The sequence below is a fragment of the Mus caroli genome, unplaced genomic scaffold (genome assembly GCF_978045245.1).
Source record: "Mus caroli unplaced genomic scaffold, Mus_caroli_1 scaffold_15, whole genome shotgun sequence".
NCBI classification, from domain to species: Eukaryota; Metazoa; Chordata; class Mammalia; order Rodentia; family Muridae; genus Mus; species Mus caroli.
The window spans coordinates 54521637-54593725 of NW_028227270.1; the positions used below are offsets into that span (position 1 = coordinate 54521637).

A 72089-nucleotide genomic window follows, 5' to 3' on the forward strand; every position below is an offset into this window, starting at 1 on the left:
GCCTTTGCAACAACCACTACTCTCAAAAGACATAAAAGAACACATACTGGAGAGAAACCTTATGAATGTAATCAATGTGGTAAAGCCTTTACAAGACCCTCTCATCTCCAATGTCATAAAAGAACACATACTGCAGAGAAACCTTATGAATGTAATCAATGTGGTAAAGCCTTTTCCTGTCACAGTGGTCTCAGATATCATAAAAGAACCCATACTGGAGAGAAACCTTATGAATGTAATCAATGTAGTAATGGACGGAAATCTTGTGTGTAGGCTCTCCCAGCCTGAAGCAGGCTGATCCAGACTTTGACCTTGCTGCCACTGAGAATAAGACTTCCTGGGGTGGAGCCTTCCTCTCTAGATCACTCTATTGTTCAGCCACTGCCACTGTTCTTCATCAAGACTTTGCTACCTGCTGAGAGGCTCCTGAGATATTCCAGAGACTACACACTGTCCTGCAGGTCATCACCTGCAGCTAGTTCCAGGCACCAAGAATGGCTTGGTGGGAATGGGCCTTGTCCCCTTTATAAGCACATTTGCTATTAAACATTTGAGCTTGGATCAGGAACCTTGACTTAGCTCCATTATTTCTCATGACTGTCTAGTTCTCTCTCTTTCAGCTACAGTCTGCCTCCCAGGTGTACCCCATTTCTTGTGAGCCTCAGGTCGGCTCCCAACACTTGTGAATGTAGTTAAGTTGGAAAATCCTTTAAATGCCACAGGAGTCTCTGAATACATAAAGGAACACATACTAGAGAGAAACCTTATCGATATAGCCAATGTGGTAAAGCCTTGCATGTCCTAATCATATTTAAATGTATGAAAGTATTTATAGTAGATATATACTGTGTTAATTTGAATATGCTTGGCCCTAAGCAGTGGCACTATTAGTAGGTGTGTCTTGTAGGAATAGATGTTACTTTTTTGAAGGAAGTGAATTACTGGGGTGGTGGTGTTTGGAGCTTTCGGCAGTACAAAACAGCCCCACCTACTGTTTGGCTGGAAGATAGTCTCTTCCTGCCTGCCTTCTCATGAAGATGCAGAATTCTCAGCTTCTTCTTTAGCATCATGGCTGCCTTCATGCTGCCATGCTTCCTGCTATAATGGTAATAAACTAAATATTTGAAACTGTAAGCCAGGCCCAATTAAATATTTACCTTTAAAACAGTTGCCTTGGTCACAGTTTGTCTTCTGAGCACTGTAAATTCTTTCTAAGACAGAAGTTAGTACCCCAGACTTAAGTATTGCTATGATAGGCCTGGCCATGTTTTTGTTTGGAGCAATGTGGAATTGTAGACTTCAGATTTATACATGTATTAAGTGGATCTTAATGGGACATCCTAGGAGGAATGTGGAACACATAGGTGCTGGAGAGCAATTTGAACTCTGTATATGTTTTTTATGATGTTTTGCTTAAGAATGTTGTTGCTTTTTGACCTTGTCTGAAGAGTGCTGCATTGACAAAAGAAGTATCAGGAAAGCCAGCATAGCCTTTGTCCTGTGTTTACTCTCATGATGATTGTTTTGATCAAGCATAATCTTAGAATGGAAAAATATAAAATGTAAGGTTCAATACGAAAAGGCTGGCTGGGTGTGGTAGCACACGCCTTTAATCCCAACACTCAGGAGGCAGAGGCAGGCAGATTTCTTAGTTCAAGGCCAACCTGGTCTACAAAGGGAGTTCCAGGATAGCCAGGGCTATACAGACAAACCCTGTCTCAAAAAAAAGAAAGGAAGGAAGGAAGGAAGGAGGGAGGGAGGGAGGGAGGGAGGGAGGGAGGGAGGGAGGGAGGAAGAAAAGAAAAGGAAAGAAAGAAAGAGAAAGGAAGGAAGGAAGGAAGGAAGGAAGGAAGGAAGGAAGGAAGGAAGGAAGGAAGGAAGAGAAGACTCACCAGGATGTTGAATGAACCTAAATCTTGTGATCAAAGATATTATATGGCATTAAGGGAAAGGTGATGTTAAGACAAGATTCCATCCAGATAAACTTATGGATTTGCAGTTTTAGGAAGGAGAACTGTATCACATTAGGAATTATTGTTACCTGGTTATTCTTTTCATGTGGACATAAGGAGATATAAATATTTTTCAAATTAACAAGGGATGGACTGTGATTACTGTTTTGAGTGTTCAATTTAACATCTAAATGGAAATTCTTAGGTTCAGGCATGGTGGTACATGCTGTTAATCTCAGCATTCAATAAACAGGGATAAACAGATCTCTGAATTCAAGGTAAATCTACTGAGCAAGTTCCAGGACAGCCAACCTTAGGCAGTGAAGTTGTTGAAAATTTGAAAACTGGTGATAATGTGATAGAAAGGCTATGGTCCAGCTCCAGCAACCAGCTTTGTCCCTGTGGCTCTGGCTTTAGAGGCAAGCATAGAAGGGACTACTGAGACAATTGATGTTGGTTAGCTCTAGATAAAAAATTAGGGGTGATGAAGAAGAAACCAGCTTCATTGAAGTGGAACATTCTGTTAAGTGTTTTCTGGAAGGACAAAGATGCTGTGTTCCAAACATGCCCAAAGTTGTACCTCGTGGTTCTTCTGGACTTTGTCATGTGATAGAACTACACAGGTGGTGTTAGTTTCGAAGGCATGAAGGTGTCATGTAGAGCAGCTAAGACATGGCACAATGAGTAGAGTATTTGAGAGGAAAGCAGTGAACAACTGTTGCAGCAGGAAAACCCAGCATATTGAAGGTGTCAGTCCTATGGGATGAGCAGAAAGAACAGCAACAGCAGTAGAGTGAAGTCAACCAGAACCTAGGGTGCTATAGAGAAAAGAGCTGGAGAAGTGACCCAATTTCTTTGAGGAGTGCAAAAGATCATGTGTGGATCCCAGCCAGTGGAACATGAAGATGTAATATTGTAGTTACCTCGGAGACCCCAAGATTTCGATATGCTAGAGCTATGGGATACCTGCTCAGGAAAACTGCTTTCCTGAAATAAGTCCAGCCAAAGAGAAAGAATTGTGCTGGAGTGAACTAAGCAGAAAGGTGTTGAAGAACTGAACAACAGTTGAAATCAGACATGGATATACAGAGAGTGGCCTTCCTTTGGTCCACTATTTCCTCACAATGCTATTTAGGAATGGCAGTGGTGGTACATGCCTTTAATCCCAGCACTTTGGAGGCAGAGACAGGTGGATTTCTGAGTTCGAGGCCAGCCTGGTTTACAGAGTTAGTTCCAGGACAGCCAAGGCTACACAGAGAAACCCTGTCTCGAAAAACAAAACAAAACAAAACAAACAAACAAACAAACAAGAATGGCAAAGTATATCCTGTGAATTTGGAGGTATATAATGATATAATGTGCTATTTGTTTTTGAAAATATAGGGGATTACACTTAGGTGTTTGGATGAATCTCAGATGATGAACTTTGGACTTCATTTATTTGGGAGACTGCTATAGATGATGAGTCCTTTTGAGCTTGACTCTCATGTATTTTGATGTATTTTGTATTATACTATAAGTGTGGTCCCCATACACCCATGTGTTTGAACAATCAAATGAGGGCCAGCAAGTGGAATGTGGTATCTTGAATACGGTTGACAAAGAGAATAGCATTGTCAGAATGTGATAAAGCCTTTATGGTATGGGGTGACTGAGGTCCAACACAAGTCAAACACAGGACAATGAAAATGATAATAATTCATTATAATCAAGTCACTACTCATCAATCAGGGCCAAAAATATACTTAGAAGCTTAGCTACAATACCCCAGCCCCACATTGACTCAGAAAGTTATATACCATCCAAACCTTCAGGTTATATAAAAGTATATAAGCTTCAGGTTTGAAACCACAACATCCTGTGCCAAGTTACAGCTATATTCCCCTCCCCCCATCATGATTTTTCTCTGTTGTTACTTTATGTCAAATGATACAAGATGTAGGTTTTATGGTCTAGCTTATCATAGTCATTTGTTCTTTTGTGATTAGGAGCAGGCACTATATTTTGAGGAATAAAACACAAGTAACAGAAATTATACTTAGGAACAGTCATCATTTAGGTGGGAACAAAACATGAATAATGAAACCTGGCCAGATATTGTTAAGTACACAGGTCCCCTAGGACTTGGGACTTGAACTTAGTTTCAACCTCAGGTTAAATGGAGAGTGATAAGAAAAAGGCAGTCCTTAGGACAAGTTTCTTTTGCTTGTTCCTGACATTTAGATATCATAGTTCTCTTCAAATACATAACAGGATACATGTTGGAGAAAAATCTTACAAATATAATCAATGTGATTAAAAATTGTTCACAACACAGTTATCTACGAACATAAAAGATCACATCGTGGAGAGAAACCCTAGGGATAAGCAATGTGTTAAAGACTTTGCACATAGCAGTAAGCTGAGAAACCATGAGGAAAAGTCATCATGCAGAGAAAACCCATAAACACAGTCAATATGTTAAGGTTTTGCACTTTTTGGTATCTTTGACCAAGAGCAAACTCTTTAGTTTTTAATCAATATATGAAAGTTATTACATATCACAGTAGTCTGTTATGACCTTTATTAATACCAAAAGTAACTACAAAGAGTGACTACAAAGTTTGTGACTACAAAGAACTTGGTAAGATTTTAGCCTACACACTTATATTGAGTTCCTCGAGATTATTATGGGAAAAAAAGTGACAAGCGTCAACAATCAATTCAAACATTATGATATCTCTTTATTTTGTTTGCACTTGCAAGCTTAGTTGCACATTCGAAGGCTACTGCTTTTTCTTTTCTATTTTAGTTAATCATGTACCCCACTAGTTTGCTGAAAGTGTTTATCAGGTCTAGGAATTGCCTTTGGGAAGTTTTGGTTCACTTATGCATACTATCACTTCATCTGTAAATAAAGATAATTTTACTTCCTTCTTTATAATTTATATTACCTTCATCTCCTTCAGTTTCATTGCTCTAGCTAAACTTTTAGATAGTATTTTGAATAGATATGGAGAGAATGGACCACCTTATCTTGTTTGGGGATTAGTGGAATTAATTTGAATGTCTCTCCATTTAATTTAATGTTTACTCTAAGCTTGCTGTAAGGTAACATTATTATATTTAGGTATATCCCTTGTATCCTTAATCACTCCAAGAATTTTACCATAAAGTGATGCTGGACATTGTCAGAGAATTATTCACCATGTAGTGAGATGATCACTGCTTTTTTTTTTTAAACTTTAAGCACATTATGTTGAACCATCCTTGCATCTATTTAAAGAAGCATACCTCATTGATCATGGTGGATGATCTTTTGATATTTTTCTATTTTCTTTCTTTTTATATATTTTGCTTTTTAAAGTGTTTTTGTGTCAGGAAAGTTGGTCTGCAATTCTCTTTTGTTGCTGAGTCTTTATTGACTGGATATTTGAGTAAACATGGGTTCACAAAAATAAATCGGCCAACGTTTCTTCTCTTTCAATATTGTTGAATTCTTTGAGGAGTATCCTTGTTACCTTCTCCTTGAAAGTCTGGTAGGATTCTATCCCAAAACTCATGGCTCTGGTCTTTTTGGTGGAAGATTTGTAATGACTTCTCTTTTTCTAGGTGTTTCGGTCTGTTTAAGTTGCTTATCTTAGTTTGATTTAATTGATAAGTGGAACCTATTGAGTAAATTATCCATTTCTTTTAGAATTTCCAATGCAGTGCAGTACATGCTTTTAAAAACTGTCTTTACCCTTCTCTGGAATTCTTCATTGTCTTTTATTTTGTCCCATTTTAGATTTCATTAATTTGGATATTCTCTATCTTTTCATAAGTTTTTGTCTATCTTGTCTAATAAAAGGCTCAAAGGCCATCTCCATGTTTCATTAATTCTTTGTAGTCTTCTCTTTCTATTTTATTGATTTCAGCCCCCTATTTGATAATTTCCTGATGTGTACTCCCTTTTTTCATTGCTCCCTCCCTTCTTTCTGTTCTAGACTTTAAAGTGTACTGTTATAGTGCCAGTATGAGAGCTCTCCAATTTTTTCATGCAGGCATTTTGTCCTATGAATGTTTATCTTAGCACCACTTTCATTTTCTTTGTGTTCCATAAGATTGTGCATGTTGCTCAATTGTTGTCCTTTTCATTGAATTCTACAGAGTCTCAAATTTCTTCCTTTATTTCTGTCTTAACAATTAGTGAGGTGTGCAGCCTCCCTGAATTGTAAGCTTTGTGTTCTCTTTGGGTTTTTTATATTCAGTTGTAATCCATGGTGGTCTGATAAGATACAGTTGTTATTTCAGTTTTCTTATATGTGTAGAGAATTGCAGTGTCTGAATATGTGGTCAGTTTATAAGTAAGTTTCATGAGGTGCTGAGCAGAAGGTATATTCTCTTATACTTTAGTTGAACGTTCTCTAAATATCAGCTGGATTCATGTTCATGTTGTCAGTTAGCTGGAGTATTTCTCTGTTTAATTTTTGTCTAAAGAATTTGTCAATTGGTGGGAGTGGGGTATTAAAATTTCCGAGTATAAATGTAGGACAGTCATTATGTGATTTTAGCTATAAAACTGTTTCTTTTACAAATATTGGTGACCATATGTTTAAGGCATAGATGTTTAAAATTTAAATGTCATCTTTGGTGGGTTTTTTTACCCCCCTTTGAGGAATATATAGTGTCTTTCTCCAATTCTCTTGGTTACTTTTTGGTTAAAATCTATTTTGCTGTATTTTTAGATGGCTGTACCAGCTTGCTTCTTTGGTCCATTTTCTTGGAATGTCTTTTTACCACCCTTTACCTCGAAGTAATGCCTATTCTTGATGTTGAGCTATATTATTTGTATACAATAGAAGGATAGATTATGTGTTAGCCTCCATTCTGTTCGCCTGTGTCGTTTTATTGGCGAACTGAGGTCATTGATATCAGTATCAATGAGCAGTGATGAGTAACTCCTTGTATGTTTTTATTGTTCTTGCTGCTGGTGATCATGTTGAGGTGTGTGTGTGTGTGTTTGTGTGTGTGCATGTGTGTGTGCTTTCCCTTTTTTGCAGGTAATACAACGTTATTTACTATTTATTATTACTTATTATTTACTATCTCCGTTTTCATGTGTATCATTAACCTCCTTGGGTTCTTCCTTTTTTATTTTTCTTTTTTATAAAAATTTTTTATTAAGTATTTTCTTCCTTTACATTTCAAATGCTATCCCCTTTCCTAGTTTCCTCTGCAAAAGTACCCTATACCCTCCCTCAGCCCTGCTCCCTAAACCACCCACTCCTGCTTCCTGGCCTTGTTATTCCTTGTACTGGGGCATATAATCTTTGCATGACAAAGGGCCTCTCCTCCCTTTGATATCCAACTAGGCCATCTTCTGTTACATATGCAGCTAGAGACACAAGCTCTGGGGGTACTGGTTAGTTGATATTGTTGTTCCTCCTATAGGGTTGCAGACCCCTTTAGCTCCTTGGGTAGTTTCTCTAGCTCCTTCATTGGGGACCATGTGTTCGTTCCATCCATTGGATGACTGTGAGCATCCACTTCTGAACTTGCCAGGCAGTCACATAGCCTCAAAGGAGACAGCTATATGTGGGTTCTGTCAGCAAAATCTTGCTGGCATATGCAGTAGTGTATGGGTTTGGTGGTTGTTTATGGGATGGATTCCCAGGTGGGGCAGTCTCTGTATGGTCCATCCTTCAGTCTCAGCTCCAAACTTTGTCTCTGTAACTCCTTCCATAGGTATGTCCCCCCCCCCCCTCCTTTTTTATTGACAGGGTTTCTCTGTATAGCCCTGGTTGTCCTGGAAATCACCCCAGGTGGGGCAGTCTCTGTATGGTCCATCCTTCAGTCTCAGCTCCAAACTTTGTCTCTGTAACTCCTTCCATGGGTATGTTGTCCCCCAACCCCTTTTTTTGGACAGGGTTTCTCTGTATAGCCATGGTTGTCCTAGAAATCACAATGTAGACCAGGCTGGCCTCGAAAATCAAAAATCCACCTGCCTCTGCCTCCCAAGTGCTGGGATTAAAGGCGCACGCTGCCACTGCCTGACTTGTTCCCCCTTCTAAGAAGGAACAAAGTATCCACACTTTAGTCTCCCTCTTCTTGAGTTTCATGTGTTTTACAAATTGTATCTTGGGTATTCTAAGTTTCTGGGCTAATGTCCACTTATCAGTGAGTCCAAGTCATGTGTGCTCTTCTGTGATTGGGTTACCTCACTCAGGATGATATCCTCCATATACATCCATTTGCCTAAGAATTTCCTAAATTAATTGTTTTTAATAGCTGAGTAGTTCTCCATTGTGTAAATGTACCACATTGTCTGAATCCATTCCTCTGTTGAGGAACATCTGGGCTCTTTCTACTTCTGGCTATTATAAGTAAGGCTGGTATGAGCATAGTGGAGCACGTGTCCTTATTATAAGTTGAAACAGGGGCTGGTGAGATGGCTCAGTAGGTAAGAGCACCCGACTACTCTTCTGAAGGTCCTGAGTTCAAATCCCAGCAACCACATGGTGGCTCACAACCATCCGTAACGAGATCTGACTCCCTCATCTGGTGTGTCTGAAGACAGCTATAGTGTTCTTACATATAATAAATTAAAAAAAAAAAGTTGGAACATTTTCTGGGTATATGCCCAGGAGAGGTATTGCTGGATCTTCCAGTAGTACTATGTCCAGTTTTCTGAGGAACTGCCAAACTGACTTCCAGAGTGGTTGTACAAGCTTGCAATCCCACCAGCAATGGAGGAGTGTTCCTCTTTCTCCACATCCTCGCCAGCTTCTGCTGTCACCTGACTTTTTGATCTTAGCTATTCTGACTGTTGTGAGGTGGAATCTCAGGGTTGTTTTTATTTGCATTTCCCTGATGATTAAGGATGTTGAACATTTTTTCAGGTGCTTCTCAGCCATTAGTTATTCCTCAGTTGTGAATTCTTTGTTGAGCTCTGTACCCCATTTTTAAATAGGGTTATTTTTTTTTCTGGATTCCAGCTTCTTGAGTTCTTTGTATATATTGGAAAGTAGTCCCCTATCAGATTTAGGATTGGTAAAGATCCTTTCCCAATCTTTTGATGGCCTTTTTGTCTTATTGACAGTGTCCTTTGCCTTACAAAAGCTTTGCAATTTTATGAGGTCCCATTTGTCAATTCTCAATCTTACAGCACAATCCATTGCTGTTCTGTTCAGGAATTTTTCTCTTTTGCTGATATCTTTGAAGCTTTTCCCTATTTTCTCCTCTGTTGGTTTCAGTGTCTCTGGTCTTATGTGGAGTTCCTTAATCCATTTAGACTTGAGCTTTGTACAAGGAGATAAGAATGGATCAATTCGCATTCTTCTACATGAGAACAGCCAGTTGTGCCTGTACCATTTGTTGAAAATGCCGTATTTTGTCCACTGGATGGTTTTAGCTCTCTTGTCAAAGATCAAGTGCCCATAGGTATGTGGGTTCATTTCTGGGTCTTCAATTCTGTTCCATTTGTGTACTTGTCTGTCGCTATACCAGTACCATGCAGTTTCTATCACAATTGCTCTGTAGTACAGCTTGAGGTCAGGCATGGTGATTCCACCAGAGGTTCTTTTATCATTGAGAATAGCTTTTGCTATCCTAGGGTTTTTTTTTTTTTTTTTTTTTTTTTTTGTTATTCCAGATGAATTTGCAAATTGCCCTTTCTAATTCGGTGAAGAATTGAGTTGGAATTTTGATGGGGATTGCATTGAATCTGTAGATTGCTTTTGGCAAGATAGCCATTTTTACTATATTGATCCTGCCAATCCATGAGCATGGGAGATCTTTCCATCTTCTGAGATCTTCTTTGATTTCTTTCTTCAGAGACTTGAAGTTCTTATCATACAGATCTTTCACTTTCTTAGAGTCACACCAAGGCATTTCATATTATTTGTGACTATTGTGAAGGGTGTTGTTTCCCTAATTTCTTTCTCATCCTCTTTATCCTTTGTGTAGAGAAAGGCCTTGGCTTCACACCATATACTGTGACTAAGGTACATAAGTCAATAAATACTTTTCTCACATGTTTCTTTTGACTATGGTGGTTCTTACAGGAACAGAATCTAAGACATCACCTAAGTGGTAAATTGCCTCTGTTGGGATTTGGAATATTATAGATTCCTGATGTAAGAAAAAGGCACTGATTTGAAAAGAGAAAGAAGAATGAATGTTAGCAGAGTGAGAAGCACCGTGACAGTAATGCATATGATAGCACAGAAGCGCTGCACTTTGGGATAGCTTTACAATGTACTAGGGAGATGTTAAGAATACCAGATAACATACAAAGAAGGGAACATTCTATGAAAAGGACATTGACATTCAGATTGTGCCTGCAATATGAGGCTTTTAAATTTTTGTGAAAAGACCGTTTCATTATGAAATGACTGTGTTCTTTACCATTAGTGAGAAAAACCACTAATGGAAATTTCTCCAACAAGACCTTCACCACAGTGAGGTCAGTGAATTTTATGAACATATAAATCACTCTAGATGAAGGGTCTCATCATAAATTTTATCAGAGCCAGGCATGGTGGCGCACGCCTTTAATCCCAGCACTCGGGAGGCAGAGGCAGGCGGATTTCTGAGTTCGAGGCCAGCCTGGTCTACAAAGTGAGTGCCAGGACAGCCAGGGCTACACAGAGAAACCCTGTCTCGAAAAACCAAAAAAAAAAAAAATAAAATAAATAAATTTTATCAAAATATGAGACTAAAGATTATTTCAGTTCAATATTACACACACAAACATGCACATAAAACACATACACATTGTTCTTTACATCAGGGGTTGAAGGTCAGTGTCATTTTTCTCTCAAAATACTGTTTGCTGCTTTATTTTTTAAATATTATTTGGCAGTTTATTTTTGACATTGTCATTCAATTGCTCTTTTTTTATATTTCCTGTTTCCAAAACGCCCATTGTCCTACTCCCTGAACTCCTAAAATGCACCTGGCCTCTTATTTCATTAATTCTTACTGAATGTGCACATATTTGCATATACACTTATATTTTGAAACATAAATTGTAGAGACTGTGTAAAATTGCATATATTTATGTTTTGATAAGGCCACATAGCAATAAAATCACTCTTAGTGACATTGTGCTATACTTAAAAATCAGGGTCTTCAAAAAATTTTTTTTGCTTTCTTTCAGTGGGGCGGGGGTGAGCTAATGCCATACGGAGAAAAATGTGATGTATGTGTCCAGTTTGTACGAGTTTGTTTTTGTTTTGCAGGAAGAGTTGAACTATTTTCGGTAACAAGAGCAAATGGTGGAACAGGCTTCTTAGTTGTCTTGTCTTTATTTGCTTACCAAGTTTTGGAATTTTATTTAAATCTTTAAATGACAGCAGTGTCTTATGAAACATGTATTTATCTGAAATTTGTAACAGTTTTTGTGTTGAACCATATTCCCTCCTATACAATCGTGTAAATCTGTTTTTTTTTTTTTTTTTTTTTTTTTTTTTTTTAGGTTTTTCGAGACAGGGTTTCTCTGTATAGCCCTGGCTGTCCTGGCACTCACTTTGTAGACCAGGCTGGCCTCGAACTCAGAAATCCGCCTGCCTCTGCCTCCCGAGTGCTGGGATTAAAGGCGTGCGCCACCACGCCCGGCGAGGTAAATCTGTTTTTTATTCACTAATGATCACTACAGAAATGACCAGAAATGAGATTGTTCACATGGATAATTAGGCTATATTTTGCAAATCTCCCAAACTTTTCCTTATATCTTAAAATTAATGGAGAACCTAAGTGCTTCCCAAATTTGATCACTTTGTGTCTTGATGCATGGGACGTCAGCAATATAGACAAAGTGGACATGAGTGTGTGAGAGCCTTGATTGATGTGTAATATTGCCAATGATGAATTCCGGTTTTTTTTTAGCACAAGTTTCTCTTTTTTATGCTGGTATTCTCACTGCCACATTTTTGGAAACCTGTATCACACCTGAAATCTATCAATAAATAATAGTTTTCTAATTATGTATATCAGTGTCCTGATCAGCCACCATCAGAGATCTTTCCTTCTGTAATAGATAGAAACAAATACAAATACCCTTAGCCACACTGTTTTGAGAATGTCAAAAACTTTGGAACACACATTCATAAATGGGCTGTCTTCATAAAATCCCCTGTGTCAGGGCTTAGGAAATATGGTGGAAGTATAGGTAGAAGTATATCAGTGCCAGAGGGGATTGAGAACACCCACCATGGAAAACAGGACTTCTTTTTTTTTTTTTTAAAGATTTATTTATTTATTATATGTAAGTACACTGTAGCTGTCTTCAGACATTCCAGAAGAGGGCGCCAGATCTGGTTGTGGATGGTTGTGAGCCACCATGTGGTTGCTGGGATTTGAACTCTGGACCTTCGGAAGAACAGTCGGGTGCTCTTACCCACTGAGCCATCTCACCAGCCCCGGAAAACAGGACTTCTAAAACATGAAAGATAGATGCACATATGAAGTTACAGAGAATGTGGCAGCATGCACAGGGCCTGCATGGTTCTGTTCAAAATGGGGTCTCAATACTGAGAGGGGAATGGAACTACATCGCCATTCCAATCCAGTTGATAGTCATTTACAATAAAACAATATTAATTGTTTTTATGATATAAAATGCTCTATGAAATAAAAGAGGACACCATACCTGGGCATCTATCCCACGACGTTGTTGAGGATGGCATCCTATATGTAGAAATAATTTTGTAGTGGTCACAAGATGAATGATGCAGGAGACATTAAAGTTCCTGTCTATATTAAAAATGATTTAACAGACTTGCTTTCAGGTGTGATTTACAAGAATCTCTTTTGTCAAGAGATGTACTCAATACTAGGACATCACGGGGTATTCAAACTACTCTTAAGGGCAAACCTCATGCCCAGCAGCAGATGGGAAACACCAAACAAACTCAAAGACATTGTTGGTGACTCTTTGTCTCACAATGCTTTTCCAGGACTTTTAGATTTGTTTGGTTTCTGTGTTCATTTGTTTTGTTTTGTGATTTTAATCTCAAAGTTTCTTTTTAAGTATATTGTGTTTTATAGTTTTAAGTTTTTATGTAAATTCTTTTTGTGAATTTGAGTCTGTGTGTATAGGTTTCTTATACTTTTTCTTTATCTTCTTTTCATCTGTTTATTTTCATTTTGTCATATTCCAGTTATTTGTTTTTTATAATTAATAAAAATGATGATGATAACAATAATAGTTATTCAGATGTCTAGTCTATAAGAAGAAAAAGAAAGAAAGGGTATGGATTTGAATGTGTGGCACAGGGCAGGATAATCTGGAAGGAGATGGATAAGGAGAGAGGCAACCTATGTTCAATAATAGAAAAAAAGAGAAGACCATCAGTGTACATTGTACCACTCCTATCCTGTGATGAATCACATAAAATGCTCTATGATATCAAGGATGACGACATACCTTCATGAAGTTCTCCAGGATGGCATCCTATATGTAGAAATCATTTTCTAAAAACATAATGGCCACCAGATGAATGAAGAAATGAGACATTAATGCTTATGTCTAAATTACCAATGATTAAACAGCCTTGCCTTCATGTATGGTTTACAAGTACCTCTTTTGTGATTGTAAACTTGCATTTATGGTTGAACTACCAATAGCACCTTTGAAAAGAAAAATAATTGTCACAGAGAACATGGCCATGCTTCATCGAGCAAGCAAAACACACATGTGAGGTTTTCTCCCTAACAGATTCCTGAAGCTTTCTTCTAAGTAGCTAGAAATCAGTCTGACACAAAAATAGCAGTGACTAAGGAGATTAAAAGCTCATCATATAACACTGTATTATTAAAAATGCTGTTGGGCTGGTGAGATGGCTCAGTGGGTAAGAGCACCCGACTGCTCTTCCAAAGATCTGGAGTTCAAATCCCAGCAACCACATGGTGGCTCACAACCATCTGTAACAAGATCTGACTCCCTCTTCTGGAGTGTCTGATGATAGCTACAGTGTACTTACATATAATAAATAAATAAATCTTTAAAAAAAAATGCTGTCATAGGGAGTGATTTCTGTCAAATGCCATCTTTTGCTTTCTTTACATACACATCTTATTTGGTCTTGTTTAACATTTTATTTGGAATTACAATACACCACTGTTGCATTTACCACAGTTGCCTTGCTTTTGCCTTTTTTTTTCTTTTTGTTTTTGCTATTTTCTCTCGATTACCATTGTCTGACCTTCCTCTTCTGTTGTAGTCATCAAAAATATATTAATTTGATATTATGGAGACATTTTCCCTCTTTTTATTAATGATTTTATTTGTTTAAAATTCAAATGATAACCCCCTTCCCTCTTTCCCCTCCACACACTCACCATCCCATCCCCCTCTCCTCCTTGCCTCCACCCACTCCAGATTCACACTGCTCTATCATCGCCCTACACTGGGGCATCAAGCCTCCACAGGACCAAGGGCCTCCCCTCCCACTGATGCCAGATGAAGCCATCCTCTGCTACATATAGAGCTGAAGCCATGGATCTCTCCATGTATACTCTTTGGTAGGTGGTTTAGTCCCTGGATGCTCTTTATGGTCCAGTGGATTGATATTGTTCTTCCTATGGGGTTGCAATCATCTTCAGTTCTGTCAGTCCTTTCCCTAACTCTTCTGATGGGGTCTTGCCTGTGTTTATGGGTGGCCCAATCCCTCAACTGGTGCCTGTGCCTATCTACTGGAAGTGGTCTCTACAGGTTCTATCTCCCCTTTGTTGGATATTTTGGCTAATGTCATTCCCCTTGGGTCCTGGGAACCTCTCACTTCCCTGGTATCTGGGACTTTCTAGAGGCTACCCCCAGTTCCCCATCCTCTAGTGCTACGTATTTATATTTCCTGATCCTCTGTACTTCTCTCTTGTCTCTTCCCATACCTGATCCTACCCACCCTTTTATTATGTCCCCTACCTCACTCCCTTTTAGGTACCTATGAAGCAACTTCATTGGAAACTTTTGCCCCAAGGAATGGCTAATAGCTTTCCATTATGTAAAAAATTTTGTTGCTGCTTGGAAACAAGAAGTTAGGACGTTGAATCTTTCAGTGTCTATTGTTCCTTATATGGATATTTTATCAGCTGATCCCTCTGAAGGAGTTTTTCTACAAGCCTTGGATCTGATACAAGGAGCTTTAAAAATTTGGAGTGGTTGTTGTTCAAGGGCAGTATCTTCTGGCCTCCTCCAAGGGGTGGCTTCAAGTCTCCAGCTCTGCCCTCTGCAGCTCTCTAGGCTCAGGTGGATCCACTTCACTGATGCTGCTATTCTTGGAGATCATACCATGGTACTGGCATCTCTCACAAGTGGGGTCTTCTGCTGCAAATAGGACCCACCAATAGCCTCTCATAGGCTCTCATCACGCCAAGCCTCTACTCTTTTGCATGACCTCTCCATTCCTGAGCTGTCAATTAAAACTGAGGCTGAACCTTCACCAATAGCCCCTGATTCCCTGATCCCGTCACCCCTGACTGCCATGTGTGACACAGTGACACCCCACCATGTGACTCCTGACCCAAATATACCCCAAACCTTCCCAAGTACTGCTCCTTGGCGCCCCATTCAGCTCACAACCTGAGCGAGGCCTTTGGATGATGATGGGACACAGAGTGATCAGTGACACCCCCCCCCAGCCCCCCGGAAGCCTGGGCCAAGGCATGTGACATTGGGGGGGGGGGCGGATTCCTATGTCACCAGAGAATCACTGGTGCATGAGGTGGGTGCTAGGGGTCAGAACCTGGAGTGCCTAGTTGGCAGGGCTGAGGCTCGGTTGGAGTGAGGTGGACAGTGTTGAGGTCATATCAGGGTTACAGGACAGTGTCATCCAGGTCACAGGGCAATATAGAGGTCATGATGTGATCAAAGGTTGGGGTTTACATATGTTTTCGGGGTCAGGTGTAAAGTTGGGGTCCAAGTCATAGGTCAGGGATCACATAGGTGGTTGTTGGTCATGTCTGCCAGGGACTGGGATCACCATGCCTTACAGGAGACCCCGGGTGAACTCTGGCCACACTCCAGCCCTGCCCCCTCGCCCAGCCCCCTTCACAGCTGCCTGACCCAAGCCCGACAGGGAAGAGAGAGGTGGGAGGGGGTTGAGGGGAGGTCCTGAGCATTGGCAGGATGGAGCAGAAGGAGGACAGAGCCAAGGGTGTGACAACACATGACCCCGCGTGACCCCTAAGCTCTCCAACTTGGCCATGCCTGCTGCTCAGATCCTGCTGAGCGCTCAGAGTCGCCGCCATCGCCGTCCCCCCCCCCCCCCCGCCTCCCCGCCTGTCCCACGGAAACCCGTTCCGCCACACGCGCGATCATGCATAAGCACTCTGTCCCTGCGCCGCACCCCCAAGACCCTAAGTTGCCGCAGGTGCTGGCGGTGCTGGTGTGGGGCTGCTACTTCCAGTTCCCATCCGGGGAAGGTTGTCAACTAGTGATTAGCTCCTCTCATTACAGCTCCTGATCTCACTTAATCTCTGAGCAGCTCTGAGAGCAGACCCTCAGCTCTTGAAGACGCCTGGAAGAAGAAATGGAAGCAGGAACGCTCACCCAGTCATCATTCCCAAATCTATAAGAAACTTCCATAAGGAATTTTCTTTTTTCTTTCTATCTTTTCTTTTTCTTTTTTTAAAGATTTATTATTTTTAGAGTTCTACCTGCTTTTACACCTGGAGGCCACAAGAGGGAGCCAGATTCCATGACACGGAGTCATCTGTCCAGCCACCAAAAGAAGGTACAAAATATCACAGCACTTGCTGGAATTCAAACTCATGACCTTTGGGAGAACAGTTTGTGCCCTTAACGGCTAAGCTACCTGTTCTCAGTTTTTACATTTGACCTTTTGGCCTCATGGCCGCCTGAGGGGACAAGAACAGGATAGGGAATCTGCGCATGCTCACTCGCCGGAGGCGGGTTTAAAGTCCTGTCTCAAGTATTTTTCTTTTTGGAAGAAATGAAGCTTTTACTTAAACTTTAGAAGAGATGCAAAATAAAACCCACGTTTTCCTGGGGAGCCGCGAGCGAGCGCCGCAGCCCCGGCCGAACTCCTTCCCCTCGCCAAACCCTGGTGGCAGGCTGGAAGCAGAAGCCACATCACAGCTTTTTTTTTTTTTTTTTTTTTTTAATTGATAATAAAGTTCAACCTCTGTCTCGCTGAAACATGGAAATAAAGTTTCTTCCTCGGTTTATAAATGACTTCCGGTGGCCACAGGGAGAAAACAAAACCAAGGATCTCTCAGAGGCCGTGAAATAAATTTCTAACCTGGAGCCAGACTTGTGATCCTGAACATTGGCAGAGTCTAGCCTCAGCTCGGGAAAGAAGAACCCACAATACCAAATAGATTGGGAAAAAGTACCTTTGCCACATAATAATCAAAACACTAAACATATAAAGAATTATAAAAAAACTGCAATGGAAAAAAATTAATAAAAACTGAACTGAACAAAACCAAGTAATGCATGAGAGCAGACCTATTAGGTTTATACCTGTCTCCTCAATGTCTACTGTAAATAAAAAAGGGTTTGAACACAGGTGGTGCAGACTCAAAGAAACCAGCCTTGTTTCTACAAGCCTATGGTCCAAATGTTTTGGGCAGATTCAGAATCAGCCATGATGGGGAAGCTATTCAGAGGTCACTGCCTGATCTAGTAAGCGAGGAGCAACACAAGGGACCTCACATATGGCTTATACTTCCCATCCCAGAGAGGACCCACCACCCAGCTCCCACTGCTCAGCCACCTGCTCCTCTCAATTTTGGGCACTGACCCTGTGTCTCAACTTCAGAGCTTTTCTGAGGTCCCCTCACAGCACCCAACATCTGAGCTCAGAGCTGGACACAGAGAACCATTCAAGTCTGCACAGCCATAGCGAACTTGCAGAAAGGCACCCGGAAGATCCCTGCCTCCTTGTGTGACTGGCAGGTCTTCCTGGAGACATTTATTGGCCAATGAATCTTACCCCGCCTCAAGGTTAAAGTATGCTTCAGGTCCAGGGCCTGACCTTTTTTGAATTTGAGCAGTGGTTTGCATTCCCTTAGCTTTTGTCTTTGCCCTCCAAGGGCATACTCACCCCACCCTACCCTGGGGGAAAACTCACCAGGCCAGTTTAGGCTATTCAGCTGCCTGCTCCTCCCTCTGTGAGCAATGATCCTGCACTTACCAGGGCCTGACTTCAGACCTTGCCTGAGCTTTCCTCACAGTACTTGCCCTCTTCTTCCTGAAATCAAGGTGACTAGCTTACATAGGCCATTACTCAGGTGCAGTGTAGATATCATTCTGACCCAGTGAGTGGAAGGGTGCCTAGGCAATTAACATTAAAGAGGGATTTTAGGAAACAACAGTTTTGATTTGTGGCTTGGTGCTGGGCTCAGGGAAACCGCAGCTCCCTTTCCCCAGATGATAGGCAGCAAACAACCCTGGGAGAAAACCAGAAACATAAGGGAAACACTGTTGTGCCCTCTTATTAGACAGCACATCTTCATCAGTGGCGAAATAGAGAAAAACCACAGTTGGATTAGTACAGGTTCTCTAGATAAACATATCTCAAATCATAGAAGGAATCTCTCTATGTAGATAGAAAGGAAATTTAATAGAATGTCCCAATAGAGGCTCTCAGCCAACAGAAAGTAGAAAAATCAAGGATTGGTTGATATCCTGCTGCAGGTTATTATAGCTGATGTACCAGAATTCTAAAGAAATAAGTACTTATTAATGCCAGTTATAAAAATCACACGAGCAAATCACCTTTGTTTTATATAAAACAAGGCAAGAATAAAAAAAAAATGAAAGAACTACCCTGTTCAATGTCTTTTATATATGCAGGATGCCAAAAGAATACATTGCCTAGATTAAAGTTGGATCTGAACATCTCAAAAGATCAAGATTAAGCAAGAGTTTCTCAATTCAAAGGTATAATTAAGAAATATTATATATTAAGAAAAATCCCCCACAGTAAGCAGGACTAGAGTTAGGATTAGGCGATCAGAGGGCTATGGTTAGGATTAGGATAAGGGTCGTTAGGATTAGGGTTAGGGTGGTTAGGAAATTAAGGTGTGAGGTTTAAGATAGGCTTAAAGGTTTAGGATAAATCAGGGTTAGGCTCAGGGGTAGGCTTGAGGTGGCCACTATTATTCTTATATCCCATTGAATCTCTAGTATCTCTATCACATAAAGAAGAAATATCAGGGTTAGGGTTAGACTCAGAGTTAGGGCAAAGAATTTGCTGTGCTATGTAAAATTAGCTTCTCTCTTTTTCTCTCATCTGCCTTTCTAGTCCTCTATTTCATAGTATCAACATCTTCTTTCCTGCCACAACGAAAGTGGCAAGTGGGTTATCCAAGAACCTGGAATTCCCTGATGGGAAATATTTTTCTTTTACCATGGGGCCCGTAGAACAGAAAACCACTACTGCTTTGGTTGTTCTAAAGTTTAACCATGGGGATCCCCATAAGATGGAAGCAATCATGGGACTTGGTGCCCCTCTTTGGTAATTATATCATAAATAAATATGATATGTCTTCACCAAAGCTTTTGTTAATATAACCACATGGTACAAGATAAAATGGTGGCCAACATTATTCTTGATGGACCCACTGAATCAATAGTATCCCTATTGCACAAAGAAGAAATATCAGGCCTACAAGGTATTCATTTTATATCTTAATGATTTGTTTTGGTATTATTCTGATAGCTTCTACCTTACATATTTAATGGCTTCCCAAAAGAACCTAAAAGTTTTTCCACCTGATACCTCCAAAAGTAGCATACTAACAAAGGAAGGGAAGACTTGGATATTCACGGAACCGAATTGATAATCAAAGCATAAGTTGCCAAGAGCCAGAGAGACAGCTGCCAGCAAAGAACATCTATGCCATGCTATGCTGTGTCTCACTGTCAGTTATTTCTGCAGATAATTTTCCTCTGAGAAAAAAATGCCCTCAGTACTCTTCTACTCTAGACTTGTCTGGTTTACTTTCTGCCCAAACTAAAACTATGCTTACTAACGAACTCTATGTGAAGTTCTCACTTGACACTGAAAATTCTAAAAAAGGAATCCCAGACAAGCAATAAACACAAATTCATAGCTAACAAAAATTTGGCCTTTTATTAATTATGTATAAGACATACACATGCAATCATAGTTTGTCATTCATACCATGTATGTAATAGCAAATTCATTACAAGTAAAGTTAGCGTAACCTAAATTTATTTTACTTATAATAAATTGAACTTAAAAATTAGTATGAAAAGGCAAATATAAATTTAATCAGTGAATATAAAATGATAATATGGTCCTAAATCTTTCTTTGGAATAGGTAACATGAGGATATATATTTAAATATTAATGTCCATTTTTAAGGATGTGATCATACAAATCACAATGTTATCTCATTGAACCCTATCCCAATTCTAGTATACAACATGGTCTCTATCCCTTAAGGTTCTGAATTACTCTTTTTTTTTTTTTTTTTTTTTTGAGACAGGGTTTCTCTGTGTATCCCTGACTGTCCTGGAACTAACTCTCTAGACCAGGCTGGCCGTGAACTCAGAAATCTACCTGCCTCTGCCTCCCAAGTGCTGGGATTAAAGGAGTGTGCCACCACCACCCAGTCTGAATTAGTTTTAAAGAGTTTACCACAACTAGACCAGGAGATGTTATTCATAGTGGACATTATCCTCACTTATATAAGAATAAGATATCTATTCTTTTAAATATGTTAAATACATATTTGAATTTTCATATGGACATAAACATGAAGATGATTTAAAAGATATTCATATCCAGTAAAGCCTCTTTAAAGATAAATAAATGCATAATGATTAAAAGGTCCAGCACATCCCAGCATGTGAATATCCAGAAGTCTTACAAATGTCAAAGCATGGCAAAATCATTCAAGAATACACCCAAAGTGTAAGTTACCAAGCTAACTTCAGGAATACACGTGTTGAGTCAGCAAACATAAACAGACATGAAAATGGAAACACCAGAGGACCTTGCAAATACAAAAACTGTGTAAACCGTTTCAATTTGTGTTCTATCACTGGTCTACATCAAGGAATCCACATAGGAAACAAAGAGCACAATGGGACAGTGCTTGATAAGGTTTTTAACTCTAAACAAATACTCAGGCTGAAACAAACCAATAGTGGAAAGAAACCTTACAGATGTAGTGAATGTGCCAGATGTTTCACCAAGAAATGCAAGCTTAGACAACATCAGACAATCCATACAGGAGAGAAACCTTACAGATGTAGTGAATGTGACAAATGCTTTTTTTCACAAATACAGTATTAGTATTCATCAGAGAATTCATACTGGAGAGAAACCTTATGAATGTAGTGAATGTGACAAATGCTGTACTGACAAACACAGTCTTAGTAGTCATCAGATAATTCGTACATGAAAGAAGCCTTACAAATGTAGTGAATGTGACAAATGCTTTACCCAAAAATGTAATGTTAGTAGTCATAAAACAATTCATACAGGAAAGAAACCTTACAAATGTAGTGAATGTAACAAAAAGCTTTACCCAAAAATATAATCTTGATGTTCATTAGAGAATTCATACAGGGGGAAAAACCTTATAAATGTAGTGAATGTGACAAATGCTTCACTCACAAATATGATCTTATAATTCATCAGAGAATTCATAGAGAAGAGAAACTTTATAAATGTAGCAAACGTGACAAATGCTTTACCCACAAACACAGTCTTAGTATTCATCAGGTGATTCATACAGGAGAGAAACCTTATAAATGTAATGAATGTGATGAATTCTTTAGACTTCAATGTAGTCTTTACACTCATCAGAGAATGCACACATTAGAGAATATTTACAAATGAAGCAAATAAGACAAACCATTCACCAAGAAAGATCTTCTTAGAACTCATCAAAGAATACATACAGGAGAGTGACCTTTCAAATGTAAATGTTCAAAATCTTTACTGTTAGCTCATCTCTGACATCAGAGACTACATACAGGACAGAAACCTCATGAGAACAGACCTTTACCTGAAAATTAGTTCTAAGAAAATATCTAGAAATTTATAGTGAGGAAGGGGTGGGGGGATGGGTAATTTATACTGGAAAACATGTGGCATGTATTTTACCAAAGTGGAATTCTTTGCAAGACTTGAGGCTCCACACTGGAGTTTATTATGAATATCAGGAACTTGAGAAAGCATTTAAGTAGTGTTCAAGTCTTAGGAACTAAGAAGCATTTATGCTCGAGAAACTCTGAAAATGTGACAATGAAGGAAAATTTCAAATTGTTCACTGTCAAATATTTCATTATGAAGAAAGTAGCAAACCCCCAAAAATGTGTAACACTTTCTTGGAGACTGAAAGAATCCATTGCAGAGGAAATCTGATTATGGTGGATAATGCACCTCTCAAAATAGAGAGTGACACCAATAGCATTCTGTATGTTTAATTCAAATGAAGAAACTTAGACAAATATTTTTTAAAAGAGGGTTTGATAAATTAAATGGAATGCTCTTCATGCCAGTATTCCTACGGATACACAGAATGCCCTGAGTGTCAAGTATTCATAATCTGTATCATATGCTGGTTTCAAGTGTCAGGATAGGAGCTGTCTTTGAGTCCCTTGGGATCTGGTAAACAACTCCTTCCTCATAGTGCTGAATGTAACTGCAGTAAATTTCATTGGTTGAACAAGTTGTAATGGGTTGTTTTCAGTTTCAACTTGGGACAGGTAGATGAATATGTGTGTTGCATCTCTTTAGAAAACGTCTCTCATACAACATGCTGAACCCATTACTATTTTCTCCATACTTGTAACATAAAATTAATACTAGACCAATATTTTCAACCTGTCCATAGTAACTTGTTTGGAGGTATTCTGAATGTCTAACTGGTTACATAAGACCATAGGAAAACATGTATTTCTTAGGAGTGACACATTCGTTTGTCTCTAGGTGAGTCCACCTACATTAGTATACTGTGAATTTGATGACAGTGCTGTAGCATTAGGACTGTTAGACCCACTATATTTGAATGCAGTTGTGTTAACTAAAATAAGGGAGACTGTGTTCAGTGCTACTGCCTTACTGCCATAGTCTGAGGGATAAGGCTGCTTTCTGCCTTGAATTCCAAGAAGAGTGAAAGTTCTACCAAGAACAAATGAAACTATGGCTACAAGGTTGTCAGTGACAGACAAAATCCACTGGACTGTGTCATTATGTGGCTCTTAACTCATATAGTACCAAGTGATTCAACTTAAGTTCAGTAACCCTCAGAACAATGTTACCCATGGGCATATATTACAGACCATTGTGGTAGCTTCCTGTTGTAGCTTAACACTCCACTTTATATACCACAAGGAATGCATTAGATTTTAGTTCTTTTTGTTAAATAATTTACAGAATGGTAATATAATATCACATACATCTGAGAACATGTCGTCCCTAAACAAGATTAAATAACTTGCTTTACCTAGGTATTATCTTAATCTTAACTTCAGGTTTTTCAATTAAGTGTATCTTTTATTTTTTTTTTTTAGATATTTTCTTTATTTACATGTCAAATGCTATCGCCTTTCCTGATTTGCCCTCGAAACACCACCCCTATCCCATCACCCCTCTCCCTGCTCACCAACCCAACCACTCCCACTTCCTGGCTCTGGCATTCCCTTAACACTGGGGCATCAAGCCTTTACAGGACTAAGGGCCTCTCGCACTGATGAGTGACAAGGCCATCGTCTGCTACATATGCATCTGGAGCCATGTGTACTCTTTGGTTGGTGCTTTAGTCCCTGAGAGCTCTGGGGGTACTGGTTGGTTCATATTGTTTTTTTTTTTTTTTTTTTTTTTGGTGTTTTTTTTCAAGACAGGGTTTCTCTGTGTAGCTCTGGCTGTCCTGGAACTCACTTTGTAGACCAGGCTGGCCTCGAACTCAGAAATCCACCTGCCTCTGCCTCCCGAGTGCTGGGATTAAAGGCGTGCGCCACCACGCCCGGCTTGGTTCATATTGTTGTTCCTCCTGTGGGGCTGCAAACCCCTTTGGTTCCATGGGTCCTTGCTCTAGTTCCTCTATTGGTGACCCTGTGTTCAGTCCAATGGTTGGCTGAGAGCATCCACTTCTTTATTTGTCAGGCACTGGTAGAGTTCCTCAGGAGACAGCTATATCAGGCTCCTGTCAGCAAGCACTTGTTTGCATACAAAATAGGGTCTGGGTTTGGTGACTGTATATGGGATGGATCCCCATGTGGGGCAGTTTCTGGATGGTCTTTACGTCAGTCTCTGCTCTACACTTTGTCTCTGTAACTCCTTCCATGGCTATTTTGTTCCTTGTTTGTTATCCATCTGCCCTCAATTTACGGGCTTTTTTTTTTTTTTAGTATAGAATAGAGTTTATTCAAGGCAGAGGGAGGAGAAGGAGAAGGAGAAGGAGAAGGAGAAGGAGAAGGAGAAGGAGAAGGAGAAGGAGAAGGAGAAGGAGAAGGAGAAGGAGAAGGAGAAGGAGAAGGAGAAGAAGAAGAAGAAGAAGAAGAAGAAGAAGAAGAAGAAGAAGAAGAAGAAGAAGAAGAAGAAGAAGAAGAGGAGGAGGAGGAGGAGGAGGAGGAGGAGGAGGAGGAGGAAGAGGAGGAGGAGGAAGAGGAGGAGGAGGAAGGAAGAAGAAAGAACAGCAGCAGCAGCCATGAGGGGAGAATCAGGGGCTTTGCAGTCCAGGTATTTTGACACACGACTCTAATCCCAGCACTTGGAAGGATGAAGCAGGAAGATTTGAAGACTATGTGAGATGCCTAGCAAGCCATTGCTTGTCCCATGAAAAGGTGGGGGCAGAGAAATAAACTAAACAGGTAAAGGGGCTTCAGTTTACCTTATTGTCTACACATATATAAATGAAAGTTTTGATAAATTTGCATTGAGTATTGTACTGGCTAGTTTTGTGTGTTGGCTTGGCACAAGCTGGAGTTACCACAGAAAAAGGAGCTTCAGTTGGGGAAATGCCTCCATGAGATCCAGCTTAAGGCATTTTCTCAACTAGTGATCAAGGTGGGAGGGCCCCTTGTGGGTGGTCCAAGCTTGACAACCTAAATCCAACCCCTAAGACCCATATGGTAAAAGGACAAAACCCACTCCTTTAAGATGTCCCCTGACCTTTACACATGTGCCATGGCTTCTGTGTGTGTTCACACTTGTACACACACATATATAATACAGTAACAGCTTTAAAATGGCCATGCATTTTGACTCAATATTACATTTTATTTTAAGACTACCTCTCCTTACATAATAGAACTCACAGTTCTCTTGCCTTCTGACTTCAGTATTTGCTTCAGAATCAATCTCCATTTCTAGATAGAGAAGCCACTAACATCTGGAAATGGACAACACTGCCTTTAGAGGCTTGGTACTTACGGTGCAGGACTCCATTACTCTGCTCCTATTAAAAGGCATAGCAGCTAGCCCTGAACCTTCAACCTCTGCACCTGTAAGCCAGCCCCAACTAAATGTTGTTGCCTTGATCATGGTTTCTCTTCACAGCGGTAAAACCCTAACTAAAGATACTTGGTTATACTCCATAACAAAAACCCTAAAAACAGAGAAAATTATTGGTATATTGAATAATGCTTCTACTAAAGGGGTAGCTCATAGAATTACTCCCCTACTTCTTCATCATTTGTTTATCTTTTCCCCTCATCACAGGAATTACATATCGACAGGGTAATGGTGTTATAGAAATTTATCATGTCATAATTGCCTGAACTGAACCAAAACTCCTTATTTACAAGAAATTATAGATTTGATAATGATGGGCAGGACATATCTTAAGCCACTTACTGGTAAAGAGCCTACAGAAATGTTTGAGCTATTAAATAAAATGCAGGTTGGTTATTTGCTCCATGAGGATAATAATTGGCAGGTAGCATTAGCATGTTACTTGTGATCTATAGATAATCATTATCCTAAAAAAAAATCTCCTTTTTGGGTATTTTGAAGATACCTTAAAGTACCCCATGAGAATTACCTAAAATTATATCTAAAAATCCTATAGAGACTGCTTTCTATGCTTTTACAGATGTCTCTTCAAAAAGGGCAAGAAGCTTATATTTTATATATAAATTTCATATCCTCCACCAAAATGATTTTATTCACCTCTGGTTGTATAGCTCAACAGTTCCAACTGAAGTCAGCCAGATTTTTTTTTTAATTTTTTTTGGTCCCACTCGCTCCAGCCATATTTATTTCATATAGTGTGAGTACACTGTCACTATCTTCAGACACAGCAGAAGAGAGTATCAGATGCCTATTACAGATGGTTGTGAACAACCATGTGGTTGCTGGAAATTGAACTCAGGATCTCTGGAAGAGCAGTCTGTACTCTTAACCACTGAGCCATCTCTCCAGCCCATTCAGCCAGATTTTTTTTTTTTTTTTGAGACAGGTTTCTCTGTGTAGCTCTGGCAGTCCTGGGTCTCATTTTGTACACCAGGCTGGCCTGGAACTCAGAGATCCCCCTTCCTCTGCCTCCTGAGTGCTAGGATTACCGACATGCACCACCACTGCCCAGCTAACCAATCAGGTTTTATTAGCTGTTTCTCAGCCACTGAATATTTTAGCTGGCACTGCGTATTGTACTCAAGGTGTTGGTTTAGAAACTGTAGGACTTAAACCCAACCCCACTACTAATGTTATCCCATAATGATTTCTCTAGCTTCAGGTGTCTGTAAGACAATGACCTCAAGTTTTCCTGACTCAGTATGTTCATTCTTATCTGGTAGCTACCTTAGCATCCACTAATGCTCTAGTTGATGTGCTTGCCTCCTCACCACCAATACTTTCCAGGCCACTGAAAAATCTCATGAACTTCTTCACTTCTTGTTCTTTCACATCACTGCGCTCTACTAGTGGAATTAATTCTCAAGAGTTAAAATAAAACAGTCAGAAATTGGACATTTCAAATATGTTAATGTAATGGTTAATACTTTTTCTAATATGGCTGTTGCTTCTTGGCTTCAGAGCTAAAACACTCCTGGGTCTCATTAGTCATTTATTATCCTCCGTTTTCTTTCTAGAACTCTTCTTACAACTGAAAACTGATAGTGGGTCCTGCTTATCCTAGCAAAAGTTTGAAGGAGTTTTGCAAATTGTGGAATAGTGATCATATTACTAGAATCCTTTACAATCCACAGGATAACATTATTCCAGAATGACACATATCAAATACTTAAATCACAAAATTTAAAAGTAAAAATGGGGGTTTGTACAGCCACCCAAATTCCCACATACCATGCTCCATTTAACTATGCTAACTTTAATTTTTCACACTAACTAGTTAATTAACTTTCATTTTATGTGCATTGGTGTTTGCCTCATGTATGTTTGTGTGAGGATGTAAGATCTTGGAGTTACAGACAATTTTGAGTTGACCTGGGGGTGCTGGGATTTGAGTCTGGCTCCTCTGGAAGAGCAGTCAGTGTCCTTAACTGCTGAGCCATCTTTCCAGCCCTGATTTTCTTTACTTTATAAGGATAATGCTGCTTCTGTTGTTCAAAAGCATTTTCCCTAAAGGAAACATAGTCTCAAGGATATGTTAAATCCTAAACTCTTCCATGGAAAGAACCAGATGCTCTTTTAACATCAGGCTGGGGCTATGCATCCCATTGTTTGAAGGAACAACCCTGTGTGTTTAAGTTTCCTGGCTCCTCTAGTGCAGTGGTTCTCAACCTGTGGATTGGGACCCTTTTATGGGTGCATCTCAGATGTCCTGCTTATCAGATATTTACATGATGATTCATAACTAGCAAAACTACTGTTTTGGAGTAGCAATGAAATAATCTTATGGTGGGAGTCACCACAACACCAGGAACTGTATTAAAGGGTTGTGGCATTAGGAAGGCTGAGAACTGCTATGATGATTTCGGGGTCTTTACAGCGTCCTCTAAGTTTCAGGTTGCTTTTTCTTTCACTCTCACATTCTCAAAATGCAGTGCAATTTTCTATTGGTTGTTGGAAGAGTGATATAGTAAGCAGACCAGAGGCCTCAGGGCCCTTGGTGATAGTTTACTATTTATGCCCATTTATTCTGTTTATTTCTTAATTACAATCACGGGTTTCTACCCTACCTTAGGCAATTCAGATTAAGATACAAAACCTCTGTATTTATAATAAGCTTTAGACAGCACTAGAGCTGGGCAGACATCTACCTTCTAAGCTATAATCTACTTCCCTATCAATGCACTTGTGATATGACTTGGCATCTTACATCTGGGCTCTTACAGCCACATTTCTATGATTCACCTACTCCATGGCATCTTCTCAATCCATCTTCTCTCTCCTTGTGGTCCTCCTCAGACCCTGAGCCCAGGAATTGAAACTCCAGCTACCTCTCTTTTTTGCCCAACTATAGGCTGTAGGCATCTTTATTCAACCAATAGGTTTAAATTAAAGAGCAAGGTTACATAGCATCACTTGGTGTATGTTAATATTTCCTTGTCCCTGTGGACAACCAGACCTTCGGGGGCAGTATTTACTATTATAAAACATAGCAACAGACCAAACCTCAACACCTGTTGTTTGGCATTTGCTGTAAGTCATCCTGGGAGCTCCCCCTTACTTTCCCCTTCTTTCCCCCCTTCTCTTGTTCCCCTTGTTTTCTCCCTTCCCCACTTGCTTTCTCCCTTCCCCCTTTCCCTCTTCCCGTTCCTTTTCTTCTTCTTCCTTTTCTTTTTGGAGATAGAATATTTCTATATAATTCTGGATCAGAACATGCTATGTAGGCCAGGTTGGCCCACCTCTGCCTCCTGAGGGCTGGGATTAAAGAGGTGTGTTAATACGCGCAGATGAGTTTTCTTTATTAAAATATTTATTTCAAATACTTTTTAATAATGTGTAAAATTATGTGCACATTGATGCAGGTGGGTGCTGATGGAGGCTAAAGGTGTCAGATCCCCAAGGTCTGGAGTTACAGGTGATTGTAAACTGCCTCATATGGATGCTGGGAACTGAACTTGGGACCTCTGGAAGAGCAATACTCACTGTTTATCACTGAGCTATCTTATCTACACAGTCCCAAGGATTTTTCTTTTAAATCTCTTTATTGACTAAACAGTTGTCTAGAATGATGGTACAAAATATTATGGTGGAACTTTCCTCTAATTACTAATTTATAATTCTTTCTGTTAAAATATGGTAATTGTAGTGTGCTGATGTAATTTCTACTTTTTAATATTTAAATATTTTAGTGCGTTTTAATTAATTAATGTGTCCACATGTATGGAGGTCAGAGGACAATTCATGTTAGTTGATTTTTTTTCCATCTTTCACGTGGGTCCTGGGAGTCAAGTTCAGGTTGTCAGGCTTGGCAGCAAACACCTCTACCCATTGAGAGATACATCTGTCTCTATTTTATATTCTTTATTTTGAGATAGGGTGTCATGTAGCTCAGGCTGGTATTTTTGATTGTCAAGTTGACTACATCTAGAATTAACCAAAATCCAAGTAACTGAGTACACCTGTGAAAGACTTTTCTTGATTAATCAGTTGAAGTGTGAAGACTCACCCTAAATTCATGTCTTTTTGAGGTGAGAAGATCCACCTTTAAACCTGGGCCACATCTTCTGGTGGCAGCCTATAAAAAATGTGGAAGAAGGAAACATGATCTTTGCCTGCTTGCCCTCACTCTTCTTGGCAAGTTCATTCTTTCACTGACATTATGGCCTGCTTCTTTGGGATTCTGGCTTCTAATGAATACCAGCTGAGACATCAGCCTCATGGACTGAACAATTCCTGGATTTTTTAACTTTTCATTGGGAGACGACGATTGTTGGATTAGCTGGACCTTATAACCTGTAAGGCACTCTAATAGATTCCATTTATTTATCAAGTCATTCTATCAGTTCTGTTTCTCCAGAGAACCCTGACTAATACACTGGCCTACAACTTGCTATGGGGCTCATCCTTCTGTCTTCCAATTGCTGTGGATACAGATGTGGCCTACCATGCCTGGTTACTATTTTATTTTTAAAATCCATTTAGTCCATCTTTGCTATCTGAGAAAATAATACATGAGAGGGTGCTTGCAGGAGACCAGGCAGAAAACCATGATATTGTTTGTGAGGAAAGTGCCCTAGGCAGAAATGATAGTGAATGGTGAGCTATTAAATGGTCTAATAACATCCTTATGCCTTTTGTGCGATATTTCCCCTGATTCTGACAAGTATTTTTAACTCTGAAGCTTCACCTCTGTGGTTCTGAGTCTACACTTATCTGAAAAGCACACATACTCCTTTTGTACCTCAGACCAGGACTCTCCTGTCTCTTCAGCCCATTGAGTTTTTATATTGCAGATTGAGGGTGACCTTAAAGTCCTAATTCTATCACTTCTGTTCCAGTTGTTGTAGCTCTGTGAAAAATCTAAGTATTGCTCCAAATTGTCATCTCTTACTGAGGTAGAATTTATTACCCAACCCCTGATGCTGGGATTTCCCTGACCATTCCATTAACAAAATGTAGCACAAGTACTGATTTTTGACTTCTGAGGCTATGTTGTAATGCACTTTGTAGATTTTTTGAGGAGTTTTCTAGAATGTTCATTATTGGGACATCCTTCCTTATGGAACCCACCCACCAAGCCAAGCAGGGCTAAAATTCTTTAGAGACATACAGTATGACTGCGCTCCCAGCTGGCATCAACTGCCAGTCTTGGAGTATGTTATTTTGGACATAGAATCCTCACTGGAGGTCCATTTTTCTTTCACTGCTTCTATCCAAAATGTCCCTAGATGCTCTCAACAAGCACCAACCAGTAAAGAAGTAGAGAACAGAATCATTTAGTAGCTGGACAGTGGTGGTGCATGCCTTTAATTCCAGTACAAGAGGCAGAGGCAAGTCGGATCTCTGAGTTTGAAGTTAGCCTGGACTATAGAGTGAGTTCCAGGACAGCCAGAGCTACACAGAGAAACCTTGTATTATAAAACAACAAATCAATCAATCAATCAACCAACCAACCAAACGAACAAACATGCAATTGATTCTCCCAACTCCATCAATAGAAGGGTAAGAAATTATAGATATCATAAAATACTTCTTTAAGTTTTTTTTTAGATTTATTGTCTGTATGTGTCTTGCCTGCATACATATGTAATATGTGCATGTCTGGTGCCTGCAGAGGTCAAAAGAAGACGTCAGATCTCTTAGAACTGTGGTTGTAGGTGGTTGTGAGTCACTACATGGGTCCTAGGAACTGAATCTGATCTTCTAAAATAGTAACAAGTATTGTTACTGGCTAAGCATTCTCTTCAGCCCTCATAAATTTTGGAAGCATCAGAAAATGGAACTGATTTGTAGAACTTTACCTCCTAAAAGTATTGAGAAGCGATCTCTCTATGTAGCCCTGGCTGGTTTTGAACTCACAAAGATCCACTTGCTTCTGCCTCCTGAGTGTTGGGATTAAGGGCGTTGCCACTATGCCTAGATCCTGGGAGTCTTGACCCCTAGAGTTTTTTCTCCATCATAATTACCTTAGTTTAGGCCTTTACCACTGTTTTTATGAAACATAGAGTGGTCTGGCAAGATGGTTAGTGGATAAAGGAGCTAAAAGGCAAGCCTGATAACCTGAGTTTGATCTGTAGATCATACAAGTTAGCAGAAGAGAGTTGTTCTATAACCTCCATATGCCCAATATGTAACTTAAAGATGTAAAATATATCAGGGTAGTAGTGCACGTGCCTTTAATCCCAGCACTCATAAGGTAGGGGCAGGCAGATTTCTATGAGTTTAAGGCTAGCCTGGTCTACAGAGCTTCCAGGACAGCCAGGGCTCTGTTACACAGAAAAATACTGTCTAAAACAAGAGATGGAAAATATATGTGTCTTAGGGTCACTATTGCTGTGAAGAAACACCATGACCAAAAGCACCTTGGAGAAGAAAGGGTTTATTTCATTAAAGTTCCTTAAAACAGTTCACCATCAAAACCAGTGAGGGCAGGAACTCAAGTAGGGCAGGAACCAGGAGGCAGCAGCTGATGCAGAGGTTATGGAGGAGCCTGGCTCACTGCAGCGATTTCTGTGGCTTCTTCAGTCTGCTTTCTTATAGAACCCAGGGCTTGATCCTTTTATATTAAGATTAGATACAAATGTTGAGTCGGATATTGATTTTTAGTCAAATAATAACATCCTCAAGGCCTTTCCATATTGGCACGTAAAGCCGTTATAATTTTAAACTATTTCATTGATGTAGAATTCATATATCATAGAATTCATCTTTAAAAAATAGGACCCAGGGCTGGAGAGATGGCTCAGCGGTTAAGAGACCTGACTGCTCTCCTGAACATCATGAGTTCAAGTCCCAGCAACCACATGGTGGCTCAAAACCATCCATAATGAGATCTGACGACCTCTTCTGGTGTGTCTGAAGACAGCTACAGTGAACTTACATATAGCAATAAATAAATCTAAAAAAAAGAAAAAAAGGACCCAGGAGAGATGGGGTGAAGAACATGGGGAGGGGAACCCTAAAGGGGGCCAACATTTGGAATGTAAATAAATAAATAAATAATTTACTTAAAATAAAAGAAAATTAGGATCCAGTGAAATCCAGGCATGGTGGCACAAACCTCTAATTCCATTGCTTGGGAGCCAGGGGCAAGCAGATCTCTGTGAGTTTGAAGCCCAGCTTGGTTTATATAGTATATTCCATAGCTACATATGGAGGCCCTGTCTTCAACCAAACCAAACCAAACCAGCCAACCAACCATACAGGATATGTGGCCAATGCGATAGCAGGATACATTAGGTTTAGGAAACAGAAAGTTCAGAAACTCTCTCTCTCTCTCTCTCTCTCTCCCACACACACACACACACACACAGAAATAAATGTGATTTTCAAATATATTAAAAACGTGACCTAGTTAGCATTTATCAGTTAGTCCTTGTCTCCCTCCCCATTTTTTTCTTTCTTCCCTCTTGTTTAGCAGGGTAGAATCATCTTGCTTAGTCCCTCTACCTGTGACTAGCATTTTCCTGCATGACTGGTAAGAATGAGTGTTCTATCCTGTGTCGGGGGTGAAATGTTTTAGATCCCTTATGCCCAGGGATCTCAGCATAGGTGGGAGCTCATAGAAGGTTCCCACTGAAAAGACAAGCTTGAGCAGGGTGATGGGAAAAACGCATAGAACAGTCAGAGCCAGAATCCTTGAGTTCAGATTGATAGACAGGCATTTTCTCACTGGGATGATGGGATGTATGGCCTTGGTATGTGATAGGCAAAGTGTGACTATTGCTCTGGGCTCATCGATTGGGACAAGCTTCTTATTTATGCAGTGGACACGAACAGCACTCTCAAGCTCTCTAGAATATCTCAAACATATACTCTTTTTTCTCAAATTTTTAGGTATTTGTTAGCATCATAGCAAATGTCTTCCAAAGGCCATTTGCAAAATGCTTGGTTGCCAGACAGTGGTACTATTGGGTGGTGGTTGAATCTTTAGGATGTAGAAAGAGAAAGAGAAGTCACTGGAAACATGCCCTCAGAGTAGACATTGGGACCCTGATCACTTCTCTCTCTGATAATCTCAAAGTGAGCTGTTTTGTGGCACCAACGTGATTCTGCAAGGCTATTCTGCCTCATAACCAATGAAGACAACTAACCACAGGTGAAATCCTCCAAGACCAATGCTTGCTTCCACTAAGTTATTTTTCTCTTGTATTTCTCACAGTAATAAGCTAACCAGAAAATAGCATTTGAAATAATTTGCTAGAAACAGCTAAATATTAAGTGTACCAACAGGGAACAAAATGCTTTATTATTATATGAAAAGCAGTGCTTTCTTCCTTACTCTGTCCAATAACGGCTTATTTCCTCAGGAATGTTAACTACTGTATCCCAGCTGAGGTTATGTAGATGTGAAGGCCAGAGGATAACCTCAGGTGTCATTCCTAAGGTACAGTAGAGCTTTCTCCCCTGTGTGTGTGTGTGTGTGTGTGTGTGAATGTGTGTGACATATGTGTATGGGTGTTCATGTTTGCATAGATATGAGAACTTGGGTGCATATATAGGTATGGATTCATGTGCACGTGGAGGCCTAAGGTTGATGTCAAGAATTATCTTTGTTCCCATTTGTACTTTATTCAGTGACTCAGGGTCTCTTACTCAAAGCCAGAACTGTCCAGAATAGCCTGTTTTATTGATTAGCTTCCTTTGGGCATTACCTGTCTTTACTTTCCTAGGCTGGAATTACAGAAAGACCACCATGCCCACCAGATACTGATGTGAGTTCTGGGTACCTAAAGTCTGGTCCTCACACTAGTGCAGAAAGTATTCACTCACCCCACTGAGTCACCTCCCCAGACCCTTTCATGCCCCACCCCTTCTCACTTCCTTTCTGAGACAGAAACTGTCATTGGCCTGACACTAAATAGCCAGGCTGGTTGGACAGTAATCTTCAAGGATCTGTCTCGTTCTGCCTCTCCAGCACTTATATTACCAGCATACACCACCCCATCTAGCAGTTTTGTTGAGGTAGTTGTTGTTTAAAGCAACACTTCTGATGATAAAAACTTTGCTGACTAAATCACCTATCAGTCCCTCATTTATGATTAAATTAGGTTATATTTAAAATAGCAGTGTATTTCACCACTCAGCATCAATTTCCCCACGCAGAGGTTTTGTTGTGTTTGGATATCCTGTGCTCTGTATGAAAATATCTTTCATCCTGTGGGAACGGGGATCCAGGAAGGGGTGCAGAAGGCAGAGTTGCTATCATGGGATACAGACTCAGGAGACAAACACTGAGGTGTAGATCTGTTGTATTGTATAGTAGCATCAGGCATTTTTTAACAGCCTTTGGTCCAATGGGGAATCCATAAGAGCTCTGGGGTAGCCAACCATTCCACTATCACTATAGGGAGGCTAACACCAGACAGGACTTCTGTGCAGATGGGGAAAGCAGCCACCTCTGTGTTCCAGGCCCAATCTGAGGCTCACTAATTTGCAAGGATCCTCTATCTTTTGTCAGGGACATGGGCACTCATACTGTCAGAGCAGTATGGAAGTCTCCCTGTCTACCAGGCCCTACCCAGGGGCCACAGCACTCACACCATCCATCCTACCCCAATTTCTGACTTACTATGTTGTCTGACTAAAAAGATTATCTAGCTGGATGATAGTGGTGCATGCCTTTTAGCCCAGCACTCAGGAGGCAGAGCCAAGCATGTCTGTAAGTTAGAGGTCAGCCTGGTCTGCAAACGAGTTCTAGGAAAGCTGGGCTGTTACATAGAGAAACCCTGTCATGACAAAAAAAATCATTCCATAATGAATATCCTAGCACTGATTATGAATTCTTAATGAATGCTTTTCATAGTTATCCTAGTCACAGCTTCTCAAATCACTTTTTTTTTTCCAATTTTTTTTAAAGACAGGATTTCTTGTGTAATGCTAGCTGTCCTGGACTCATTTTGTACACTAGGTTACCTCAAACTCACAGAGGTCCTCTTGTCTCTGCCTCCCCAGGAATTCAAGGCATGTGTCATGACACCTGGCTTCAAATCACTTTTACTGCTTGTAAAAGAGAAGCTTCTGAGTTTTTCTAAGAGAAGTCCCATGAAGTGGTAGAGCCAGAGGCAGGACTCACTTGAAAGGCCTGCCTGGACTATCTAATATGTCTTGGAACCATGTAGAGAGACTTTGCCTCTCATAAATGAATAAATAAATACAGAAAATATATTCATCCTTCTATACATGCATGTGCATGTGATGGCTCAGAGGGCAAAGCTGCTGGCAGTTAAGGTCTAGGTAAAATAGTACGACCTAGATGGAATGTGAAGGCCTAGGTCAGATTAGTTAAGGACTAGGTAACTCTTACCTGGCTAGTCTGCCATTTTGTGCTGTTACTAATATTGCAAGGACACGTTGTCATATGTTGCTTCTGCAGTTACTCCCAGAGTTGATGACCTATTCTGTTTGGTTCTGTGTCCTCAGAAAACCAATCACAATAGAAGCTGGTCAAACTGCTTCCTTTGTTCTATAGTTACCCAGAATAAGCTTTGGACTGGAACAGACCACCCAACAGCATTTCCTGCACCGATCCATGTATATGCATTTATGGCTTTTGCTCTTATAAGCTGCCCTGGAATGGATCCCCAACATAAAAGAGAAACATGCACCAATTTGATGGGTTCTAGTAAAGTGTAAGTTCCAAGACTTTCCCAGGAACTGACATCCTACTTGGCATGTGGGCATGTGCATGTGGAGATGTGCATGTGGGCAACTGACTTCCTGGTTGGCAAGTTGAGACATGAATGCTAGACAAGGCAAGTCCCCCTGTCAAAGTCGAATACCCCAACTAATGGGAGCAGGATAATACCATAAGATACAATAGATTTAACATATAAATTCACAAAGTACTGTGAGAATATTTACTCAGGGGTTGGGAATAAGCAATATATATTCCCTCTTTCTAAGTTCTCAATGGCACCACATTTTATAATTGTCAAAGAACAGCCTAGTATAAAAGTGAAATTACAGCAAATTGACAAAGTTTTTCTTATGAGACTGTAGATATCCTGCAATTGGTACATTAACAAGACTTTATTCAGTATATCTGAGGAAAAATAGCATTACCTAAGTAGTTATTCCCCTTCCAAATTGTACAAATATTGGCCAGCCATGTCCTCTTATTTTGTAGAGTTTTAGTGACATTTAAAAGGTCTGCTATGATTATTTTAATTCAACAGAGCTGAAAGTATGAAAATGGTTGTTGTTTAATTTAGATGATAAAACACAAGCCTTTTACTGATCTTCCAATCTTTGCATATTCATTTGTTTTCAATGAGGCCTTACTGGATATAAATATTGTTTAAATTATTAAAGTGTTTATGTTTGAATAATCATTCATATGTGTATATTTCATCTTCAAAAGAACAGATACGTTATTCTTATATGAGTAAAGAGAGTGTTCAGTATGAATATCATCTCCTGGTCTAACAGAACTAAACTCTTTAAAACTAATTTAGAATCTACAGGTAAGCTAGAATTGGGATAGGGTTAAAAAAAATCACTGTGACCAGATCTCTAGGCTTACATATATCATGTCCTTAAAAGTAGCCATTAAAATGTAAATATATATTCTCATGTTAACTATTCCAAAGAAAAATTCAGACCAATATTATCATTTCAAATTTATTTTACCTTTGGGGATTTATTCATTAAATATATTTTGTTTATTCATATTAATTTTAAGTTTAGTTTATTATGAGTAAATTTAACTATGACCAAGTAAACCAGGAACTTTACTTGTAATTTGTTTGCTATTAATTACATGATGTGAATAACACACCATGTGTATATTCTAAACCATGTGTATATGTGTATATTAATAAAAAGCAAATAATAAACCATAATTTTGAGTGTATTGCTTGCCTGAGATTCCTTTTTCATAATTTTGATTACCATGTGAAACCTTCACATGGAGATCTTTAGTAAGCATATTTTTTGTTTGTGTAGAATGTAAACCAGACATGTCTAGAGCAAAAGAATCCTGAAGGGCATTTTATTTCATAGGAAAATTAGCTGTGTAAATAACTGACAGTGAGGCCCAGAAGCGGGTAGCATAAATGTTCTTTGTTGGCAGCAGTCTGACTGGCTTTTGAAACTTATTCTTTGATTATCTGTTTGGTTTGTGAATATCAAAGTCTTTGCTTCCTTTGTTAGGATGCACTTTTGGAATTACATGGCTGGAAAAACCTTAAGGTTCATTTGAGAAGCCATTAAGTATGGAAGGTAGAATCTATAAGAATAAGAAGAAAACAAACCATTAAGGTATAGTAGGCCTGATATTTCTTCTTTGTATAATCGGGATACTACTGTTTCAGTTGTACCATCAAGAATCGTGTTGTCCACCATTTTGTCTTGAACCATATGGTTCTATTAACCAAATCTGTGGTGAAGACACATGGCCTATGCTGTATTTATGATATCATTATCAACGAAGGGCTACAAGTTCCATGATTGCTTCCATCTCATGAGGATCCCCAAGTGAAACTTAGATCAACCAATGCAGTAGTGGTTTTCTGTTCTATGTGAATTGGGCCCCTTGGTAAAGTAAAGAAATTTCCCATCAGGAAGTTCCAGAACCTTGGATAACCTACATTCCACTTTCCTGGGGGCAGGAAAATAGATGATGATATTATGCAAAAGAGGACTAGGAAGGCAGATGAGAGAAAAGATAGAAGCTGATTTCACACAGCACAGCAAATCCATTGCCCTAACCCTGAGCCTAGCCCTAAACATGATATTTCTTATTTGTGTAAAAGGGATACAATTGACTCAGTAGAACCATCAAGAATAATGGTGGCCACCTTAACCCTAACCCTGAGCCTAACCCTGGGACTTACCCTCAACCTCTTACCCTATCTTAAACCTCAACCCTTATTTTCCTAACCACCCTAACCCTAATCCTAACAACCCTTATCCTAATCCTTACCATAACCCTCTGATCGCCTCATCCTAACTGTAACCCTGCTTACTGTGGGGGATATTTCTTAATTATACCTTTTGAGGTGAGAAACCCTTTCTTATTCTTGATCTTTTGAGATGTTCAGATGCACCTTTAATCTAGGCTATAGTTTCTCTTGGCAATCTACATATATATAACAAAAAACATTGAATGGGGTAGTTGTTGTTGTTTTTTTGTTTTTTTTACTTGCCCTACTTTTTTACAAAACAAAGGTGACTTGTTTGTTTGTATTTTTAAAACTGGCATTAGTCAGTATTTATTTCTTTAAAATTCTGGTACATACAGAATATCAGCTGTAATATCCTGTAACTTGAAATCAACCAGTCCTTGATTTTGTTAATTTCCCTTGGCCAACAGCTTTTTTTCGGACATTATATTAAATACTTTTTTGACATACATTGAGAGATCATTCTCTCTATGATTTGAGATGTTTACCTAGAGATCCTGTGATTATCCAGCTTTGGCGTTTCTCCACATTGCCACTGATGAGGATGTTGGCTAACAGTAATGCTCAACAGTGCTTCCCTTTTTTTTTTTGTTTTTTGTTTTTTGTTTTTTTTTCAAGACAGGGTTTCTCTGTGTAGCCCTGGCTGTCCTGGCACTCACTTTGTAGACCAGGCTGGCCTCGAACTCAGAAATCCGCCTGCCTCTGCCTCCCCAGTACTGTGATTAAAGGCGTGCGCCACCAAGCCCAGCTTAGTGCTTCCCTTTTGTTTCTGGCTGTTCTCCCAGTGTGCATGCTTTGATACTTGTCATTTGGTGAAAGGGGCCTGCACTTTCCCTGAGACAAGCATGAAGTCACAAACAAGCCTGTTGTTTTCTAAAATTCCTTTTTAATGTTAATAGCCTGGCCACCCTTCCATTCCTGGGTCAGACTGATACCTAAAATGCAGCTAGAGTAATGGGCTATTGAAGCTACTAACCTTGATTTCAAAAAAAGAAGGCAAGTGCTATGAGGAATGTTCAGGCAAGGTCTGAAGTCAGGATTATTGCTCATAGAGGGGAGGAGCTGGCAGCAGAATAGGCTGAGCTGGAATGGTGAATTCTTCCCCCAGGGCAAGAACAAATGCTAATGAGCTGAAAAGGGCTCCAGTGATCTGGAAAAGGTCCAGCCTTCAACAGGAAGCACACTTTAACACTGGGGAGGAGTAAGACTCACTGGCCAATCAAGGTCTCCAGGCAGATATGCCAGTCAGACAAAGAGGCGGGTTCTTCCGGGTGCCTTTCTAGGAGTTCACTGTGGCTGTGCAGGCTTGAGTGGTTCTCTGTGTCCTGCTCTGAGATCTGCTGTTGGGTGCATTGAGGGGACCTCAGGAAGCTCTGTGATTTAGACATGGTGAGTACAGGATCACTGCCCACAATGGGTAGGGGCAGGTGGTTGAGCTGTGGGAGATAGGGTCGTCGGTCCTCTCTGGGGCTGCATGGGAAGCATCACCCAAATATGACCACCTGTGAGGTCTCAGGCAGTGACCTCTGAATAACTTCATTATCGTAGCTGATTCTGAATCTGTCCAAAACATTTGGACCAGTTGCTTTCTTGTAGAAACATGGGTGGTTTCTTTCACTATGCAGCACAAAACGGTCCAAACACTGTTGTCTTTTCTAGTAGACATTGAGAAGACAGATATGAAGCTAATAGGTCTGCTTCCATACGTTACTTGTTTTTGTTTTATTTAGTTTTTAATTTCTTTCTGTTGCAGTTTTTCATATTTCTTTGTTTTATATGTATAGAGTCTTGACTGTTATGTGGCAAAAGGACTTTTTTGGTCTAATCTATTTGCTATTTTGGATGCTTCTTGTACTTTAATAGGTATTTTCTTCTTCAGTTTAAAAAATCTTTTCATTCATAAATTCACTGAAAATATTTTCTAGACCTTTGAGCTGATATTCTTCTTCTATTCCAATAATTTCTACTTTTAACCTTCTCATATGTTGCAGAAATCCTGGTTATTTAGTGCCAGGAAACATTTGGAATCCATATTTTTTGACCAATTTATCATTTTTTTCTATTCATCTCTAATGCCTGATAGTCTCTCTTCCCTTCCTGGACCATGGGTGAACCTTGCTTCTGTGGTTGTCAGTGTACAGCAAATTCAATGGCCTTCTCTTAGGGACTTAGCAAATGCTTAAGTCTTTACCTGTCTTCATCACCTGCTGCTGTTGTCAGGTGTGCTTTATATACATGTACCACCAGCTACAGCAGCTCTGTGCTTTGTTCCCTGTCTCTGTTCTTTGCACATGCTCCCCACCCCCCTCCTTCTATTTCCCTACCCTTGTGGCTGTGTCTCTGCTCCCTGTCTGTGTGCCTGTCTGCAGGTCTTCTTGTGCACAGCTCTATACCTCCCCCCATGTTTTCACTCCTCTCCCTTACCCCAAACAACCATTTTCCACTGTATCTTTTGCATGTTTTAATTTCTCAGGACCTGCTGTGATAGGATAGCTTGGATTTCATGGTGATATATTTTCCTGGCTATTATTCATTATATTCATTTGCTGGTGTCTAGGCCTCTGGGTTTGAGGTGATTTGGTTTCTGGGTTTGTGCTGTTCCGGTAGGAGTTTTATATCTGGGTTGCTGGTTGATATGTGGATTTATTTGTTTATTTATTTATTTTTGGTTTTTCCAGACAGGGTTTCTTTGTATTGCCCTGGCTGTCCTGGAATTCACTCTGTAGACCAGGTTGGCCTTGAACTCAGAAATCTGCCTGCCTCTGCCTCCCAAGTGCTGGGATCAAAGGTGTGTGCCACCACGCTCAGCTGATACCTGGATTTTCACAGTGTTGACTGAGGTTTCCCTCTGTGATGGACCTGTTTGGAGGGTATGTTCAAGAGGGAATTCTTACTAATGTTGGAAGCTGGAAAAAGAGGCAGGCAGAAAGAGATGATCTTAGCAACCCACAAGGAGACATAGTCAGGAGAGAGATTAAGCTGCCTTTGCTGTTTGGTAAAGTGCTAGGGACAACTGTGAAAATTACATCTGGGATAGCACATAGTGTGGTAGATCTATGGAAGCTTACCTTGTGTCCTTTCAGGCATGGCATGTGGTTGAACAGTATGTGTCTGCCCAAGTAGGGGCTGAGACAGAAGGATGAGGCAGGAAAGGAAGGGTAGGTGGGGATTATCTGTGGTAGCTACAGGAGGCATGCACAGGGGGAGAGGAAACTTGTACTGGTATTTTGTTCCAGTGGTAAGGACACCTGATATTAGGGTCTGCAGTAACAGATAGTAAGGTAAGTATTTGGACAAATTACCTAGTCTACTGGCAGGCATGGCTTGTGGTTGAACAGGAGTATTTTCTAATAATAATGGGCTCAGGCACAAGAGTGAGTTGTAAAGCTTAACCAATTGCATTTTTGAGAGTGTACAAACAACACTTGAGCAAATATCCTATGAGCAGCCAGTGAAGGTACAGCAGCAGGGTCAAGCTACATCTAGATAACTAATACACATTGCAGGGGAAAAAACGTTAGCTTAGCCATCATGGTTGTCAGATAGTTTTTGCCTCATGTTTGGTTCCTTCAGATTATGCCAAATATACAATTTTCTAAATATTAGGTTGCTGACCTTATGGAAATTCCCCAGCCTTGCTGTAACTACAATATATATCCAGCACCTCTAGACTTGGTCTCTCATTTTGGACCTGATGCCAGGTTGACTGGTGACAGACCCTGTTACTGAGCCCATAATAAAAACCTTGTGTGTTTGCATTGCAATAAGATCCTTGGTTGTCATTGAGGTTCCTGTGACTTGGGTATAATATCTTGGTGTGTTGACTGACACTCCAAACTTCCAGGACTCAGAACAGAGATGCTAAAAGGCCTACTGTTAGAATGTGTCATTGTTGTTCTTTGTATGAATGGCTTGTCTGTCACATTTGTGTTGGTGTGTCTTGGTTTTTGTATTTTCTTGATTATTCGTGGAGGGAGATGACTAAAGTGACCTTGGAACCATGGTACAGTGGCTGCACTGGAGAGTTGTAGCCACAGCGCCTTGGAAGATGATCCATACTCTGGTATACAGCATGGTGAATCCTTGGTCTTAAGTGCATGGAAGGTTAGAGCAGACTTGAAACCCTGCACATGACTCACAGCTGCCATCCTGTCTTCATTTACACATGTATGAATCTGCTGGGTAGCCTTTAAGGACACCTTATGACTTTCTCTCATGTGTGTGGTACTTTATTATTCTGTGACTGAGAGAGAGGAAATAAGATTTTTTTCCATCCCAATTGATGTAGTTACTAAATCATCATCTGGGGTTAAATCCATCTTCCTAAGAGGACCTACACCCACTAGATTGCCCATTATAGAGAGCTCTTGGAGACCCAATCCAGGGCAAAACCAGGCTCTCCCTATCCTGTTTTACAGGGTGGAAAGGACAAAGAACTCATTTTCCCCGTCCTGATCAATCCTGTTCCCAAGCCATATGTGACTCTGTAGTTTTGGACTCGGAACTCTAATTAGAGGGAAAGTTGTTCTTCGTCCACTGCAACAAAGTTAACATATCTCATTAGACCAGCAGTATTATTTCTAGGCTTGTGGTGCAATGTGCTTCTCTGTTCACCTTCCAGCTGCTTTAGCCACCTCTTTGGTAGCACTAGCCTGAGAACAGGGGGTTAAAGATACCTCACACCAGGGCAGCAAAGCCTCTGACCCCTCATTCCAGTGTATCCTTCCCTGCTCTAAGCCAGGTGCCCTCTCCATTTTTTCCTAGCTCAACCACAACTCCACCTCACTCTTGTGGTGACAGGGGCTCCTGTAATTGATATGGTTAGCACATTGGTTTTGGGCTTTTACAATTTCCTCATTTATTATTGTCTCCATGTCATAATTGTCTTCAGTTCTCAAACTTTCAGAGCTACAGACATATTAAGGAACCTCAATTGAAGGTGTGCCCTCATCAGAATGGCTGGTTGCTAGGTCTGTGAGAGATAGTGTTGATGATTGTTTGGGAAGGCTTTTCTACTGTGGGAAAAGCTTATTCTTAAGCAAGTGGGCCTGGGCTGGATGAGAGCTAGGTAAGCATGGGACAGTGACCAAGTAAGAGAACAAGCCAAGAAACAGTGTTTGTTCTTCATTATTTTTCCTTCATATTCTAGCTCCAGTTTCTATTCTAAGTTTTCAGAGTGGTGGACAGTGATCTGACTGAACCATGTACAACAACCATCTACTGCCTGAGATGCTTTTGCTTCTAGGATTCTATTCAGCAGCAGAGTAGCAAGTTAGAACAGCAACAACAAAAATTGGTATAAAAAGGTGATTTTGCACCTGGACAGAATCTATGTTCTCTTTTGGAGGAATGTGGAAAATATCAAAAATTGAGTCATAAGTCATAGAAAGTCATAGAAAATGACAAAAGTCATAGAAAGCTGTAGATGGAGCTTAAGGGTTGTTAAGCTGAAAGATAGAACCTGAAAGATTCGAGTGTTGGCAGTAATGCAGCCAGAGGAAGTGGAGGTCACTGTATGTCAGTGGAAAATCGACTCTGTGAAAACTTTAGCTAGAGGTCATTTGTGTAATATTTTGTCCAAAAATATTTCTTACTCAGGTTTTCCTATGAGATATTAAGTAGGGAAAAGTTTAAAAATAATTGGCTGATTTGTATATTTTTATTCTATTTTATGTATTTGTTCACTTTTCCCATGTATATATTTATTCAACATATATTCTAATTGCTACCCCCTCCACTTTCCACATTGTATAGTCCCTCATCCTTAATTCCTTTTCATTTACCCAGGGAGATTGGGGACCACTTGAGTATCCCGCAAACATGAAAAGTCAAGTCTCTTCTACTGAGGTCAGGCAAGGCAGCCAAGTTAGAGGAACAGGTTGGACAGACAGACAACACTTTATGGGACATCCCCCCACTCTATTTGTTTCAGGACCCATGTGAAGAGTGAAGCACATTTACTACATATATGGTGGGGCCTTGGCCCACCCTGTGTTTGCTCTTTGGCTGGTGAGTCACTCTCTGAGAATCTCCTAGTGTACAGGTTAGTTGACTCGTTGTGTCTTCTAATAGACTTCCTGTTCCTTCGCAGGCCCTCAATCCTTTCCCCAACCCTTCCAAAAGACTTCCTGAGACCTGTCCAATGATAGGCTGTGGGTCTCTGCATCTGTTTCAGTCAGGTGCTGGATGGAGACTCTCAGAGGACAGTTATCCTAAGCTATTGTCTGCAAGTATAACATAGGATCTTCAATAATGTCAGGATTGGTGCTTGCCCATGGGATGGGTCTCAAGTTGGTCAGGGAATTTGTCCATTCCCTCAGTCTCTGCTCCATCTTTGCACCTGCATTTCTTGTAGACAGGACCAATTTTGGGAGGAGATATATTTGGTTCAGTTGCTGTACTTAGTTCTCCATTAGAGGTCCTGCCTGGTAGCAGGATGTAGCCTCTTGAGGGTCCATAACTCTCTGCCATGCATCTCAACTAAGATCACCCCCATATTATCCTTGGTGACTTCTCATTCCTGGTCTCTCTCATAACCTAAAGATTCCCCACCCTTCCATACCTTTCCCCCTCAAGCTGCAGAATTCCATTCATTTTCCTGACCCTCTGACCATCTCTTGTTTCTTACAACATCTGTTCCTGGACACTCGCCTTTCCCCTTACTTATCCACACTCCCATCCAGTTCTCTCTCTTCCATCTGCCACCTCTGACTGTTTTATTCCCCTTTTAGAATGAGATTCAACCATGCTCATTAGGGCTTTCCTTCTTGTCTAGCTTCTTTGGGTCTATGGAGTAGAGTGTGGATATCCTGTACTTTATGGTTAATGTTCACTTGTAAGTGAGTACATACATGCATGTCATTTTGTTTCTGGGTTACCTCACTCAGGATGATGGTTTCGAGTTGTATCCATTGGCCTGAAAAATTCATGATGTCTTTGTTTTAAATAGCTTATTAGTATTCCATTTTGTAAATAAACCACATTTTCTGTATACGTATTTCCGTAGAGGGACATCTGGATTGTTTGCAGTTTCTAGTTGTTACAAATAAAATGGGATATGTCTCTATTTGGGCAAGTTTTCATTGGCCATTCCCTCAGTCTGTGATACAACTTTGCCTCTGCATTTCTCTTTGACAGGACAAATTTTGTTCTTTGTGTCTACAGTGTTGTGTTTGAAACTGATTCATAATTTTCATAATTCAAAATTTTAGCCAGATTTATTAACGTTGTAGTTTAAACTGGTGTACTTCATGTTTCTGCAAGATGAATGCAGAACTGCAGTTAATGTATAATTCTTTGTAGGAACTTCAGTACAGAACTATGGGTTCGTTCTATCATTTTTGTTTCCTTGGGTGACATTTGCAGGGGAGTGAGGGTCTTTCTTTTCATGCACCCATACATTCACCATTTGGTCTCTGTCCCTAAATCACATAAGATACAGTAGACACAGTTGCTATTCAATGCTAAGCTATTTTGCGAGCCTAGTGATTTTATATTTTAATTTTGTTAATTTGGATTTTGTTGTTCAAGATAAAATTTTTCTGTGAAACCCTTTCTGTCCTGTTAGTTGGTATAGACAACACATCAGCCACCTATCATGTTTTTGTACAATAAACATATGCTTCTGTGCAGTTCTTTATCCACATCTTCAGTTTTGAAATTTGGTAAGTATATAGGTTATATTCTATTTCCATGATGACATATGCTCATGACATCAATACTACCTGAGGCTTCAGAGTATTGGATTCTGGGTATATGATGATCTGCCTCACTCTTCTGTTTGTTCTTTGATTTTTGAATAAATATATGTTTTTGTCTCTGTGCATGAATATGAATATCATGTGTGCCTCATTTTTACTATTGTCAGTAGGTGGTATCAAAACCCCTGATCTTGAAGTAATGGGTAGTTGTTGGTCCCCATGTAAATGTTAAATATTGACTGCAATTATATGGAAGACCAGTAAGAGCTTTCCACAGCTGAGCTATCTCTCCTGCCCTATGTTGCATATTTGTGATCAACATTTATATTACTAGTATTTTAATTGGTCCATCTATAACTCTTTAAAAATATATTCTTCTTTAGCAAAATTTTATTAATATTACAGTTTAAACTGGTGTACTTAATGTTCCTGCAAGATGAATACAGAACTGCAGTTAATGTATAATTCTTTGTAGAAACTTCAGTGCAGAACTATGGTTTCTTTCTATCATTTTTGTTTCCTTGGGTGATATTTGCAGGGCAGTAAGTGTGTTAATATGTAACTTTTGCTGTCCTGGAATTGGTTGGATAGATGATGCAGGCCTGCAGCTTTAGGAAATAAACCTTCCTGTCCCTCTGGATTAAAGTCATGAGCAAATGCCCCCATCTTGTCCAATAGTTTTGTAGTTACTAATTGTTCGTACAGTTTCTCAGATGTGCGCTTGGTACTGTTGATCTGTTTCCCCTTGCATCTCCCTCTCAATTGGCATTTCCCTTGCAAGACTATATCCTAGGCAAAAGGTTCAACAGCAACATAGGTGACCATTATAATTCAATTTCCTTCTAAAAAGACATGGTGATTAGACTACAACTTGTGTGTCAGGAAATAAGTAGTGATGTTAGTATCATGCTTTGTATTGTACACATTTCTGGGATATTTTAGGATGCAGTGACTTTTGATGATGTGCATGTGAACTTCACTAAAGAAGAGTGGAATTTGCTGGATCTTTCCCAGATGAATCTCTACAAAGACGTGATGTTGGAGACCTACTGGAACCTTACTTCTATAGGTAAGACTGTGAATTTTCTTTTGCTTTTCAAATTAAGGGAACAAATGTTTTTTGGTTATTGATGATCTTCTGTTATTTAAATTGAGCACAAGGAAGATTGAGGTGAATAAATCAGGTTCACAGCTGTGAAAATTTACAGTAACTTCAATTATTCCTAATTTCTAATAACATTTCATTCATTTTCTGTTGCTGTATTTTAGGCTACAAATGGGAAGACCATCATATTGAAGAATCATGTCAAAGTTCTGGAAGGTAATTTTCATGTTCAAGCTGATACAAAAATGTCTGTGAGGAAATTGTAATAAGTTCTGGAAGTTCTAAAGAAAAGCAAGAGTGTCAAATATTAGTCTATTGACTGTAGCTATGATTATGATATTCTCGCAAGCCCGTGTACCTCAGAGTCTATCATCTGATTTGTGGTTCCAAGGCATTCCTCTAAGACTGGAAACAAGGAAACAATGCCTTAAGAGATCCCTTTATTTGATTTGTAGCTCCATTAAACCTATGCTGTGGAACTACCACTCTGTATAGTCTCATAATATTTAAATGTTGCACATTGAATAGTGATGTATATATATATATATATATATATATATATATATAGCCTTCTAAGAAGGAAATATTCCAACCTAAAGTTGGTGATACTTATATTCTTGCAGACTCATTGCTAACTTTATTGAGAGGTCAGTTTATGAGAGTCAAGAACGTTGAGTGGAGAAACCTTAATCCATATACAGCATGTCTACGAGGAACAAAATGTCAACTGTTGTAAATGCAATGTGGAAAACTTTTCATTTGTTCTTCTTTTAATGGATATATTAAGTGTCAAATGGATGAAACCATGAGAGTCTACTAACATTGAAAAGAGCAACACACCTCTTTCCAGAACAATGAGAGGATATGTAGTTTTCTGACTTTGTTAGACTTTCTGAACGCGATAGGAGTTTGCAATTAATTGGTTTTCTGACATTACTGAGAACATCTTCAAAGTCACAGTGAATAAAAAAGGTGGGAATTCATCTGTTTGTCTTGCTTCACAGTGCTAATGTGCTGTGATTCACACTATAGGGAAATTATGAATGCAATCAGTTGTAAAAATCTCTGTATTATTCCATTGTCCTTCAGGTACAGGAAATACATCATATAGAAATCCCATATAGAAAAAGGTTGTTATATATATATATATATATATATATGAGCCATGCTATAAATGCTCTTACCATCACAGCTGTTCTCAAAGAGGCAACACAACCCATAGGGAGGGAGAACACAATAAACATGCAAAGTGATAGAAGCTTAAGATCTGATAATTCTTTCTTATTAGAGCAACCTGTAAAATTAATTAATATAGATAAAACAATTGATAAAGGTAATGAGTGTGTTAAAGCTTTCACATGTACCAATTATCATTCCAGGCATGTAAGAAGTCATAGGTGGAAGAAACTCTATGAATGTCATCAATGTGGTAAAGCCTTTGCAAAACCCAGTCATCTCCAATATCATAAAAGAGCCCATACTGGAGAGAAACCTCATGAATGTAATCAATGTGGGAAAGCCTTTGCAAGACCCAGTCATCTCCACCGTCATAAAAGAACCCATACTGGAGAGAAACCTTATGAATGTAATCAATGTGGGAAAGCCTTTTCCTGTCACAATAATCTCAGATATCATAAAAGAACCCATACTGGAGAGAAACCTTATGAATGTAATCAATGTGGTAAAGCCTTTGCAAGACCCGCACTTCTCCACCGTCATAAAAGAACCCACACAGGAGAGAAACCTCATGAATGTAATCATTGTGGTAAAGCCTTTTCCTGTCACAGTGGTCTCAGATATCATAAAAGAACCCATACTGGAGAGAAACCTTATGAATGTAATCAATGTGGTAAAGTCTTTTCCTCTCACAGTAGTCTCAGATATCATAAAAGTACCCATACTGGAGAGAAACCTTATGAATGTAGTCAATGTGGTAAAGCCTTTTCCCGTCCCAATAGTCTCACATATCATAAAAGAATCCATACTGGAGAGAAACCTTATGAATGTAATCAATGTGGTAAAGCCTTTGCAAGACCCAGTCATCTCCACCGTCATAAAAGAACCCATACTGGAGAGAAACCTTATGAATGTAATCAATGTGGGAAAGCCTTTTCCTGTCACAATAGTCTCAGATATCATAAAAGAACCCATACTGGAGAGAAACCTTATGAATGTAATCAATGTGGTAAAGCCTTTGCAAGACCCACTCTTCTCCACCGTCATAAAAGAACCCATACTGGAGAGAAACCTTATGAATGTAATCAATGTGGTCAGGCCTTTTCCTGTCACAGTAGTCTCAGATATCATAAAAGAACCTATACTGGAGAGAAACCTTATGAATGTAATCATTGTGGTAAAGCCTTTGCAAGACCTGCTGGTCTCCAATGTCATAAAAGAACCCATACTGGAGAGAAACCTTATGAATGTAATCAATGTGGGAAAGCCTTTGCTACATCCAGTCATCTCCATTGTCATAAAAGAACCCATACTGGAGAGTAATCTGAGGATAATTATCAATGTGGAAAGACTCTTTACAAGGGAGAAGTCTCCAAGGACATTAAAAAAAATACATAGTGGAGAGAAATCTTAATGTAATCAATGTGGTAAAAGCCTTTTCACAAAGTAATTATCTCAACAAGATCAAAGAACCAAACCATTTTGGAGAGTAACCTTATGAATGTAAGCTAGGTTGTAATGAAGTGTTTGCATGTTCCACTAGTCTCCAAAAAATAAAAGATACCATACTGGAAAGAAACCTCATGAATATAATCAATGTGGTAAAGACTTCAGAACTTTGTAATCTCCATTATTTTAAAAGTACACATATAGGAGAGAAACCTTATGAATGTAATCAGTGTTGTAAAGCATTTCAAGTCTCAGTCATCTGCAATGACATAAAAGATCACATACAAGAGAGAATCCTCATGAAATTTATCAATGCAGTAAAGCCTTTGCATGTCATAATTCTTCCCAGGCACACAAAATAAAGCACACTGTGGAGAACCCTGATTATTGTAATCACTGTGGTAAAAACCTTGGCAATTTACTGTCATCTGCAACTACTTAAAAGAACACATTAAAAAAAATTAGCTCCTTCCATTTTTCCAGAGTACTAATCCCGTGTGTGACACAGTCATCACCCCATACATAAAAGAACACATACAGTAGAAAACCTGCATGAATATAATGAATGAGATAAACCCTTTTGAGGCCACAGTCATCTCCAAACACACGAAAAAAAATGTGCAGGAGAGAAACCTTATGAATGTAATTGATGTGATAAAACCTTTGCATATCACAGTCCTCTCCAAGTACATTAATGAGCACATAGTTGAGAGAAGCCCTGTGGTTGTAATGAATGTGTTAAAGCCTTCGCATGTCATTGTACACTCTAAACACTTAAAGGAACACATGTTTTAGAGAAACCTTATAAATGCAATGAATGTGGAAAAGACTATGATTATCACTATAGTCCCCAAAGACATAAAATAACACATAATTGATGGAAATCTTGTGTGTAGGCTCTCCCAGCCTGAAGCAGGCTGATCCAGACTTTGACCTTGATGCCACTGAGAATTAGACCACCTGGGGTGGAACCTTCCCTAGATCACTGTTGTTCAGCCACTGCCACTGTTCTTCTTCAAGACTTTTCTACCTGCTGAGAGGCCCCTGAGATATTCCTGAGTCTATACCCTGTCCTGCAGGTCATCACCTGCAGCTGGTTCCAGGCACCAAGAATGGTTTGGTGGGAATGGACCTCCCCCCACCCTTTATAAGCACATTTGCTCTTAAACATTTGAGCTTTGATCAGGAACCTTGACTTAGCTCCATTATTTCTCTTGACAGTCTAGTTCTCTCTCTTTTAGCTCCAGTCTACCTCCCAGGTATACCCTGTTTCTTGTGAGCCTCAGGTCGGCTCCTAACACTTGTGAATGTAGTCAAGTTGGAAAATCCTTTAAATGCCACAGTAGTCTCTGAATACATAAAGGAACGCATACTAGAGAGAAACCTTATCAATATAGCCAATTTGGTAAAGCCTTGCATATCCTAATCATATTTAAATCTATGAAAATATTTATAGTAGAGATAAACTGTGTTAATTTGAATATGCTTGGCCTTAAGCAGTGGCACTATTAGTAGGTGTGTGTTGTAGGAATAAATGTTACTTTTTTGAAGGAAGTGAATTATTGGGGTGGTGTTGTTTGGAGTGTTGGCCAGTACAAAACAGACCCACCTACTGCTTTGCTGGAAGATAGTCTCTTCCTGCCTGCCTTCTCATGAAGATGCAGAATTCTCAGCTCCTTCTTTAGCATCATGGCTGCCTTCATGCTGCCATGCTTCCTGTTATAATGGTAATAAACTAAGTATTTGAAACTGTAAGCCCGGCCCAATTAAATATTTACCTTTAAAACAGTCGCCTTGGTCACAGTTTGTCTTCTGAGCAATTGAAATTCTTTCTAAGAGAGAAGTTAGTACCTCAGACTAAAGTATTGCTATGATAGGCCTGGCCATGTTTTTGTTTGGAGCAATGTGGAATTTTAGACTTTGGATTTGTACATGTATTAAGTGGAACTTAATGGGACATCCTAGGAGGAATGTGGAACACATAGGTACATCTAGATAGAAATTCTTTGGTTCAGGCATGGTGGTACATACTGTTAATCCCAGGAGATAAGAGTCAAATAGATATCTGGATCAAGTCATGCTAGTGCAGAATTTTAGGTGAAGAAAAGCTTAGATCCAGGCATGGTTTTACATGCTTTTTATCCCAGCATTCAATAAACAGGGATACACAGATCTCTGAATTCAAGGTAAATCTACTGACCAAGTTCCAGGACAGCCAAGATTAGGCAGTGAAGTTGTTGAAAACTTGAAAGCTGGTGATTATGTAATAGAAAGGCCATGGTCCAGTCCCAGCAAATAGCTTTTTCCCTGTGGCTCTGGCTTTAGAGGCAAGTGTAGAAGGGACTACTGAGACAATTGATGTTGGTTAGCTGTAGATAAAAAATTAGGGGTGATGGAGAAGAAACCAGCATCACTGAAGTTGAACCTTCTGGTAAGTGTTTTCTGGAAGGACAAAGATGCTGTGTTCCAGAGATACCCAAAGTTGTACCTTGTGATGCTTCTGGACTTGGTCATGTGTGAGAACTACCCAGGTGGTGTTAGTTTAGAAGGCATGAAGGTGTCATGTAGAGCAGCTAAGACATGGCACAATGAAGAGAGTATTTGGGAGGAAAGCAGTGCACCCCTGTTACAGCAGGAAAACCCAGCATATTGAAGGTGTAAGTCCATTGGGATGAGCAGAAAGGACAGCAACAGCAGTAGAGTGGAGTCAACCAGAACCTAGGGTGCTGTAGAGAAAAGAGCTGGAGAAGTCACCCACTTTCTTTTGAGGAGTGCAAAAGATCATGTGTAGATCCCAGCCAGTGGAACATGAAGATGTAATATTGTAGTTACCTCGGAGAGCCCAAGATTTTGAGATGCTAGAGCTATGAGATACCTGGTCAGGAAAACTGCTTTCCTGAAGTAAGTCCAGCCAAAGAGAAAGAATTGTGCTGGAGTGAACTAAGCAGAAAGGTGTTGAAGAACTGAACAACAGTTGAAATCAGGCATGGATATGCAGAATTTGGAGATTGGCCTTCTTTTGGTCCAGTATTTCCTCACAATGCTATTTAGGAATAACAAAGTAGCCGGGTAGTGGTGGTACATGCCTTTAATGCCAGCACTTGGGAGGCAAAGACAGGCAGATTTCTGAGTTCGAGGTCAGCCTGGTTTACAGAGTTAGTTCCAGGATAGCCAAGGTTACACAGAGAAACCAAGTCTCGAAAACCAAAAAAAAAAAAAAAAAAAAAGAATGGCAAAGTACATCCTGTGAATTTGGAGGTTTACAATGATATAATGTGCTATTTGTTTTTGAAAATATAGGGGATTACAGTCAAGTGATTGGATGAATCTCAGATGATGAACTTTGGACTTTATTAGTGGGACTGCTATAGATGATGAGTCCTTTTGAAGTTGAATTTCATGTATTTTGTATTATACTATGTTTAAGTGTGGTCACCATACACCCATGTGTTTGAACAATCATATGCGGGCCAGCAAGTGGGATTTGTTATCTTGAATACGGTTGACTCAGGGAGTAGCATTGTCAGAAGGTGTGGCCTTGTTGTAAGAAGTGCATCACTGTTAGGGTTGGCTTTGAAGTTCCACCCAGTGCTAAAGAGACCCTCCTATGTGATCCCTAGAAGACAGTCTCTTCCTGGCTGCCTCTGGATCAAGGTGCAGAACTCTCAGCTCCTTCTTCAGCATTATGTTTACCTGCATGCCTCCCATGCTTCCTGCTATGATGAAAATGGACTAAACCTCTAATAGTGTAAGCTATCCACAATTAAATGTTTGCTTTTACAAGAGTTGCCTTGGTCATGAAATATTTTCCATCAATGGAAATTCTGAGACAGAAACCCTGTGAGTGTAGTTAATATAGTGAAGCCATTGCACAATTCTGTAGTCTTCTTCATCATATAAGAATTTGTACTGGCAAGAAACTGAATGCATTAGCATGGTGAAACTTTTACACACCTCTATAGTTGTCATCATTTTGAAACTATTAATACTGGAGAGAAATTTTATGAATACCTGCAATGTGATAAAGCCTTTATGGTATGGGGTGAATGAGGTCCAACACAACTCAAACACAGGACAATGCAAATGATAATAATTTATTATAATCAAGTCACTACTCATCAATCAGGGCCAAAAATATACTCAGAAGCTTAGCTACAATAACCCAGTCCAACCTTGAGTCAGAACGTTATATAGCTTCCAAACCTTCAGGTTATATAAAACTATATAAGCTTCAGGTTTGAAACCACAACATCCTGTGCCAAGTTACAACTATATTCCCCACACCCCGCCCCAATCATTATTTTTCTATGTTGTTACTTTATGTCCAATGATACAAGATGTAGGTTTCATGGTCTAGCGTATCATAGTCATTTGTTCTTTTGTGGTTAGGAACGGGCACTATGTTTTGAGGAATAAAACACAAGTAACAGAAATTATACTTAGGAACAGTCATCATTTAGGTGGGAACAAAATGTGAATAATGAAACCTGGCCAGATATTTTTAAGTACACAGGTCCCCTAGGACTTGGGACTTGAACTTAGTTTCAACCTCAGGTTAAATGGAGAGTGATAAGAAAAAGGCAGTCCTTAGGACAAGTTTCTTTTGCTTGTTCCTGACATTTAGATATCATAGTTCTCTTCAAATACATAACAGAATACATGTTGGAGAAAAATCTTACAAATGTAATCAATGTGATTAAAAATTGTTCACAACACAGCTATCTATGAACATAAAAGTACACATCGTGGAGAGAAAACCTAGGGATAACCAATGTTTTAAAGACTGCACATAGCAGTAAGCTGAGAAACCATGAGAAAAAGTCATAATGCAGAGAAAACCCATAAACACAGTCAATATGTTAAGGTTTTGCACTTGTTGGTATCTTTAAACAAGAGTAAACTCTTTAGTATGTAATCAGTATATGAAAGCTATTACATATCACAGTAGTCTTTGATGACCTTTAATAATACCAAAAGTAATCTGTGACTACAAAGACCTTGGTAAGATTTTAGCCTACACAGTTATATTGAGTTCCTCAAGATTATTATTGGAAAAAAATGTGACAAGTGTCAACAATCAATACAAACATTATGATGTCTCTTTATTTTGTTTGCACTTGCAAACTCATTTGCACATTCGAAGGCTACTGCTTTTTCTTTTTCTATTTTAGTTAATCATGTACCCCACTAGGTTGCTGAAAGTGTTTATCAGCTCTAGGAATTGCCTTTGGGAAGTTTTGGTTCACTTATGCATACTCTCACTTCATCTGCAAATAAAGATAATTTTACTTCCTCCTTTATAATTTATATTACCTTCGTCTCCTGCAGTTTTATTGCTCTAGCTAAACTTTTAGATAATATTTTGAATATTATATGGAGAGGATGGACCTCCTTATCTTGTTTGGGGATTAGTGGAATTAATTTGAATGTCTCTCCATTTAATTTAATGTTTGCTCTAAGCTTGCTGTAAAGTAACATTATTATGTTTAGGTATGTCCCTTGTATCCTTATTCACTCCAAGAATTTTATCATAAAGTGATGTTGGACATTGTCAGAGAATTATTTACCATCTAGTGAGATGATCACTTTTTTTTTTTTTTTACACTTTAAGCACATTATGTTGAACCATCCCTGCATCTATTTAATGAAGCATACCTCATTGATCATGGTGGATGATCTTTTGATATTTTTTTCTATTTTCTTTCCCTTTTATTTGTTTTACTTTATAAAGTGTTTCTGTGTCAGTCACTTTAAGGAAAGTTGGTCTGCAGTTCTCTTTTTTTGCTGAGTCTTTATTGACTGGATATTTGAGTAACCATGTGCTCACAAAATAAATCGGCCAATATTGCTTCTCTTTCAATATTGTTGAATACTTTGAGGAGTATCCTCGTTACCTCCTCCTTGAAAGTCTGCTAGGATTCTACCCCAAAACTCATAGCCCTGAGGTCTTTTTGGTGGCAAATTTGTAATGACTTCTCTTTTTCTAGGTTTTTAGGTCTGTTTAAGTTGCTTATCTTAGTTTGACTTCATTTTCATAAGTGGAACCTATTGAGTAAATTATCCATTTCTTTTAGAATTTCCAATGCAGTGCAGTACATGCTTTTAAAAACTGTCTTTTCCCTTCTCTGGAATTCTTCATTGTCTTTTATTTTGTCCCATTTTAGATTTCATTAATTTGGATATTCTCTATCTTTTAATAAGTTTTTGTCTATCTTGTCTAATAAAAGGCTCAAAGGCCATCTCCATGTTTCATTAATTCTTTGTAGTCTTCTCTCTCTATTTTATTGATTTCAGTCCCCTATTTGATAATTTCCTGATGTGTACTCCCTTTTTTCATTGCTCCCTCCCTTCTTTCTGTTCTAGACTTTAAAGTGTACTGTCATAGTGCCAGTATGAGAGCTCTCCAATTTTTTCATGCAGGCATTTTGTTCTATGAATGTTTATCTTAGCACCACTTTCATTTTCTTCGTGTTCCATAAGATTGTGCATGTTGCTCAGTTGTTGTCCTTTCCATTGAATTCTACAGAGTCTCTAATTTCTTCCTTTATTTCTGTCTTAACAATTAGTGAGGTGTGCAGCCTCCCTGAGTTTGTAAGCTTTGTGTTCTCTTAGGTTTTGTGATATCCAGTTGTAATCCATGGTGGTCTGATAAGATACAGTTGTTCTTTCAATTTTCTTGTATGTCTAGAGAATTGCAGTGTCTGAATATGTGGTCAGTTTATAAGTAAGTTTCATGAGGTGCTGAGCAGAAGGTATATTCTCTTATATTTCAGTTGAACGTTCTCTAAATATCAGCTGGATTCATCTTCATGTTGTCAGTTAGCTGGAGTATTTCTCTGTTTAGTTTTGGTCTGAAGAATTTGTCAATTGGTGGGAGTGGGGTATTAAAATTACCGAGTATAAATATATGACACTCATTATGTCATTTTAGCTTTAAAACTGTTTCTTTTACAAAGGTTGGTGACCATATGTTTAAGGCATAGATGTTAAAAATTTAAATGTCATCTTTGGTGGGTTTTTTTTTTTTCCCTTTGAGGAATCTATAATGTCTTTCTCCAATTCTTTTGATTACTTTTTGGTTAAAATCTATTTTGATGTATTTGTAAATGGCTGTACCAGCTTGCTTCTTTGGTCCATTGTCTTGGAATGACTTTGTACCACCCTTTACCCTGAAGTAATACCTATCCTTGATGTTGAGCTATATTATTTGTAAACAATAGAAGAATAGATTATGTGTTAGCATCCATTCTGTTCACCTGTGTCGCTTTATTGGCAAACTGAGGTCATTGATATCAATATCAATGAGCAGTGATGACTAACTCCTGGTATGTTGTTATTGTTCTTGCTGCTGCTGGTGGCGTTGAAGGGTGTGTGTGTGTGTTTGTATTTTCCCTTTTTTGCAGCTAATACAACATTATTTACTATGTATTATTACTTATTATTTACTATCTCTGTTTTCATGTGTATCATTAACTTCCTTGGGTTGGATTCTTCCTTCTTTTTTTTCTTTTTAAAAAATTTTTTATTAAATATTTTCTTCCTTTACATTTCAAATGCTAGCCCCTTTCCTAGTTTCCTCTGAGAAAGTCCCCTATACCCTCCCCAGCCTTCCTCCCTAAACCACCCACTCCTGCTTCCTGGACTTGTCATTCCCATGTACTGGGGCATATAGTCTTTGCAAGACAAAGGGCCTCTCCTCCCATTGATGGCCAACTAGGCCATCTTCTGCTACATATGCAGCTAGAGACACGAGCTCTGGGGATACTGGTTAGTTGATATTGTTGTTCCTCCTATAAGGTTGCAGACCCCTTTAGCTCCTTGGGTAGTTTCTCTAGCTTCTTCATTGGGGACCATGTGTTCGTTCCATCCAAAGGATGACTGTGGGCATCCACTTCTGAACTTGCCAGGCACTGGCATAGCCTCACAAAAGACAGCTATATCCAGGTCCTGTCAGCAAAATCTTGCTGGCATATGCAGTAGTGTCTGGGTTTGGTGTTTGTTTATGGGATGGATCCCCAGGTGGGGCAGTCTCTGTATGGTCCATCTTTCAGTCTCAGCTCCAAACTTTGTCTCTGTAACTCCTTCCATGGGTATTTTGACCCCCCCCCTGTTTTTTTGGACAGGGTTTCTCTGTATACCCCTGGGTGTCCTGGAACTCACAATGTAGAGCAGGCTGATCTCGAAACTCAGAAATCCACCTGCTTCTGCTTCCCAAGTGCTGGGATTGAAGGTGAGTGCCACCACTGCCTAGCTTGTTCCCCCTTCTAAGAAGGAACAAAGTATCTATACATTGGTCTTCCTTCTTCTTGAGTTTCATGTGTTTTGCAAATTGTATCTTGGGTAGTCTACGTTTCTGGGCTAATATCCACTTATCAGTGAGTGCATATCATGTGTGCTCTTTTGTCATTGGGTTACCTCACTCAGGATGATATCCTCCAGACACATCCATTTGCCTAAGAATTTCATAAATTCATTGTTTTTAATAACTGAGTAGTATTCAATTGTGTAAAAGTACCACATTTTCTGTATCCATTCCTCTATTGAGGGACATCTGGGTTCTTTCCACTTCTGGCCTTACTTTCGTAAGGCCTCTATGAACACAGTGGAGCATGTGTCCTAATTACAAGTTGGAACGTCTTCTGGGTATATGCCCAGGGGAGGTATTGCTGGATCTTTCGGTAGTACTATGTCTAATTTTCTGAGGAACTGCCAAACTGACTTCCAGAGTGATTGTACAAGCTTGCAATCCCACCAACAATGGAGGAGGGTTCCTCTTTCTCCACATCCTTGCCAGCATCTGCTATCACATGTGTTTTTGATCTTAGCCATTCTGACTGGTGTGAGGTGGAATCACAGGGTTGTTTTGATTTGCATTCCCCTGATGATTAAGGATGTTGAACATTTCTTTAGGTGTTTCTCAGCCATTCAGAATTTCTCAGTTGTGAATTCTTTGTTGAGCTCTGTACCCCATTTTTAAGTAGGATTATTTGACTTTCTTGGGTCCAGCTAATTGAGGTCTATAATAATATCCAATATATTGGATATTATTCCCCTATCTGATTTAGGATCGGTAAAGATCCTTTCCCAACTGTTGGTGGCCTTTTTGTCTTATTGACAGTGTCCTTTGCCTTACAGAAGCTTTGCAATTTAATGAGGTCCCATTTGTCAATTCTCAATCTTACAGCACAAGCCATTGCTGTTCTATTCAGGAATTTTGCTCCTGTGCCCATAGTTTTGAGGCTTTTCCCTATTTTCTCCTCTATAAGTTTCAATGTCTCTGGTTTTAAGTGGAATTCCTTGATCCATTTAGACTTGAGCTTTGTACAAGGAGACAAGAATGAATCAATTCGCATCCTTCTACATGATAACTGCCAGTTGTGCCTGCACCATTTGTTGAAAATGCTGTCCTTTTTCCACTGGATGGTTTTAGCTCCCTTGTCAAAGATCAAGTGACCTTAGGTGTGTGAGTTCATTTCTGGGTCTTCAATTCTATTCCATTGGTTTACCTGTCTTTTGCTGTACTAGTACCATGCAGTTTTTATCACAATTGCTCTGTAGTACAGCTTGAGGTCAGGCATGGTGATTCCACCAGAGGTTCTTTTATCTTTGAGAATACCTTTTGCTATCCTAGGTCTTTTTGTTATTCCAGATGAATTTGCAAATTGTCCTTTCTAATTCTATGAAGAATTGAGTTGGAATTTTGATGGGGATTGCATTGAATCTGTAGATTGCTTTTGGCAAGATAGCCATTTTTACTATATTGATCCTGCCAATCTATGAGCATGGGAGATCTTTCCAACTTCTGAGATCTTCTTTGATTTCTTTCTTCAGAGAATTCAAGTTCTTATCATACATATCTTTCACTTTCTTAGTTAGAATAACACCAAGGTATTTCATATTATTTGTGACTATTGTGAAGGGTGTTGTTTCCCTAATTTCTTTCTCATCCTGTTTATTCTTTGTGTAGAGAAAGGCCTTGGCGTTACACAATACACTGTGACCAAGGTACCTAAGTAAATAAACACTTTTCTCATATGATTCTTTTCACTATGGTGGTTTTTACAGCAACAGAATCGAAGACATCACGTAAATGGTGAATCGCCTCTGTTAGGATTTGGAATCTCATAGATACCTGATAAAATAAAAGGCACTGATTTGAAAAGAGAAAGAAGAATGAATGTTAGCAGAGTGTGAAGCACCATGACAGTAATGCATATGATAGCACAGAAGTGCTGCACTTTGGAATAGCTTTACAATGTGCTAGAGAAATGTTAAGAATGCCAGATACCATACAAAGAAGGGAACATTCTATGAAAAGGACATTGAGATTCAGATTGTGCCTGCAATATGAGGCTTTTAAATTTTTGTGAAAAGACCATTTCATTATGAAATGACTGTGTTTCATTAAGTGAGAAAAATCACTAATGGAAATTTCTCCCACAAGACCTTCACCACAGTGAGGTCAGTGAATTCTATGGACATATAAATCACTCTAGATAATGGGTCTCTTCATAAATTTTATCAAAATATGAAACTAAAGATTATTTCAATTCAATATTACACACACAAACATGCACATAAAACACATACACATTGTTCTTTACATCAGGGGTTGAAGGTCAGTGTCATTTTTCTCTCAAAATACTGTTTGCTGCTTTATTTTTTAAATCTTATTTGGTAGTTTATTTTTGACATTGTCATTCAATTGCTCTTTTTTTTTTTATATTTCCTGTCTCCAAAACGCCCTTTGTCCCACTCCCTGCACTCCTAAAATGCACATGGCCTCTTATTTCATTAATTCTTACTGAATGTGCACATATTTGCATATACACTTATATTTTGAAACAGAAATTGTAGAGACTGTGTAAAATTGCATATATTTATGTTTTGAAAAGGCCACATAGCAGTAAAATCACTCTTAATGACATTCTGCTATACATAAAAATCAGGGTCTTGGTCAGCCACCATCAGAGATCTTTCCTTCTGTAATAGATAGAAACAAATACAAATACCTTTAGCCAGTCAGTTTTGAGAATGTGAAAGACTTTGGAACACACATTCATAAATGGGCTGTCTACATAAAATCCCTTGTGTCAGGACTCAGGAAATATGGTGAAAGTGTATGTAGAAGTATATCAGTGCCAGAGTGGATTGAGAACACCCACCATGGAAAACAGGACTTCTAAAACATGAAAGATAGGTGCACATATGAAGTTACAGAGAATGTGGCAGCATGCACAGGGCCTGCATGGTTCTGTTCAAAATGGGGTCTCAATACTGAGAGGGGAATGGAACTACATCGCCATTCCAATCCAGTTGATAGTCATTTACAAAAAAGCAATATTAATTGTTTTTTATGATATAAAATGCTCTATGAAATGGAGGATGACACCATACCTGGGCATCTATCCCAAGAAGTTGTTGAGGATGGCATCCTATATGAAGAAATCATTTTATATAAACATAGTGGTCATAAGATGAATGAAGCAGGAGACATTAAAGTTCCTGTCTATATTAAAAATGATTTAACAGACTTGCTTTCAGGTGTGATTTACAAGAATCTCTTTTGTCAAGAGATCTTCTCAATATTAGGACATCACGGGGTATTCAAACTACTCTTAAGGGCAAACCTCATGCCCAGCAGCAGATGGGAAACACCAAACAAACTCAAAGACATTGTTGGTGGCTCTTTGTCTCACAATGCTTTTCCAGGACTTTTAGATTTGTTTGGTTTCTGTGTTCATTTGTTCTGTTTTTTGATTTTAATCTCAAAGTTCCTTTTTAAGTATATTGTGTTTTATAGTTTAAGTTTTTATGTAAATTGTTTTTGTGAATTTGAGTCTGTGTGTATAGGTTTCTTATACTTTTTCTTTATCTTCTTTTCATCTGTTTATTTTCATTTTGTCATATTCCAGTTATTTGTTTTTTCTAATTAATAAAAAATGATGATGATAACAATAGTAGTTATTCAGATGTTTAATCTATAAGAAGAAAAAGAAAGAAAGGGTATGGATTTGAATGTGTGGCACTGGGCAGGAAAATCTGGAAGGAGATGGATAAGGAGAGAGGCAACCTATGTTCAATAATAGAAAAAAAGAGACCATCAGTGTACATTGTACCACTCCATTCCTGTGATGAATCAAATAAAATACTCTGTGACATTAAGGATGACATCATACCTTCATGAAGTTCTCCAGGATGGCATCCTATATGTAGAAATCATTTTCTAAAAACATAATGGCCACCAGATGAATGAAGAAATGAGACATTAATGTTCATGTCTAAATTATCAATGATTAAACAGACTTGCCTTCATGTATGGTTTACAAGAAACTCTTTTGTGATTATAAACTTGCATTTATGATTGAACTATCAGTAGCACCTTTGAAAAGAAAAATAATTGTTACAGAGAATGTGGCCATGCTTAATTGAGCAAGCAAAACACACATGTGAGGTTTTCTCCCTAACAGATTCCTGAAGCTTCCCTCTAAGTAGCTAGAAATCCGTCTGACATTAAAATAGCAGTGACTAAGGAGATTAAAAGCTCATCACATAATACGGTATTATTAAAATGCTGTAATAGGGAGTGATTTCTGTCCAATGCCATCTTCTGCTTTCTTTACATATGCATCTTATTTGGTCTTATTTAACATTTTAGTTGGAATTAAATACACCACTGTTGCACTTACCACAGTTGCCCTGCCTTTGCCTTTTTTTCTTTGCTATTTTCTCTCAATTACCATTATCTGACCTTCCTGTTCTGTTGTAGTCATCAGAAAGATATTAATTTGATATAATGGAGACGTTTTTCCTCGTTTTATTAATCTTTTTATTTGTTTTCAATTCAAATGATAATCCCCTTCCCTCTTTCCCCTCCACACACTCCTCATCCCATCCCCCTCTCCTCTTTGCCTCCACCCACTCCAGATTCACACTGCTCTATCATCGCCCTGCCCTACACTGGGGCATCAAGCCTCCAGGGCACCAAGGGCCTCCCCTCCCACTGATGCCAGATGAAGCCATCCTCTTCTACATAGAGAGCTGAAGCCAGGGATCTCTCCATGCACACTCTTTGGTAGGTGGTTTAGACACTGGATGCTCTTTGTTGTCCAGTGGGTTGATAATGTTCTTCCTATGGGGTTGCAATCATCTTCAGTTCTGTCAGTCCTTTCCCTAACTCTTCTGATGGGGTCTTGCCTGTGTTTATGGGTGGCCCAATCCCTCAACTGGTGCCCGTGCCTATCTACTGAAAGTGGTCTCTACAGGTTCTATCTCCCCCTTGTTGGATATTTTGGCTAATGTCATTCCCCTTGTGTCCTGGGAACCTCTCACTTCCCTGGTTCCTCCAGTTCCCCACCCTCTAGTGCTACATATTTATATTTCCTGATCCTCTGTACTTCTTTCTTGTCTCTTCCCATACCTGATCCTACCCACCCTTTTATTATGTCCCCTTCCTTACTCCCTTTTAAGTACCCACAAAATAACTTCATTGGAAACTTTTGCCCCAAGGAATGGCTAATAGCTTTCCATTATGTAAAAAATTTTGTTACTGCTTGGAAACAAGAAGTTAGGACATTGAATCTTTCAGTGTCTATTGTTCCTTATATGGATATTTTATCAGCTGATCCCTCTGAAGGAGTTTTACTACAAGCCCTGGCTCTGATACAAGGAGCTTTAAAATTTTGGAGTAGTTGTTCAAAGGCAATATCTTCTGGCCTCCTCCAAGGGGCTGGCTTCAAGTCTCCAGCTCTGCCCTCTGCAGCTCTCTAGGCTCAGGTGGATCCACTACACTGATGCTGCTATTCTTGGAGATCATACCATGGTACTGGCATCTCTCACAAGTGGGGTCTTCTGCTTCAAATAGGCCCCACCAATGGCCTCTCATAGGCTCTCATCATGATGCCAAGCCTCAACTGTTTTGCATGACCTCTCCATTCCTGAGCTGTCAATTAAAACTGAGGCTTAACCTTCACCAATGACCTCTGACCCCCTGACCCCTGATCCTCTCACCCAAGACCCTGCCACGTGTGACACACTGACACTCCACCATGTGACTCCTGACCCAAAGACACCCCAACCCTGCCCAAACGCTGCTCCTCAGCACCCCAGCCAGCGCATAACCTGAGCGAGGCCTTTGGATGATGATGGGACCCAGAGTGATGAGTGACAGCTCCCCCCCCCCCGCCAACGCCTGGGCCAATGCATGTGACATTGGAGGGGGGGGGGGTCCTGGAATCCCGGTGTCACCAGAGAATCACTGGTGCACGAGGTGGGGGCTAGGGGTCAGAACGTAGTGGTTTGTGGGCAGGGCAGAGGCTGGGTTGGTGTATGGTGGACAGTGTCGGGGTCTTGTCAGGGTTATAGGACAGTGTTATCCTGGTCACAGGGCAATATAGAGGTCATGATGGGGTCAAAGGTTGGGGTTTTCATATGATGTCAGGGTCAGGTGTAAAGTCAGGGTCCAAGTCATAGGTCAGGGATCACACAGGTGGTTGTTGGTTTTACAGGAGACCCAGGGTGAACTCTGGCCACCCTCCAGTCCCAGCCCCACCCCCCCAGGCCCCGCCCAGGAGACTGCTGCAGGACCCAAGCCAGAGAGGGAAGAGAGAAGTGGGAGGGGGTTGAGAGGAGGGGCAAGGCACTGGCAGCATGCACCAGAGGGAGGAAAGAGGCGTGGGTGTGACCCCTAAGCTCTCCAAGATGACCAAGCCTGCTGCTGGGGTCCTGCTGAGTGCTCTGGGTCGCCTACTTGCTGTCCCACCCCGCTGCACTGCCCCTCCCACGGACCCCCGCCCCGCCACACGCGCGAACGTGCACTAGCGCTCTGTCCCTGCGCCCGGACACCCACGACCCTAAGTTGCGGCAGGCGCTGGCCGCGCTGGGGTGGGGCTGCGACTTCCAATTCCCATCCGGGGAAGGTTGCCAACTTGTGATGAGCTTGTCCCTTTACAGCGCTTGACCTTGCTTCATCTCTGTCTCTCTCTGAGCGGCCCTGATAGCAGATCCTCAGCTCTTGAAGACGCCTGGAAGGAGAAATGGAAGCAGGATCGCTCATCCAGTCATCATTCCCAAATCCATAAGGAATTTTCTTTTTTTTCAAGATGTATTTATTAAGTATAGAGTTCTGCCTGCTTTTACACCCGCAGGCCACAAGAGGGAGCCAGATTCCATGACACGGAGTCATCTGTCCAGCCATCAAAAGAAAGTACAAAATATCACAGCACCTGCTGGAATTCAAACTCATGACCTTTGGGAGAACAGTTTGTGCCCTTAACCGCTAAGCAACCCGTTCTCAGTTTTTACATTTGACCTTTTGACGTCACGGCCGCCTGAGGGGACAACAGGATAGGGAATCTGCGCATGCTCACTCGCCGGAGGCGGGTTTAAAGTCCTGTCTCAAGTATTTTTCTTTTTGGAAGAAATGAAGCTTTTACTTAAACTTTAGAAAAGATGAGAAATAAAACTCACGTTTTCCTGGGGAGCCGCCAGCGAGCGCTGCAGCCCCGCCGAACTCCGCCCCGTTTCCTGCGCCAAACCATGGTGGCGGACCTAAAGCAGAAACCGCGTCACAGCTTTTATTTTAATTATTATTATTGATAATAAAGTTCAACCGCTGTCTCGCTGAAACCTGGAAATAAAGTTTCTTCCTCGGTTTATAAATGACTTCCGGTGGCCACAGGGAGCAAACAAAGACCAAGGACCTCTCAGAGGCCCTAAAATGAATTTCCAAACTGAAGCCAGACTGGTGATCCTGAACAGCGGAGGAGTCTAGCCTCGGCTCAGGATTGGAGTTTTCACCTGGAAGTGGGGCTATCTGGGAGGCACGTAATAAACAGACACAGACTGCTTTTTTTGGCTGCAAGCTGACAGGCGGTTTTTCAAGGCTTAGAGTTTCTCTCTCACTCTCTGCACTCCTCGATTGCTTGCTCACAGCTCAAGGCTGTGAGCTCTGCTTTCTCCTGTGTGCTTTTCACACATGTGCCTCACAATGCCTCACACATTCCTCACACACACGCCTCACACATGTCTCACATGCCTCACAGACACACCACACATTCTTCACACACACACCTCACATGCCTCACACATGCCTCTCACACATGTGTCACATGCCTCACACTAACTTCACACACAGACCACACATTCCTCACACACAGCTCACACATGTCTCACATGCCTCACACTAGTCTCAGACACACACACACCACATATGCCTCACACATGTCTCACATGCCTCACACTAGCCTCACACACACACCACACACGCCTCACACACATACCTCTCACGCCTCACACAGGCCTCACACATGCTTCAACACACGCCTCACACATGCCTCAAAACATGTTGCATACGCACCAACCACACACACTTCACATGCATTCTCCTTTCACTCACTTGCTCTCCACCTGCTCTTCTCAGGCTCTCTTGCCTTCTTCTTGCCCCAGTCTTTTATTGACACTCCAAAAGCAGGTAGAAAAAAAGACACTGTATATTCATTGGCAAATCAAATTCAAAAGAATAATGGAATCCCACAAAGAATCAAGAATTACAATTGTTCCCCAAAGTTTCCACCTTCCCTCTTCCCAGGCTTTGGCCAAAGTAATAATAATTGCAAACTTAACATTGTTGAAACTTTAAATTTTAACTTATTATACTTAAGAGCTCAAAGCTCTGAGGTCAGCTTGCATTTTCCTGTTAAGCTCTAATGATAAACGACTCAGGCAAATCTGCCAAGCATCAGCCAGAAAGAATCAAGTCAACCCTTACCTTAGTGGTTCCACTGGCTGTCCACCTCAGCACACTGTACACAGTGACTCTCCCGAGAGTCCCTGTGCTCTGACTTAGTTTTATGAGTATAAGATTTTAAATATTCTATACTTGCTCATCCAGGAACCACTCACAACTGCTGTGCAAAACTCATTTCACAAGTTATTTCCTTTCCCAGACTCCCGATGTTGGCTGTAGTTCATTTTCTAATCATTTCTGTCAAACGGTCTCTGCAAGTCAAGCATGAATCCGGAATTGCCATTGTGCAGTTATTGCATTGTCTCCAAGATGAGAGTGCAAGCATGCACCCGGGCCAGGAGGACTGCTCTGCACTGGGCCCCAGGCCTCAGTTTTTAATCTTTTAAGAATTGTCACATCAGGGAACATCTAGTTTCACAGAATTCACGTCGGCTATAATAGAATGATTATGCACATCTGGGCAAATGAAAAGCAGTCACACAGGAATTAAATCTCTACAGGCACTGTCCAAGGCTAAGGTTGGAAGACATGGGAACAACTGAATTTTACACGGAGATGCTGCAGGCTCCTGAGATGTTTCCATCCTGGCCTTCTGCAGGTAGCCTCTGTCATGCCATGCTGTCCCCAGCAGGTCATTTTCTGGGGAGCCGTCCCTCCCAACCGTGCCCCCACACACATGCCCCCGTGCCCATAGGATCCTGTAGGTGACCTCTCTCCTCCGTGTCTCAGACTTCTCAGCTCTCTCTGTCTGAGTCACATCCTCATCTCTGTCCCTCCCCAGTGAGAATCCATCTCTGCTCAGACAGGCTCTGGCTATTTTACACAGACTGTGAGGCTACTCTAAGCCATGAGTAGTCACACTACTCTGAGCCGTGTAGAGGACAGAGGCTCCCACAATCATCTTCATCTTCTGAGTCATTGTCCACACTCACAGGGACACAGCCTGACAATTCACCCCAAGGCTGAGCTCAGGGGATACCAGCAGCAGAGCAAGCAGGACCCTGTGCTGTTGAAAGACCTCCGAAGGAAGCCCCTCACTCAAGTCTTTGGTTAATAGCAGACCCTCAAGAACTCAAGAGAGGCCAAACTTGATGCAAACCACACGAGGCTTTATTTGGAGGAAGGCAGAGCTCTGGAGAAGACTCCTATCCCACGCAGGGGTAGAGGAGTCGACCCCAAGGGGAAAGGGGTTCCAGGTTTTATAGGCCCTCAGGGGATAAAGGAGAAGGAGGGAATAGGGGATTTCCTGATCTAAACAATATCTATTCTCAAAAAAATGGATATGGAAGGGGTAAAAGGAAAGAGTCTGGTGCAGGTGCAGCAACTCCGGATTGGCACCGGCTATGGTTGCTAGGGAGATTTCCGACTCTATCCCAGCAACCAATATCACAAACACCTGGCAGTGAGGTGCAGCAGTTGGCACACACCTGGGTTCAAGGAATGGTCAGAGCATTGTGCACCTCTATTTTTCTAAACCAATGGAACTACTTCTAATAAAAATGAAATCTGTTTTGCCAATTTCAGGGCTTCTGTGACCTTTTTACATTCTGTCAGGATCTTTTACTGTCTTTTCATGTTTTTTCAGGGGGTCCTGTGGACTGGCTCCTGTTTAAATGCCCACAGTAGGCCCTTTATGTTCACAATGTTTTGGGAATTTATTTTCTGAGTCAGATTCCTCCTCTGAGGTCGGTTTCTCCTCTTGAGTCGCCAAGGCCCTTTACTCAGGCTTTTCTGTGGAGGAATAAACATGTTTCTCAACCCTGAGAGAGGTCCTGGCAGTACATGGGAGTCCCCTCAGCCCTGGGCAGCTGTGGCTTCTCTGTCCCCTGCCTGTGCCCTCCTCAGCAGGTTCCCCACAGCAGACACTGTGAGGGGCAGGTCTGGGCCTCCATTCCCTGTGAACTGGATTTTAATATCTCACCCTGCTCTCTCTCACACATGTCCACATCTAACATTCTGACAGAAGACAGTTAGTTGCCAGTGCCCACCTCAGTGCCTGTCTCTTTAAGAGTCTGCTCCATAACGTTTGTGAGGAACTCTGTCTGCAGACTCACTGTGTGCCATCCTGAGAGAGGTCCACTAAGTGCACACAACCCAGAGCTGATGGCTACTGACCTAAGAAGGATGCTCCTGGTGGGTTCCAACCGAACAGTTAGGCCCTGAAGCCACTTACCATGCCCCTCTGCGGATGGAAGCTGGCCATAAAAACCAGAGCTGACAGCTCCTGGCCTCACCTGGGCACTGATATGGCACCCAATATCCGCCTGTGTTGACTGTAGTGGAAGACCCCCGTTTCTGGGCAGACCCTTGCTCAAGTCCGGAAATGAGCGGATGACCAATAACTCAAGTGAAACCGTTTTGATGCAATATCGCATGAGGTTTATTCGAATATTATCAGCATGCTGAGACTGAGCTCATAACCCACACAGGGGCAGAGGAGAGAGACCCCCAGCAGTTGCAGTCGAGGTTTTTAAAGAATGAACCATAAAGTGAGGGAAGGATAGGATAAGCATCATAAAAGTGGGGATGGTGAATTACAGCTCATCTCTCACAGAAAGTGAGGGGAAGGATTAGATCACAAAGACTGGGGAAGTTGTGTAAATATTCTTGGTCCCTTACACAAAGGGTCAGATGCCTAGGTGGGTCACCCATCTCACCTTTCTTTCAGGCTGAAGGCAAAAGAACAAAGAACTCCATGCTGGGCTTCCTTTCTAGGGGGGTCTAAGAAACACAATGAGTTGTGGTCTTACAGCAGCAGGCAACATCAACTGTTTCTCACACACCAAGAGTCTGAGAAACACAGTCCACCACAGCTGTCTGTGTGAATGACAGGGATATCGGTGGAACAGGAGGAACTGAGAGTCAGACTCCATTTTTTTGTTTGTTTGTTTTTTTGTTTTTGTTTTTCGAGACAGGGTTTCTCTGTATAGCTCTGGCTGTCCTGGAACTCACTTTGTAGACCAGGCTGGCCTCGAACTCAGAAATCCGCCTGCCTCTGCCTCCCAAGTGCTGGGATTAAAGGTGTGCGCCACCACCGCCCAGCTTCAGACTCCATTTTTTTTTTTTTTTTTTTTTTTTTTTGGTTTTTCGAGACAGGGTTTCTCTGTGTAGCCCTGGCTGTCCTGGCACTCACTTTGTAGACCAGGCTGGCCTCGAACTCAGAAATCCGCCTGCCTCTGCCTCCCAAGTGCTGGGATTAAAGGTGTGCGCCACCACGCCCGGCCAGACTCCATTTTTTAAAAGGCTTTTTAAATCTAAGCCAGGGTGTTCGTTGTCTGATTTCAAGCCCTGGGTGTTCTAAACTCATGAGACAAACACACTGTCTCACCTCTGAAAGTTCTCCCAGGTCAGGCGGGACATAATCCACAGTGAAAATGAATCCTGTCCAAGGGAATCAAGGCTGACTTTCTAAAAGACAGGACACAGGGGTGACATTTGTGTGTTTAAATCAGACAAAGGCTCCTGGGGGGAGGGGGGAGGTGGATCCCCAAGCTGATCCTTTTTTTAAATTCTTTTTATAATACTGGAGACTACAAAGTTGTAAAAGGTCTTTACACATTGATTACATTCATGACATTTCTTTCCAGTATGGGATCTTTTATGTTTTGAAGACTACTGAGATATGCAAAAGCTTTAGCACATTGATTACATTCATAAAGTTTCTCTCCTATATGGGTTCTTCTATGTTTTTAAATACAAGAACTTTGTGAAAAGGCTTGTACCACATTGGTTATATTCATATGGTCCATCTGCAGAATGTCTTCTTTTGTCTTTGGAGACGTCTCCCTTGTGAATAGGTTTTACACATTGATTGCGTTCTTAAGGTTTCTCTCCAGTATGTGTTTTTATGGCTCTGGAGCTCAGTGTGATCTGCAAAGGCTTTAGCACATTGATTACATTCATAAGGTTTCTCTCCAGAATGTCTTCTTTTATGATATTGGAGATGACTGGGAAATGAAAGGCTTTACCACATTGAGTACATTCATAGGGTTTCTCTCCTGTGCGACTTCTTACATGCCTGCAATGATAGCCAGCACATGTGAAATCTTTACTACATTTATTACCCTATTCAATCGTTTTATCAGTATGAATTAAGTTACAATTTGGTTTAATGGTAAAGAAGAATCAGATCATTGGGTTGTATCACTTCATAGGGTCGTAGTTTTCTCCCTCATAATGGGTTGTTTTGCATCTTTCAAGATACCTGTGATGGTTAGTACATGACTGACATTTATAACATCCTTTCTGTCTTTTCTCTTTTTTTGAGAAAGGGTTTTGAAAGACCCACAACGTGAGGACTCCCACACGTTCTGACTCCGGAGAGGCGACACCCCAAAATCACCCACAAGAAACAGTCTTGCTGGGGGCTGGTGAGATGGCTCAGTGGGTAAGAGCACCCGACTGCTCTTCCGAAGGTCCAGAGTTCAAATCCCAGCAACCACATGGTGGCTCACAACCATCTGTAATGAGATCTGGTGCCCTCTTCTGGAGTGTCTGAAGATAGCTACAGTGAACTTACATATAATAAATAAATAAATCTTTAAAAAAAAAAAAAAAGAAAAAAAAGAAACAGTCTTGCTGCAAACTGCAAGAAGATTTTTATTCAAGAGCGCTCTTGGGCCCACGGTCATACACCATGCAGGGGTAGAGGACCGTGGCACCCCGAGTAGCTGGATAGGGGATATTTAAAGGAAGAAACCACAACTCTAGGAGGTGGGGAGGGCGTTGTTGGAAAAATACCAAAAATACCAGTTAAGAGTCACAAGGAAGTGCAAAGTCATGAGGAATACCTGGTAATTGTGAGGGTTATCTCTCAAGACAGTTTCTAAGAGCCCCTAACAATCTAAGAGCCCCTAACAATAGAACTTTTGCATTGCAGGTTCCAGCAATGGTCAAGGTGGGTCAGGGTGACTTTCTTTGAATGAACACTCTTTGAACCCAGGAAGCAGGTGGGTGGAGGAATGTCGCTATCTGTTTTATGACCATCACACCTCTGAGCACTGAGCCACAAAGCTTGGGCCCAAAGGCCTAGAATTTTGTTTTACTCTTTCAGTTTCTCTGTAGAGCCTTGGCTCTCCTGGAACTCACTCTGTAGACCAGGCTGACCTTGAACTCAGAAATCCATAATTTTAATCACCATGTCATTTTAGAAGAAACATAAATTTCAAGGTTTACCTGTGTTGCTTCTTCCTCCCAAGTGCTGGGATTAAAGGTGTCCACCACCACTGCTCAGCACTCTTGCTTTCCTTTAGAGCTTCCAGAACATATTAAAATTACCTCAGAGGCCTATGTGTATCAGCGTGCACATGGAGATTACCTTTCATGTCTTCTTGAACTTTGACAATGTCCTTCAATACCATAGTCTTCCCAAGTGTGACCTAAAAGACAGTACCAGAAAATGAATGATGCAGTATTAGAAATTAGGCAAAATTCAAGGTACTGTGAATTTTCACAGCACTGGACGTGATATATTAAGCTTAATCTTCCTTGTTCTCAATTGAAATAACAGATTATCATCCCTGACCAAGAGACATTTATTTCCACTATTTTGAAAAGCAAAAGAAAATTCACA

At 40.3% G+C, this 72089-nt stretch overlaps 2 protein-coding genes and 1 non-coding gene across 3 annotated transcripts in view; 2 read left to right on the forward strand and 1 right to left on the reverse strand.

The window, feature by feature from the left end:
• Positions 1–4251, forward strand: part of LOC147000912 (uncharacterized) — a 9691-nt gene extending 5440 nt beyond the window's left edge. Inside the window, exons 4-5 of the mRNA XM_085830827.1 lie at positions 1–251; positions 4167–4251. The exon at positions 1–251 is cut by the window's left edge and continues 643 nt beyond it. Of these exons, the coding sequence (XP_085686953.1) occupies positions 1–251; positions 4167–4251 (336 nt within the window). The remainder of the gene's footprint in view (positions 252–4166) is intronic.
• Positions 4252–16231: 11980 nt separating this feature from the next.
• On the forward strand, positions 16232–49644 carry LOC147000913 (uncharacterized). The gene is made up of 4 exons (XM_085830828.1): positions 16232–16300; positions 46983–47109; positions 47310–47361; positions 48597–49644. The coding sequence occupies exons 1-4, from the start codon at positions 16232–16234 to the stop codon at positions 49642–49644; spliced, it is 1296 nt and encodes a 431-aa protein (XP_085686954.1).
• Positions 48189–48258, reverse strand: LOC147000914 (small nucleolar RNA SNORD36). The gene has a single exon (XR_015045504.1). It is a non-coding gene; the product is annotated as a small nucleolar RNA SNORD36 (small nucleolar RNA).
• Positions 49645–72089: the final 22445 nt, after the last annotated feature.

Excerpts from the sequence above, each read along its gene's own strand:
- LOC147000913 (XM_085830828.1), top strand. The coding sequence starts at position 16,232 with ATGCATAAGCACTCTGTCCCTGCGCCGCACCCCCAAGACCCTAAGTTG. Across the intron at positions 16,301-46,982 it reads CGCAGGTGCTGGCGGTGCTG|GATGCAGTGACTTTTGATGA; the intron begins GTGTGGGGCTGC and ends GGGATATTTTAG. Across the intron at positions 47,110-47,309 it reads CTGGAACCTTACTTCTATAG|GCTACAAATGGGAAGACCAT; the intron begins GTAAGACTGTGA and ends GCTGTATTTTAG.